Below are 72,089 nucleotides of genomic sequence, written 5' to 3' on the forward strand. Positions count from 1 at the left end.
CCTCAGTATTGATCTGTACCCAAGCCCATGCCAACAGAACTAAATAATGAAGGGTAGCACCCAACCAAATTTCCAAACTACCACTTCTCCGCTGGCAAAAACCAGACCGAACAACTGCTAAAAACTACTCCATGAATCATGTCTGCAAAAAAGGAGCTTCGACGTGCCCTCTCTGAAAACAGCACACCTATCCATCACAAGGGAACGTGCCCTCACCATCGCAGGCCCCTCACGTTGGAATACCCTGCCCTCAACACTCCGTCTCGAATCATGTCACTTCAAATTTAGGAAGAAACTAAAAACATGGTTATTTAAACAGGCATTTCCTGACTAGCAACCTCTCCCTGCTATAACCATTTATCATCTTCTATTCCCACTGTACTCTGTGATCTTTATGTTCTAATGTATATAATGTATATAATAACTAGCAATCATGATATTATCCAACATGATATGTTCCAAATAACTCCGCACCAGTTGCACTATCTTTCTATGCTGTTTTCCGCGTGTTCTCCATCCACCTGTTTTATTCCCTTGTTAAATGTATTTTCTAATCATTTTGTTATAATGTAAACCGATGTGATGTTCACATTAACACCGGTATAAAAAAGGTTTTAAATCAATAAAATAATAAGAAAGGGGTGGGCCTCTGGACTGATCTGTGGTATTACAGGAAAGAAAATTAGCAGGGAAGAACCAGTTTTCATTTCCTGAACATACCCAGATCAGTCCAGAAAAGTGGGATGTACCCAAGCCACCCTACACCCGAAAGACCCGCATGAAGCACACTCTCCCTGAAGGATGGTTCATCAGAAGCCTTAACATCCAATCGGTAATGTTTCATAAAAGTGTGAATAGACGACCACACTGCCGCCCTACAGATCTCTTGAGGCAATAGTAACTGACACTCTGCCCAGAAGGTAGCCTGAGCCCTAGCGGAATGAGCTCTGAGACCCAAAGGCACCTGATGCCCTCGGGCTATGAATGCCACGCAAATGGCTTCCTTAATCCACCGAGATATGGTCGCCTTTGACGCTTTGTCCCCATTTTTTAGGCCACCAAAGAGAACAAACAAATGATCGGAACGTCTGAAGTCATTGGTAACCTCCAGATAACGCAATAAGACGTGTCGCACATCCAAAAGATGACGGTCTCTGTTCTGAGAAGACTCCCGGGACCAGTTAGGGAACCCCGGAAGCCTCACAGTTTGATTGATGTGGAAGGCTGAAACTACCTTAGGGACAAAGGACGGAACCGTATGTAATGATACATGATCGTCGTATTGGAAAGTCGGTATAGAAAAATGCTAAATAAATAAATAAATAAATCCGAAGGAAAGGATCCCGACAAGACAGATCTGACGGGCCGAGCAAATGGCCACCAAAAACACCGTTTTCAAAGTCAGATCTTTCAGGGAAACTCCACGAAGAGGCTCGAAAGGAGCACCACATAGAACTCGCAGGACTAAATTCAAACTCCAATCTGGACACACCGAACGGATGGGAAGACGCAAATGTTTGACCCCCTTAAGAAACTGAGCGATATACGGATGCGCTGCCAGTGAACAGCCGTCAAGGTTTCCCCACAAGGCACCTAGAGCTGCAACTTGCACACGATGGGAATTGAACGCCAAGCCCTTAGCGAGGCCCTGTTAAAGAAAGTCAAGCACCCAAGGAACATGCACCACTAAAGGGTTGTAGGAACGCTGATAACACCACATCTCAAAAAGCTTTCAAACTCTCACATAGGCCATAGAGGTGGCTGGACATCTCACCTGTAGGAGGGTGGAAATGACTTGTTCTGAATAACCCCTCAAGCGTAAACATCGCCTCTCAAAAGCCAAGACGCGAGAGAGAAGCGATCCTCCTGATCCAAAAATATGGGGCCCTGATGGAGCAGATGCGTTAGATGAGCCAGCTGAAGTGGACCCTCTAGAGCCAAGCGTACCAGATCCATGAACCACGGACGACGTGGCCACTCTGGCGCCACCAGAATCACCCTTCCCGGGTGCCGCTCTATGCGACAGAGAAGAACCTATGATGGGCCAGGGCGGGAAGGCATACAGAAGAATCCCCATGGGCCAAGGACACACGAGAGCATTTATGCCCACCGAGCCCTGTTCTCGGCGACGGCTGAAAAAATGAACTGATTTGCGTTCGCCTGCATTGCCATCAGATCCAGCTGAGGAGTTCCCAGTCTGGCGCAAATGAGATTCCACGCCTCGAGAGATAGTTCCCATTCCCCTGGGTCTAGTTGCTGACAGCTGAGATAATCGGCTTGCACATTCTCTACTCCCGCAACATGGGATGCGGCAATGCCCTCGAGATGGCTCTCCACCCAAGTGAACAAAAGACATGCCTCCAGTGCTACAGCGGGACTTCGAGTCCTGCCTTGCCGGTTGATGTACGCCACCGTTGTTGCATTGTCCGAGAAGTCTCACACCATTCTGCCCTGGATCCAGGGAAGAAATGCCCGCAGGGCCAGAAATACAGCCCTGGTCTCGAGCCAGTTTATGGATCAGGATCTTTCCATCGCTGACCAGAGCCCTTGGGCAGACCTGTCTGCACACATCACCCCCCAACCTGAGAGGCTGGCATCGGTAGAGATTATCAGCCAATTCGGATGTCCAAATCCATCCCCCATTCCAGATTGTCCAGTGACAGCCACCATGACAGACTGGCTCTGGATTCCAGAAGTAGAGGCATTGGTAGATGGAATTGCTCCGATACCGGACTCCAATGAGACAAAAGCGCACGCTGTAAAGATCTTAAGTGAACGAACGACCAAGGAACCAAGTCCAAGGTTGAAGCCACAGGGCCCAGGACCTGAAGATCATGCCACACTGTGGGATTGTTCCTTCGAATAAGGGAATATATTTGTTCCTGCAACTTCCCTATTCGGTCTTCCGCTAGAAACACTTTGCCCAGCAAGGTATCGAATTGTGCTCTGAGATAAATCAACTTCTGAGTGGGTTCCAAGTGACTCTTCTGCACATTGATTACCCAACCTAGGGATCACAATGTGAACATCACCATGTGCACTGATCTCTCGCAGTCCTCCTGAGACTTCACGCAAATCAACCAGTCATCCAGGTACGGGTGGACCAAGATTCCCTCCTGATGAAGGAAGCCCGCCACCACCACCATCACCTTGGTGAACGTGTGAGGAGCTGTTGCGAGACCAAATGGGAGGGCTCAAAATTGGAAGTGTCGTCCCAAGACCTTGAACCGCAGAAACCTCTAGTGAATCAGCTGGATTGGAATGTGTAAATACACCTCCATGAGGTTCAGAGAAGCGAGAAATTCCCCTTTTCGAACCACGGCCATCCCTGTCCTCAGGGTTTCCATACGAAAGCAAGGAACCCGAAGGCAACGGTTCACCTTCTGCAGATCGAGGATGGGCCGAAACGTGCCCTCCTTCTTGGGGACCACAAAGTACATGGAGTACCAACCTCATCCCTGTTGAGCCTCCAGAACTGTGACAATAGCTTTGAGCTCGAGAAGTCATTGTAGAGTCACCTGGACCGCCTCTCGCTTGAAACTTGAGGCCACTCGGGACTCCACAAAAACCTCACGGACTGGGCTAGAGAACTCCAGTGCATACCTGTCTTTGATCACTTCTAAGACCCAGCAGTCTGTTGTAATTCTTGCGCATTCCATGTAAAAGTTGGATAATCTGCCTCCGACAGCTTCAATGACAGAATGGGTGCTCGTGGCTTCATTGGGGCTTTTTATTACTTCCTGCACCAAGATGTCCCGAATCCCTTCCGGGCCGGCGACCCCCTTGAAAGGACTTCTGGCGCCCCGAAGCAGGTTTAGAAGCAGGAGGTGCAGAGTATCAACCCGCTCTGAAGAGGCGAGAGTCCCTAAACCTAGCTCGGAAAATGTCATAATGCCTCTGTATCGCTCCATGGTGAGACCGCACCTTGAATACTGTGTACAATTCTGGTCGCCGCATCTCAAAAAAGATATAATTGCGATGGAGAAGGTACAGAGAAGGGCTACCAAAATGATAAGGGGAATGGAACAACTCCCCTATGAGGAAAGACTAAAGAGGTTAGGACTTTTCAGCTTGGAGAAGAGACGACTGAGGGGGGATATGATAGAGGTGTTTAAAATCATGAGAGGTCTAGAACGGGTAGATGTGAATCGGTTATTTACTCTTTCGGATAGTAGAAAGACTAGGGGACACTCCATGAAGTTAGCATGGGGCACATTTAAAACTAATCGGAGAAAGTTCTTTTTTACTCAACGCACAATTAAACTCTGGAATTTGTTGCCAGAGAATGTGGTTCGTGCAGTTAGTATAGCTGTGTTTAAAAAAGGATTGGATAAGTTCTTGGAGGAGAAGTCCATTACCTGCTATTAAGTTCACTTAGAGAATAGCCACTGCCATTAGCAATGGTTACATGGAATAGACTTAGTTTTTGGGTACTTGCCAGGTTCTTATGGCCTGGATTGGCCACTGTTGGAAACAGGATGCTGGGCTTGATGGACCCTTGGTCTGACCCAGTATGGCATTTTCTTATGTTCTTATGTTCTTATGTTCTCGAGAAGGGAAGACTTTCTTAGAAGATCTTTTATCTTCCGGCAATCGATTGCCCTTGGATTCGGCAAGCAGCTTTACCAGCTGATCCAGATCCTTCCAAACAGGAGCTTGCCCTTAAAGGGTAGATTATAAAGCTGGGACTTGGAGGACAAATCTGCAGCCAGAGGAGATGGCCGCACTGACACCAAGGACACCATACCTCTCGCCGAGGTCCTTACCAGATCATACAAAGTTTCTGCAACATAAGTGATGCCTACTTCTAGGCAGGCGGACTGCAGAGCCCCACTGTCGCCCGTACCTGCCCCGGCAGCTGACTCCTGGATCTCCAGCTTGCAGTCCTGAATGTCCTTAAGGACAGCTGCCCCAGCAACCAGGATAGTGATCTTTTTCATGACTGCTGAGACCACGACGTCCACCTTTGGAATCTTCAGTAAATCCAAAAGATCAGACAATAACGGGTACAGTTTCACCATAGCTCTGCCCACCTTCAAGTCGGAATCCAGAGTCTCCCACTCCTGGGTCACTAGTTTGTGAACCTTCTTAGGCAGAGGAAAAGATGTTGTGGGACCCCTAATGCCGACAAGGACTGGATTGACACCCTTGTTGTCAGACTCTTCTTGAGAAACCTTAAGTCCCAGAACTTCAAGGACCTGGTGAATAAGGGGTCATAACTCATCCCGCTTGAACACACGCACCACGCTGGGGTCATTGGGCTCATCCGGATCATCAGTATCCACATCAGCTGGATCCGGCTGCGGATCTGAGTCTGCCACCCCTACTATCCCAGAAGCCAGTGTCGCCCCAGACCCCACGATCGTATCTCGCGTACCCTGGGGAGAATCCCCTGTGGGGTGAGCCTGATCAGGGAGGTGCTGACAAGGGTCCGTACCCCGACTTCTTTTCTCAGGCGAGTCTGAACCTGCCCACAGGAGACCGGGCCGCTTTACCGCCGAGCGTTTCTTTGCCAGGAAACCATGGTGCATAAGGAGGACAAATTCTGGGGAAAACCCCTCCGGGTTTCCCTCCCCCACTGGAGAGTTGGCTGGGGTGATATCATCACTTCCCCCGGTGAGGTCTTCCCTCACCGAGGCTAGGACAGGCGGAGAAACCTCTTCCCGTGAAGCCGAAGGTGAGACAGTCGTCCCCTCCCCAAGGGAGGAGGCAAGAAGCCCTGAAGACCCCTCTAACCCCGGGGAACACACGTGACAGGCCTGTGATTCTGTTTTCGGTGCCATCCGCAGCAGCGCGCCGATAGTCTGAAGTGAAATAGAAAAGGGCGCAAATAAAAAAAAAGAAACGCTCGGAGCCGCAACGAGGAGAAAATTTCAGTCAGGCAGGACCAGAAAAAACAAATGTTTCGTGCTGTGGGCTAAGAGACTACCGGCTGAGGAGAAAAAAAACGCGCGCAGCCGTGCCGCAGGAAAGGAGCCTGTCTATAGTGAAATCGCAAGGCCCCCAGCAGGGAGGCGGCGGGTAAATGAGGCACACGGAGAAAAAAACCTCACCCATACCCTCAGAAAATGACCCGAAGCCCCGGGAGCTGAGGGGAACACTGCTGACAGCTTCCCCGGCCGGCCTTAAAAGTCCCGGTCCCTCCTGCACCTCTCCTTACCTCAGCACTGAAGACTGTCAGTCAGCCGCAGTGAAAACAGCTGTTTTGTTTTTTTTAAATAAACTTTACCAAGACACAGAGAAAAGCTGTTGCAGGAGACAAGGGAGCAGCTGTAGCAAAGACGGTGGTGAATAGCCGGGAGCCCCTGGTTGTCAGACACCGAACTGTGGCGGGCAAAACCCTGACAGGAATATCCAATTCCCCAGACGATCGGCCTCTACTGAGGGATGGCCCACGAAGGCGCCTAAAACCTCAGGAAGAGACCGTAAACCAAAAAATTAAATTCAACCTAACTAAATAAAAAATATAACTAAACAGTGCAGGTGTGCATCTGTACCACCCGCTGGAGTCAGAGGAATACTGAGTGACTGCAGGTGCACTCTTGTTATGTAGCAGTGCCCAAAGGTCTAATTGTTCTCTGACTCCACCTGCTGGTAGGGATACACAACCCACTTTTCTGGACTGATCTGGGTATGTTCAGGAAGTAACTTTAGGTATGCTTTAAGCCAGTCCTACAGTCGGCCAGCTATCTTAGCTGGATAACGCTGAATAACAGCTTTTATCCTGCTAATTTTGCAGATTAAATGGCACCGCTCTGGATAAAAACTTTCCTGGCTGCATCAGGGCCAGTCAGCATGGTGGGATTTTTACATTGCACAGTTTGTCCAAGCTTAACTGGGGAAATTGCTTTCAAAATACCGAGCTCATGCTAAGTGACAGAGGAAAGGGGCTGCCAATTCTCTGGGCCTTCAGCTCAGCATAGGTGATAAACGTGGGGATGACATGCAGGTACTCAGATCTCTCACGTCCTCTGATTTATCATAGGAACCAGACTGCGCTAAGCTAAACAGAAAGACTTGTAAGGATAATATGATGCTTTTCTGCGCCAGTAATGCCGTATCCTACAATGATGAGTGTGCCTACTGCGATGTAAAAAAACGGTAGGTATACGTTCTCTCCTGACATCTGTACTCCAGCATTTACCCTAAAAATTCTTCCAATGGTCCGGGGGGAGAGCTCTGCCATCTTACCAGGTGGCGCATTTTATACTCATTCTCATTTGCTTGTTTGTGATGTTTGTAACTTTATGTCTGTCTGGCATTTGTATTTTATCTTCGTGATAGCAACCGTATCTTATTTTGTTTACATTATGCATGTTATCCTGTTACCCGCTAAGCTCTGGGGACTAGCGGCTGCAAATGTGTTAAATAAATAAATCTAAAAATGCATAGTGATACAATAAAGAACTGCCCTCATGCAACCCCTCCTCTGAGAACCAGGGATGGCATTGGAGGGCGGGAGCTCCCTGGCTATGTGGTAAGACGTCTCCCACCACCACCAGCCTCCTGCCGTGTGCTTCCTGTGTAGATGGCTGACTGACTTTCCCCCTATCAAACCTATCCAGCAGGCAGGGGGTGGTCCTGGACACTGAACATGTGACCGTCACGGGGTAAAATGTAAATATACATTCTGCATGCTCAGGAACAACAATCGGGCCGATACAGTACAGTGCGCTCCACCGGAGCGCACTGTTAGCCGGCATTTGGACGTGCGTTTTCGACGCGCTAGCTTTACGCCTTATACAGTTAGGGGTAATAGCTCGTCGAAAACGCGCATCCAACCCCCACGAAACTAATACCACCCGCAACATGCAAATGCATGTTGAGGGCCCTATTAGTTATTCCTGCGCGATACAGAAAGTAAAATGTGCAGCCAAGCCGCACATTTTACTTTCAGAAATTAATGCCTGCCCAAAGGTAGGCGTTAATTTCTGCCGGCACCGGGGAGTCTATAAAAAAGTAGTAAAAACTGCTTTTCTGTGTACCCTCCGACTTAATATCATGGCGATATTAAGTCGGAGGCCCCAAAATTAAAAAAAAAAAAATTTAGATCAGCCTGTGGCCCATGGGTCTAAAGACAGACGCTCAATTTTGCTGGTGTCCATTTTCCGAACCCGTGGCTGTCAACGGATTTGAGAACGACGCCGGTAAAATTGAGCATCAGCCGTTAAACCCGCTGACAGCCGCCGCTCCTGTCAAAAAGGAGGCGCTAGGGACGCGCTAGTGTCCCTAGCGCCTCTTTTTACCGCGGGCCCTCATTAGCAAATTCTTCCCCCCTGAATTGCGCGCAGAGGAGAGTGGCCTGGGCGCGCGCCGGGAGAGCGGGCGCTTGCCTGCTCTCCCGCGACTTTTACTGAATCGGCCTGAATGGGTGCAAAGCAGAACTAGGGCATTACCCGTACAACTTACCATACAAAAAGATATTCTAGTTCTGATGACATCTCAGTAAAAGCAAAACAATTTCTCTTTTCTGGCAGGCACAATACCCCTCCTTATGAAAAGACAGTAATTTACCACTACAAATATTTAACCAGGCCCTAAACACTAATACACCTCCTATTGGGAAAACAGCAAGCCAAGCTGCTATAGATAGAGCCCCACTCAGAAATAATTGTAAAACTATACTAATAAATGTTACAAAACAGCTGATAAACAGAATAACATCCAACAATTAAAAACTCATAAAAATTATTAAAAATTGTCCAAATATCAATAAAATATTTCTAAACAACAGACATCACATAATACCCAATAATTAAATGGCAGTCAATCAAGAAAAATAAACTTAAAAAGCCACCTTTACTTACCCTCTCCAGCAACTCTCCTACTCCTTTCCCTTGCAGGCCAACAGCACTCACCAGAAGCAGCAGTGGCTACTGAAGCTCTGTCCTCACAGTCCTCTTCCTTAGCGCCCACAACCAGTCACAACCAGTCTCTGTCTCACACAGACCAGTAACTCCCTAACTAGTATCTCTTCCTCACACAAACCACCAGTCACCTCCCTGACCAGTCTCTCTCTCTCTCTCTCTCTCTCACACACACACACACCAGTCACCTCCCTGACCAGTCTCTCTCTCTCTCTCTCTCTCACACACACACACACACACACACACATGTCACCTCCCTGACCAGTCTCTCTCACACACACACGTCACCTCCCTGACCAGTCTCTGTCTCTCTGTCTCTCTCTCTCTCTCACACACACACACACCAGTCACCTCCCTGACCAGGCTCTGGCTCTCTCTCTCTCTCTCTCTCTCACACACACACACACACACACACAAAAAGTCACCTCCCTGACCAGTCTCTTTCTCTCTCTCACACACACAAACACACAAGTCACCTCCCTGACCAGTCTCTGTCTCTCCCACACACACTCCAGTCACCTCCCTGACCTGTCTCTGTCTCTCACATTCACACACACACACACACACACACCAGTTACCTCGCTGACCAGTCTCTGTCTCTCTCTCACACACATACACACACACACACCAGTCATCTCCCTGACCAGTCTCTGTCTCTCACACACACACGCAAACACTACAGTCACCTCCCTGACCAGTCTCTGTCACTTACACACAAACTCACCAGTCACCTCCCTGACCAGTCTCTGTCTCTCACACACACACACACACAAACACACCAGGCACCTTGCTGACCAGTCTCTGTCTCTCTCATTTTTTGTATTTATACAGACACACACACACAAGTCACCTCCCTGACCAGTCTCTGTCTCTCCCACACACACATACCAGTCACCTCCCTGACCAGTCTGTCTCTCTCACACACACACACACCAGTCACCTCCCTGACCAGTCTCTGTCTATCCCACACACACACACACACACACCAGTCACCTCCCTGACCAGTCTCTGTCTCTCACATTCACACACACATATACCAGTCACCTCCCTGACTAGTCTGTCTCTCTCTCACACAAACACACCAGTCACCTCCCTGACCAGTCTCTGCCACTCACCCACAAACACACCAGTCACCTCCCTGACCAGGCTCTGTCTCTCAAACACACACAAACACACCAGTCACCTCCCTGACCAGTCTCTGTCTCTCACACACAAACACAACCAGTCACCTCCCTGACCAGTCTCTGTCTTACTCTGTCTCTCTCTCACACACACACACATCACCTTGCTGACCAGGCTCTGTCTCTCTCAATTTTTTATTTATTTATACAGACACTCACACACCAGTCACCTCCCTGACCAATCTCTCTCTCTCTCTCTCTCTCTCACACACACACACACACACACACACCAGTCACCTCCCTGACCAGTCTCTGTCTCTCACACACACACAAATTCACCAGTCATCTCCCTGACCAGTCTCTGTCTCTCACACACAGACACCAGCAACCTCACTGACCAGTCTCTATTTCTCATACACCCACACACACACCAGTCATCTTCCTGACCAGTCTCTGTCTCTCTCACACAGACACCACTCACCTCGCTGACCACTCTGTCTCTCTCACACAGACACACACATCAGTCACCACCCTGACCAGTCTCTATCTCTCCCATACACACACCAGTCATATTCCTGACCAGTCTGTCTCTCACACACAAACACCACTCACCTCGCTAACCAGTCTCTGTCTCTTCCACACATACCAGTCACCTCCCTGACTAGTCTGTCTCTCTCATAAGACACCAATCATCTTCCTCACCAGTCTGTCTCTCACACACAGAAACACATCTCTCTCAAACACACACATGCTCTGTCACATACATACAAGCTCTCAATCACACACAAAAGCTCTTGCTTGGCTTTACCCAAGGCAAGTCTTGCCTAACAAATCTGCTTCACATTTTTGAAGGAGTTAATAAACATGTAGATAAAGGTAAACTGGTAGATGTAGTATATTTGGATTTTCAGAAGGCATTTGACAATATTCCTCATGAGACGAAAAGTAAAAAGTCATGGGATAGGTGGCGATGTCCTTTCATGGATCACAGACTGGCTATAAAAGACAGGAAACAGAGAGTAGGATTAAATGGACAATTTTCTCAGTGGAAGGGAGTGGGCAGTGGAGTGCCTCAGGTATCTGTATTGGGACCCGTACTTTTCAATATATTTATAAATGATCTGGAAAGAAAGACGACGAGTGAGATAATCAAATTTGCAGATGATACAAAATTGTTCAGAGTAGTTAAATCACAAGCAGATTGTGATAAATTGCAGGAAGAACTTCTGAGACTGGAAAATTGGGCATCCAAATGGCAGATGAAATTTAATGTGGATAAGTGCAAGGTGATGCATATAGGGAAAAATAACCCATGTTTTAGTTACACAATATTAGGTTCCATATTAGGAGCTACCACCAAAGGAAGAGATCTAGGCGTCATAGTGGATAACACATTGAAATCATTGGTTCAGTGTGCTACGGCAATCAAAAAAGCAAACAGAATGTTGGGAATTATTAGAAAGGGAATGGTGAATAAAACGGAAAATGTCATATTGCCTCTGTATCGCTCCATGGTGAGACCGCACCTTGAATACTGTGTACAATTCTGATCGCCGCATCTAAAAAAAATATAGTTGCGATGGAGAAGGTACAGAGAAGGGCTACCAAAATGATAAGGGGAATGGAACAACTCCCCTATGAGGAAAGACTAAAGAGGTTAGGACTTTTCAGCTTGGAGAAGAGACGGCTGAGGGGGGATATGATAGAGATCTTTAAAATCATGAGAGGTCTAGAACGGGTAGATGTGAATCGGTTATTTACTCTTTCAGATAATAGAAAGACTAGGGGGCACTCCATGAAGTTAGCATATGGCACATTTAAAACTAATCGGAGAAAGTTCTTTTTCATTCAACGCACAATTTGTTGCCAGAGGATGTGGTTATTGCAGGTAGTGTAGCTGGGTTTAAAAAAAGGATTGGATAACTTCTTGAAGGAGAAGTCCATTACCTGCTATTAATTAAGCAGATTTAGAAAACAGCCACTGCTATTACAGTAGCATGGAATAGACTTAGGGCCTTATTTTCCAAGGCTATTGCAGGCCTGCGCTACTGAAATCAGGGCGGAGTCGGCCCCGGAAGAGGAGTTGGGGCGTCGCCGGGGCCAACTCCGCGATGACGGCGCTCACAGCGAAAAGGTAAGTGCCTTTTCGCTGCCTATTTCGCTCCCAATAGCTACACCTCCTATGGTGGCACTATTGGGTGCGAAACCGGCAGCGATCGCACCGCGACGGTGCGATCGCTGCCGGCTAGCGCAGGCCCGCCCCCCGTTTCGGCCCCCTGCCCCTCATCTTCTAAAGTATCGCAGGCCTGCGATACTTTAGAAAATGAGGCCCTTAGTTTTTGGGTACTTGCCAGGTTCTTTATGGCCTGGATTGGCCACTGTTGGAAACAGGATGCTGGGCTTGATGTGCTACTGTTGCTAGTAATGGCTATAGCAGGTAATGGACTTCTCCTCCAAGAATTTATCCAATCCTTTTTTAAACACAGCTATACTAACTGCACTAACCACATCCTCTGGCAACAAATTTCAGAGCTTAATTGTGCGTTGAGTGAAAAAAAACTTTCTCCGATTAGTTTTAAATGTGCCACATGCAAACTTCATGGAGTGCCCCCTAGTCCTTCTATTAACCTTTTAGATCCTGCTCATTGAAGGAATTATTTCCTGATGCCCCTTTTTACATATCTTAGTTAACTAGACCCAAATATGGTATAAATATGGTACAAAAAATTTGCAAGTAATTAAAAGCATATGAAAAATGTTCCACTTGTGGAATGTTGGTACTTAAAAGGTTAACCGAGAGAGTAAATAATAACAACAATATCTATTTTGAAATGCGGCAACCAGAATTGTACACAGTATTCAAGGTGCGGTCTCACCATGGAGTGATACAGAGGCATTATGACATTTTCCGTTTTATTCACCATTCCCTTCCTAATAATTCCTAACATTCTGTTTGCTTTTTTGACTGCTGCAGCACACTGAGCTGATGATTTCAATATATTATCCACTATGACACCTAGATCTCTTTCTTGGGTTGTAGCACCTAATCTGGAACCCAACATTGTTCTAACATTATTTTTCGCTATATGCATCACCTTGCACTTGTCCACATTAAATTTCATCTGCCATTTGCATACCCAATCTTCCAGTCTCGCAAGATCCTCCTGCAATTTATCATAATCCGCTTGTGATTTAACTACTTTGAATAATGTTGTATCATCTGCAAATTTGATAACCTTACTCATCGTATTCCTTTCCAGATCATGTATAAATATATTGAAAAGCACCAGTCCAAGTACAGATCCCTGAGGCACTCCACTGTTTACCCTTTTCCACTGAGAACATTGTCCATTTAATCCTACTCTCTGTTTCCTGTCTTTTAACCAGTTTGTAATCCACGAAAGGACATCGCCACCTATCCCATGACTTTTTACTTTTCTTAGAAGCCTCTCATGAGGAACTTTGCCAAATGCCTTCTGAAAATCCAAGTATACTATATCTACGGTTCACCTTTATCCACATGTTTATTAACCCCTACAAAAAAGTGAAGCAGATTTGTGAGGCAAGACTTGCCTTGGGTAAAGCCATCTGACTTTGTTCCATTAAACCATGTCTTTCTATATGTTCTGTGATTTTGATGTTTAGAACACTTTCCACTATGTTTCCTGGCATTGAAGTCAGGCTAACTGGTCTGTAGTTTCTCGGATCACCCCTGGAGCCCTTTTTAAATATTGGAGTTACATTGGTCACCCTTCAGTATTCAGGTACAATGGATAATTTTAATGATAGGTTACTAATTTTAACTAATGGGTCTGAAATTTCATTTTTTAGTTCCTTCAGAATCCTGGAGCGCATACCATCCGGTCCAGGTGATTTGCTACTCTTTAGCCTGTCAATCTGGGTATTTTTTAAATTGCACAGAATGATCTTGGGTCTTTTACTTATTGTAACGTTTATAGCCAGTTTAATGACAGCGGGGGCCTGATGTATGCAAATGTCACTTTGGCTTGCCCCCCCTCTAAACATGGCTTGCAACATTGCTTTCACCCAAAATACTTCTGTTTAAAGACACCATTGGGGAGGGTATTATGAATGTATGATGTGAGATTAATGTTATTAATCTGATGTGTAAGAAGTATAATATGGGTGAGAGAGGTTTTATTAATGTGAGAAATGGGAAGATGATATGAATGTATGAAGTGAGATTGATGTTAATTTATGATGTGGGAGAAGTGTTATTTATATATGTGGGAGGGATTTTATTAAAGTGTGATGTGGCAGGGGAGTTAAAATATGATGGAGGAGTGTTATTGAGATACATGAGGGGTGTTAAAGTTGTGGGACTGGTGTTAATGTATGATGTGAGATTGATTTTATTAATTTTTGATATGGGAGAAGTGTTAATATATGTGGAATGGGTTTTATTAATGTGTGATAGTAAAGAGGAGTTGACATATGATGTGGAGGGGTTAATATATGATGTACAGGTATTAAAAGTGTATGATATGGGAGGGATGTTACTAATATGGGATGTGGGATTGGTGTTATCCATGTGTGATATGTTAGGGGTGTTAATATTTTAAGATGTGGAACCAGTGTTATTAATGCAGGATGCATGTTTTTAATGTGTGATATGGGAGGGGTTTTGTTAATTCATGGTATGGAAAGTATGCAATCATCGTGCTTGTTTGTTTTGTTTTTTTCTGGGAGTAATGTTGAGTGATTATTGAAACCTGTTGCCCATCCATTCTCTAGGCGTCCATTGATGAAGATTGTCCATCAAGGCCACTGTTACCTAAACCAGCCGCCATGCACTGCAAAGATTCCGGAACACCTTACGCATTTATCTTTTGATTTTGAAGATTTAAGACTGTAAGTTCTATAGCAATACTTGGAAAATGCTGTGGCGAAGTCAGTGGCACACTTGATCTTATTTATTTTATTTAAGATTTTTATATACCTCATCCTACAAACAATGTTGATCGGGCCGATTTACTATATAACATTCACAATCTTAGACAATAAAACTGCCAGTTCTGTGGTCTTCTGTCTCCCACCTCCAGTAAGATCTCTTCTAGGTCAATTTTGAAAAGCCATTTACTCAAGAAATGCTGATTTACCCAAGGAAATATCAATGTATGCAGGTAAAATGTCTCTCTGAATATTGTCCTCCCTGTACATGCACATAATTTTACTCATAGGGAGGGTAATTTTCTGCAGGGTGTGTAAGTTAGCACTTGTAAAATTACAAAATTATTTTACAAAGAGTATGGCAGGAGCTGCACAATTTATAAAATAGCCTGTATCTCTCTCACCAAAAGTATGCACCTATGTCTGTTGCGCTGGGAGGTGGACCCTTGGCCTGGTGCAGGATTGGTAGGCTCCCCGGTCGGACCCAGGGAGCACCTTCCAGCAGAAGGCGGAGCACAGGAGGAGACAGAGGCTAGCTGGAGCTTCGCCAATAGCAACCCAGGGTTCCCTGAGGTTGAGCCCTTGGTTACCCGGGCCGCCTGGTCTTAGGTGGGCCTCGCAGGATCTCCTAGAGATCCTGCGAGGCCCACCTTATAAACTATGGACTACATGGTTTGATGATAAACACATTGAGTGTTAAACGTTATCTTTCTCTCCACCTGAAGTTAATTGTTAAACTTTTTAATTTGTTTATTTTTAACATTGTTAATTTCAATTACTTAATTCTCGAATGTATCCTCTGTTTTCCTCTCAGGTCACTGTTTTTTGTAACAGGTTGATGTAACTGTGAACCAGGGTGAAGGCTTATAGCTAAACCTCGGTATAGAAAAACTCTTTAAATAAATAAAATAAAAATAAATAGAGAGATGACAGAGTAGTCAGACAGGCGAAGGTTAGGTCTGGAGAGGTCAGCATGGTCAGACAGGCGGAGGTCAGGCTTGGAGAAGTCAGCATGGTCAGGCAGGCGAAGGTTAGGACTGGAGAGGTCAGCGTGGTCAGGCAGGCGGAGGTCAGGCTTGGAGAAAACGGCATAGTCGGATAGGTGAAGGTCAGGTCTGGAGAGGTCAGCGTGGTTAGGCAGGCGAAGGTTAGGACTGGAGAGGTCAGCGTGGTCAGGCAGGCGGAGGTCAGGCTTGGAGAAAACGGCATAGTCGGATAGGCGAAGGTCAGGTCTGGAGAGGTCAGCATGGTTAGGCAGGTGAAGGTCAGGTCTGGAGAGGTCAGCGTGGTCAGGCAGGCAAAGGTCAGTACCAGGTAGAGATCAAGCGAAGATAATGTGAAGGCACGGAAACTAGGAAGCCCAGGACAACAAGGAACAAGAAAACTTGTTGCAAAGGCAAAACTCAAGAGACTGCATTCCCCTTTTATAGGGCCAAGGAAGAACTCCCTCAGTGATGTCACTAGGAGGAGCCAGAGGACTGCCCCTTTAAATGAGCTGAGGAGGCGCGGCCTTGCGCCTAAGGAGTCAGGACCCTGGAGAGCAGCCATGGTGAGGCTGGAGACGCAAGCCCGAAGTCAGGGGTGGCTCCGGCCTGAAGAGGAGTTTCAGGCGGCCTCTTGGCACAGGAAGAGGAGTCTGGTTGGTGGCCCTTGCCGCAGGAAATCCCGGCATTGGTGGCCCAGCCGCGGGCCGAGGCAACGACGGTGGCGACGTCTGCCGCATGGCAACGGCGTCGGAGTGCCGAGTAGCTGGAAGGTGAGAGGCCACCTGTGGCCCTAGCCACGGGCGGAATTGCAACAGTACCCCCTCCTCAAGGCCCCCCATACAGGGCTTTAGTAGGCTTGGAAATGGGGTGTTTGAACCTTCGGGTGTATCGAGGGACAGTCCCGCTCTCCTTTGTTGTAGGAGGACTTGTAGACTTTGGATTTCTTCTTCTTTAACCATCATGGGTTGTTTGTGTTTCCTTTCTAAGGCCTCGTATTCGATCGTCCTGTGTGCCATTTGTTCCTTCAAATGTGGAGAGGCTTTCTTCGAAGGATTCTTGTGGAGAAAATCTGAATCAGTCTGAGTCTCCTGAGACTTCCTACTAGGACTCGGGAGGTTAGGCAGGGTGGTGGCCACAACCAAGGCATGAGGGGAGTTCGCTGGTTCAAGGCAGTTCTCAGCACATTGTGGACCCCACTGAATAAGGTCAGCTGAGGCCTAATCAAACTGTGGCTGATGTTTTTGCAGCCACGGCAGGCCTAGTATAACCGGGTTCACGGCTTTGGGAAGGACGTAGAAGGTAATGAGCTCGGTGTGATCAGTTCCTACCCGTAGGGTCAAGGATGTGTAACCTGAGTCACCAATTCTGGAAGGAATTTTCCATGGATAGAAGCTAGAGCCACTGGTGGGGTCAAAGGGCACGTGGAAATCTGGTATTGGTCCACAAGGTCTTGCTGGATAAAATTCCCCCCAGCACCGGAATCCACTAGAACCTGAATGGCGAAGTGGTAGAAGATTGCTCCAGGGAGGCTGATAGTAGAAGCGAAGGCGATGTGGTAGTTAGACCAAGGGCCACCGCACCCATGATTTCTTGGCACCGGGATGGTTCCCTCTTCTCAGGGTACTGAAGACAGTGGTGACCCTGGTTCTCGCAATACAGGCATAGGCCGAGCTGGCAACGACGGGATTTTTCCTCTTCTGATAGATGGACACGGCCAGTTGCATAGGTTCGTTGGAGCTCTCCAGGAACAGTGGCTGGTTCTCAACGGAGGGAAGTGGAGCCCTCGGGCGGGTTCTCAAAGTAGATCAACTCTCTCAGGCCCTCTCTAGGAGCTGTCGGTCCAATTTTACTGTTAAGTTAATTAAACCCTCCAGGGATGCAGGGATTTCCCGTGCAGCGAGTTCATCTTTTAGTCGAGGTGCCAGTCCCTCCAGAAAAATGGCATGTAGACTGCTCCCTTTCCAGTTCAGCTTCGTGGCCAATGTGCAGAACTCAATTGCATATTTGGACAAGGAGCAGGTCCCTTGTCTCATTTGTAACAAGTCGGAACCCATCATGGGAAGCCTGCCAGGTTCGTCAAAGACTTGTTTGAAAGCTGACATGAACTGTGGAAGACTGGAAAGCATAGGGTCGGAGCGTTCCCACAGTGGGGAAGCCCAGGCAAGGGCCTTATCATCCAAAAGGGACATGATAAACGTTGTTTTAACTAAGTCGTCCGGGAACAGCACAGATTGTAGAGTAAACTGCATCTGACATTGGTTAAAAAAAAAACCGGCATTGTTTGGAATCTCCCGAGTAATGAGGTGGTGCTAGTAAAGAGATAACTGCCCGGCCTGGGATGGGTGCCAGTGGTGCGGGGGCCACTGAAGAAGGTAATGGGACGTTTAGCCGGCTCAGGAAGTCTTGTCGGTTAGGAAGGTGGTTTACATCCGCTACCACCTGTTCCAGAGTAAACTGAGGCTTCTGAATGATCCCAGGGTAGGAATCCAGTCGGGCGTGCAGAAGCTCCACGGAGGAGGACAGGGCCTCAAGGCACTGCTGCTGTTCCAGTACCCTTGGACGCCAAACCAGGAATGGCCAGCAGAGCGCAGGACTCTGCCAAGTCCCATGGCCTTTGCAACCTGTTGCACCAGGAGGTGGACCCTTGGCATGGTGCAGGATGGGTAGGCTCCCCGGTCGGAGCCAGGGAGCGCCTGCCACCAGGAGTGGAGCACAGGAGGAGACAGAGGCTAGCTGGAGCTTCGGCCAATAGCAATCCGGGGTACCCTCAGTTTGAGCCCTGGGTTACCCGGGCCGCCTGGTCTTAGGTGGGCCTCGCAGGATCTCCTAGAGAGATGATGGCATAGTTGGATAGGCGAAGGTTAGGTCTGGAGAGGTCAGCATGGTCAGACAGGCAGAGGTCAAGCTTGGAGAAGTCAGCGTGGTCAGGCAGGCGAAGGTCAGGACTGGAGAGGGCAGTGTGGTCAGGCAGGCGGAGTCAGGCTTGGAGAAGATGGCGTAGTCAGATGGGTGAAGATCAGATCTGGAGAGGTCAGCGTGGTCAAGCAGGCGAAGGTCAGGTCTGGAGAGGTCAGCGTGGTCAGACAGGCGATAGTCGGTACCAGGTAGAGATCAAGCGAAGATAATGTGAAGGCACGGAAGCTAGGATGCCCAGGACAACAAGGAACAAGAGTAGCTGTTGCAAAGGCAAAGCTCAAGAGACTGCAGGACACTTTTATAGGGCCAAGGAAGAACTCGCTCGGGACATCACTAGGAGGAACCAGAGGACTGCCTCTTTAAATGAGCTGAGGAGGCGCGACCTTGCGCCTAAGGAGGCAGGACCCTGGAGAGCAACCATGGTGAGGCTGGAGACGCAAGCCTTACGTCGGGAGCGGCTCCGGCCTGAAGAGGAGTTTCAGGTGGCCTCTCAGCCGCAGGAAGTGGAGTTTGGTCGGCGGCCCTTGCCGCAGGAAATCCTAGCATCGGCAGCCCAGCCATGAGGGAGGAGAGAGAAGGAAGTGGCAGTGGTTCCCGACCGTGGGCCAAGGCAGTGACGGTGGCGGCATCTGCTGCATGGCAATGGCGACAGAGTGCCAAGTAGCAGGAAGGTGAAAGTATGCCTCTACTTCAGTAATGCACATTTTTTTTCTGACAATTTTATACAAGGAAGATTGTAGGAATAGAAAGGCAGATGAGATAGTGAGGAGCTGCAGAGTGAGAGCTCTTGTAGGTGAGTAAGAGGAGCTTGAACTAGAAGCTGGAATGGATAGGAAGCCAATGTAGTGACTTGAGAAGAGAGGGTTATCTGGGTGTAGCCACCGTGGTGAGAGAGGAGTCACGCAGCTGAATTTAGGATGAGTTACAGTGGAGAGAGACGGCTCACTGGGAGACCTGTGAGGGGCAGGTTGCAATGGTCTAAGTGGGAGGTGACGAGACCGCCAGCAGTTCACCTCCAACCTCCAACACATTAACCCTACACCTCCCACTCAAAAACTGCAGATAAAAGACAAGTGAGATTACAGCTCTCCAGATCAATTAGTGGGAGAGGGTGGTACTTTAAGGAGGTTAATACAGGACCTTTTCATTTTGCTTTTATGGTCCATGAGGGAGTCTTGGATCAGGGTCAAGGATGAGGGGTTCCACATGGACCACCGATAATATTTACAAACATGGGGGGGCTCCAAAGGGCTGCCCTGGTCTGCAACAACAGAATCTACCCCTTTTAAAGGTGAGAATATCTTTTTTGGGCAAATGGCCCTGAAAAGCTTATTTTTCAATCCCAGTTTTGCAAATTTACAAATTAATGAGTTGCTTTGAAAGAATTTGCATCTCAGCACTTTGTTATTATCAGATTGAAATAAACCTTTGTATAGGTGTTTTCGCATGATAAATAGCACAGACTGCAGACATTTTTGTCTTTTTTTGTGCATTTCTTGGCATTTTGTGTTGCAATCTGGGAAGCTGCAGTCCGGAAGTGAACCCTTGGGCCGATCTACCCCAAGGATAGGGTAGGTCGGGAGGAGGAGCCACAGGCCGAGGTATTCACCCGGGAACCAGGAACCCCACAGGAGGAGCCCGTAGAGTTCTGGAACCTTGGGACTTAGGAGGACAGTCTGAGTCTCTATAGGTGGAGAAGGCCTGGGCAGAGAGTATGATAAGATAGTCCAATAGGAACACTATAGTCTGTAGACTGGCTGGGTCGGACGTGTACTGGAGCAGGTTGTGAGCAGGAACAAAAGTCAGTAGCAAGCCGTGAACTGGAGCAAGCTGTGAGCAGGAACGGAGTCTGTAGCGTGCTGTGAACTGGAACAGGCTGTGAGCAGGAACGGAGTCTGTAGCATGCTGTGAACTGGAACAGACCGTGAGCAGGAACGGAGTCCTGTAGCGTGCTATGAACTGGAACTGACTGTGAGCAGGAACGGAGTCTGTGGCGTGCTGTGAACTGGAACAGGCTGTGAGCAGGAACGGAGTCTGTAGCATGCTGTGAACTGGAACAGACCGTGAGCAGGAACGGAGTCTGTGGCGTGCTGTGAACTGGAACAGGCTGTGAGCAGGAACGGAGTCTGTAGCGTGCTGTGAACTGGAACAGACTGTGAGCAGGAACGGATTCTGTAGCGTGCTGAGAACTGGAACAGACCGTGAGCAGGAACGGAGTCGGTAGCATGCTGTGAACTGGAACAGGCGGTGAGCAGGAACGTGGAACGGATCCAGGTCAAAGGCTGGCGGCAGGCAGAAGCGGGGTCAGGCACAGGCAGAAAGGTCGGAGGCTGGCGGCAAGCAGAAGCGGAGTCGGGGACAGGCTGAAGTCAAAGGCAGGCAGCAGGCAGAAGCGGAATCAGGAACAAGCAGAAGTCAGTCAGGAACGTGGAACAATCGTAGCGCAAACTCAGAACTACTAACCAGTAGTGAACCTCGTTGCAAGGCAATGAGACGGTATCCAAACGCCAGTTAAATCAGGTTTTGGGGCGTGGCGTCGTTAGTCCAGGCGGGGCCGACTTCCGGCGGCTGTGCGCCCATTAGCGCGCGTCCTCACACGCGCGCGTGGCGGCAGGAAGATGGGCCGGCAATGGCGGACGCCCCAAGAGACCGGCAGAGCCGCAGGAACGGTGTTTCCACCACTGGAGGTAAGCGCGGGGCAAAGCGGATAGAGGGGAAGCGGTGGAAACCGCAAACATTTTGGACATGAAGCCCTCTTTTACAAAATAATCGTTGCAGCCTCTCATAAGAACATAAGACCCATGCTATTCGGTTTCAGAGCAAAAGTCCCATCAAGCCCAGCATCCTGATTCCAACAGTGGCCAATCCAGGTCACAGGTACCCGGCAGGATTCCTAAATTACATAAGAACATAAGAAAATTGCCATGCTGGGTCAGACCAAAGGTCCATCAAGCCCAGCATCCTGATTCCAACTGTGGCCAATCCAGGTCACAGGTACCCGGCAGGATTCCTAAATTACATAAGAACATAAGAAATTGCCATGCTGGGTCAGATCAAGGGTCCATCAAGCCCAGCATCCTAGTCAACAGTGGCCAATCCAGGCCTACAAGAACCAGGCAAGTACCCAAACATTAAATAGATCCCATGCTACTAATGCAAGTAATAGCAGTGTATATATTCCCTAACTTAACTTGACTAATAGCAGTTTATGGACTTCTTCACCAGGAACTTATCCAGACCTTTTCTAAACCCAACTACACTATCTGACTTAACCACATACTCTGGCAATGATTCCAGACCTTAATTATGAGTTGAATGACAATAATTTTATCCAATCTGTTTTAAATGTGCTACTTGCTAACTTCATGGAGTGCCCCCTAGTCCTTCTATTTGAAAGAGTAAATAAACTGATTCACATTTACCCATTCAAGTCCTTTCAAGATTCTGCAGACCTCTATCATATCCCCCCTCCGTTGTCTCTTCTCCAAGCTGAACGGCCCTAAACCTCTTCAGCCTTTCCTCATAGGGCAGCTGTTCCATTCCCTTTTCATTTTGGTCTCCCTTCTCTGTATTTTTTCCATTGCAACTATATTTTTTCTTTGAGATGCGGTGACCAGAATTTCACGCCATATTCAAGGTGCGGTACAGACATCCACCGTTTTATTAACTATTCCCTTCCTAATAATCCCTAACATTCTGTTTGCTTTTTTGACTGCTGCAGCACACTGAGCCGACGATTTTAAAGTATTATCCACTATGATGCCTAGATCTTTTTCCTGGGTGGTAGCTCCTAATATAGAACCTAACATTATGTAACTATAGCAAGGTGTTAAGGAGATGGAGCCTTTGAGCCGAGACAAGGTTGTTGCCAGTGCCAAGGGGAGGCCCCTGTCAGTCCTCATCATTGGGAGGTGGTACAGAGAGAGAAGACCCCACAGGACCTTCACCTATACCAGCCCACGTTCCCTGCAGGTTGAGCTCTTGGGTACCGGGGCCAGCAGGACTTAGGCGCAGAAGACAGCAGGCTGAAGACACGTTGGATATACCAAGGGTCTAGGCAGGTGGCAGACAAGAAGAGTCAGGAAACTAGGCAGAAGATCTGGGCAGGCAGTGGACAAGCAGAATCAGTGAACCAGGCAGAAGCTCAGGGCAGGCAGCAGTCAAGCAGAATCCAGGAACAAGCAGGTCAGAGCCAGGAGAGCAATCCGAGGAAGCTGAGAAGCAGGGAAGGAACTGGGGTCTGGAGTCAGGAACTGGAGCTGGAGATGGAGGAAGTATGGGAATCAGGAATACAGGAGACAAATCAAGAACCAGGATGCAGACAACTTGCACTCATGATGAGCAGGATCCGTTGCTGAGGTGAGGAGGAAATGGCAAGGCAAGGTATATATACTTGCCTTGCCTGATGTCATCTTCCTGTGCCGTGGGAAACTTTCCCGCTGCTGGCCCTTTAAATTCGGACAAGCGGTATGTGCGCACACCTAGGGAGAGCCGTGAAGTGCACTGGTGTCGGTGGCATTGGGGAACGCTGTGAGAGTAGGCTGCTGTGAGGGGAGCTGGTCGCGACCTCTGATGACCAGGGTGCCTAACAATACCCCCTACTCTATGCCCCCCTCATAGAAAGTCTGGGCTCTTCAGGATGGGAGGTGTGGAATTGCTGGAGTACCGTCTTATCTAGTATATTGGAGGCAGGCTCCCAAGTGTTTTCGTCGGGACCGAAGCCCTCCCAAGTGATCAAGTACTCCCATTTTTTGTGATGGTGTCTCACATCCAAAATCTCCTTTACCTGGTATATTTGTTCTTCCTCTGCTACCACCTCCTGGGGCTCTGGGGTTCTTCGTTGAGGCCAGGGCAACACCAGTGGCTTAAGGAGTGATACATGGAACGAATTCTGTATCTTCAAAGACGATGGTAGTCTCAATGGTAGGTGACCGGTCCAATGCGCTCTGCGATTGAAAACGGTCCAATATACTGAGGAGCCAGTCTCATTAAAGGCACTCAGAGGCGAATGTGATGGGTGCTTAGAAATATTCGATCCCCGGGATTGAAGGAGGTGCAGGTCGCCGGTGTCTGTTGGCTGTCTTTTTGGCTTCCTCAGCCGCCTCACAGAAGTTCTTCTCTATGCAGGTCCAAAGGGCAAGCAGCTGCTGGGCAATGAGCTGCACCACAGGAGACGGCACCTAAAGAGGCATGGGAAGCAACAGTGCCGGTTGTCTCCCAATCACAATTAGGAATGGGGAAGAACCGGTTGCAGAGTGGGTGTGGGAGTTGTGAGATGGACAGTGAAATGCTAAGAGAAATTAGGGAAGCTAACCAAATTGGTAGTGCAGTAATAATGGGAGACTTCAATTACCCCAATATAGACTGGGTAAATGTATCATCGGGTCACGCTAGAGAGATAACGTTCCTGGATGGAATAAATGATGGCTTTATGGAGCAATTGGTTCAGGAACCGACGAGAGAGGGAGCAATTTTAGATCTAATTCTCAGTGGAGCACAGGACTTAGTGAGAGAGGTAACGGTGGTGGGGCCGCTTGGCAATAGTGATCATAATATGATCAAATTTGATTTAATGACTGGAAAAGGAACAGTGTGCAAATCCAAGGCTCTCGTGCTAAACTTTCAAAGGGAAACTTTGATAAAATGAGAAAAATTGTTAGAAAAAAAACTGAAAGGAGCAGCTACAAAAGTAAAAAATGTCCAAGAGGCGTGGTCATTGTTAAAAAATACCATTCTAGAAGCACAGTCTAGATGTATTCCACACATTAAGAAAGGTGGAAAGAAGGCAAAACGATTACCGGCATGGTTAAAAGGGGAGGTGAAGAAGCTATTTTAGCCAAAAGATCTTCATTCAAAAATTGGAAGAAGGATCCAACAGAAGAAATAGGATAAAGCATAAACATTGGCAAGTTAAATGTAAGACATTGATAAGACAGGCTAAGAGAGAATTTGAAAAGAAGTTGGCTGTAGAGGCAAAAACTCACAGTAAAAACTTTTTAAATATATCCGAAGCAGAAAGCCTGTGAGGGAGTCAGTTGGACCGTTAGATGATCGAGGGGTTAAAGGGGCACTTAGAGAAGATAAGGCCATCGCGGAAAGATTAAATGATTTCTTTGCTTCGGTGTTTACTGAAGAGGATGTTGGGGAGGTACCCGTAATGGAGAAGGTTTTCATGGGTAATGATTCAGATGGACTGAATCAAATCACGGTGAATCTAGAAGATGTGGTAGGCCTGATTGACAAACTGAAGAGTAGTAAATCACCTGGACTGGATGGTATACACCCCAGAGTTCTGAAGGAACTAAAAAATGAAATTTCAGACCTATTAGTAAAAATTTGTAACTTATCATTAAAAATCATCCATTGTACCTGAAGACTGGAGGATAGCAAATGTAACCACAATATTTAAAAAGGCTCCAGGGGTGATCCGGGAAACTACAGACCGGTTAGCCTGACTTCAGTGCCAGGAAAAATAGTGGAAAGTGTTCTAAACATCAAAATCACAGAACATATAGAAAGACATGGTTTAATGGAACAAAAGTCAGCATGGCTTTACCCAGGGCAAAGTCTTGCCTCTCAAATCTGCTTCACTTTTTTGAAGGAGTTAATAAACATGTGGATAAAGGTGAACCGTAGATATAGTATACTTGGATTTTCAGAAGGCGTTTGACAAGTTCCTCATGAGAGGCTTCTAGGAAAAATAAAAAGTCATGGGATAGGTGGCGATGTCCTTTCGTGGATTGGCAAACTGGCTAAAAGACAGGAAACAGAGAGTAGGATTAAATGGGCAATTTTCTCAGTGGAAGGGAGTGGACAGTGGAGTGCCTCAGGGATCTGTATTGGGACCCTTACTGTTCAATATATTTATAAATGATCTGGAAAGAAATACGACGAGTGAGATAATCAAATTTGCAGATGACACAAAATTGTTCAGAGTAGTTAAATCACAAGCAGATTGTGATAAATTGCAGGAAGACCTTGTGAGACTGGAAAATTGGGCATCCAAATGGCAGATGAAATTTAATGTGGATAAGTGCAAGGGTGATGCATATAGGGAAAAATAACCCATGCTATAATTACACAATGTTGGGTTCCATATTAGGTGCTACAACCCAAGAAAGAGATCTAGGTGTCATAGTGGATAACACATTGAAATCGTCGGTGCAGTGTGCTGCGGCAGTCAAAAAAGCAAACAGAATGTTGGGAATTATTAGAAAAGGAATGATGAATAAAACGGAAAATGTCATAATGCCTCTGTATCGCTCCATGGTGAGACCCGCACCTTGAATACTGTGTACAATTCTGGTCGCCGCATCTCAAAAAGATATAATTGCGATGGAGAAGGTACAGAGAAATGGCTACCAAAATGATAAGGGGAATGGAACAACTCCCCTATGAGGAAAGACTAAAGAGGTTAGGACTTTTTAGCTTGGAGAAGAGACGACTGAGGGAGGATATGATAGAGGTGTTGTTAAAATCATGAGAGGTCTAGAACGGGTAGATGTGAATCGGTTATTTACTCTTTCGGATAGTAGAAAGACTAGGGGGCACTCCATGAAGTTAGCATGGGGCACATTTAAAACTAATCGGAGAAAGTTCTTTTTTACTCAATGCACAATTAAACTCTGGAATTTGTTGCCAGAGAATGTGGTTCGTGCAGTTAGTATAGCTGTGTTTAAAAAAGGATTGGATAAGTTTCTTGGAGGAGAAGTCATTACCTGCTATTAAGTTCACTTAGAGAATAGCCATTGCCATTAGCAATGGTTACATGGAATAGACTTAGTTTTTGGGTACTTGCCAGGTTCTTATGGCCTGGATTGGCCACTGTTGGAAACAGGATGCTGGGCTTGATGGACCCTTGGTCTGACCCAGTATGGCATGTTCTTATGTTCTTATGTTCTAACTCCACCCAGGGGAGAAGAGAGGAACAAGTCATCTTGTCTGTTGTTCACTAAAGAATAGAGGAATAGCTTCAAGGAAGTCCATGAAGGCAGAAAATATGTTGGGTGAAGAGTTTGGCGAGCTCTGGAGCCAAGGGGAGTTTAGGAAGAGCAGTGAAGTGGACCATCTTCGAGAACCTATCGACGACCCACCTAGATGACATGATGGCCATCCAATGAGGCAAGTCTACCACGAAGTCTGTTGAGAGATGAGTCCATGGTGTCTTGGGGACTGGTAAGGACAGAAGCAGGCCCCAGGGATGTCCTGCCAATGGTTTCTGACTGGTGCAAGTTAGGCAGAAATCCACATAGGCCTTAACATCTCATGCCACATGTGGCCACCAATAATATCTCTGTAGCAAGTCCAATGTACGTGCTCTTCCCCGGGTGTCCTCCAGTGAGGGAATCATGGGCCCATTTTAAGATTGTTTGAGCTGGAGGGGTTCCACAATCTTTCCTGGTGGGTCAGTCTGAGTAGCAGCCAGGAGAACCTTTGCGAGGTCAGTAATATAGTTGGGCACTTCTGGAGAGTCCTCCATCTCAAAGGCCCTGGAAAGTGCGTTAGCCAGCACATTCTTGGTGGCCAGTCTGTGACGAAGGGTAAAGCTGAACCGGTTAAAGAATAGAGACCTGCGAGCCTGGCAAGGATTCACATGCTGAGCTTGGCTAAGATATTCAAGGTTTTTGTGATCTGTGAACATGGTGATAGAGTGTTGCACCTCCTCGAGCCACTGCCGCCACTCCTCGAACGCTATCTTGATGGCGAGGAGTTCATTGTCCTCAATACTGTAGTTCCTCTCAGCTGATGTGCCCCCTTCTCTGAGTGTTGGCTCAGCACTGCGCCCACCACATGTCGGAGGAATCCACCTCCACGATAAAGGGGCGAGAGGGATCATGGTTGCAAAGGCAAGTGTCTTGCAGGAAGGTGTGTTTCAGCTCATTGAAGGTCACAATAGCATTGGGTGGCCAGTGTTTGGAGTCAGCCCCCTTCCTGGTCAGCACTATGAGTGGGATCACTATCCGAGAGTACGCAGGATAAATGCCGAGAGAAGTTGGAGAAGCCTAAAAAAACGTGTAGTGCTCGGAGTCCAGAGGATTGTGGCCAGTTCTGGTATGCTGGTGACTTCTCAGGGTCCATGTGGAATCCTGTAGTGGAACGATGAACCCAAGAACAGGAGAGATTCCTGTATGAATAGGCATTTTTTTAAGCTTAGCAAAAAGTTTATGGTCCCGTAGTCGCTTAACTTCTCAGCGATGGATGAAAGATGCTTGGAGTAGATTAACATATCATCAAGGTAGACAATGACGCTGGAGTAAAGCATGTTAAGAAAGACCTCATTCGTTAGGTATTGGAAGATCACTGGGGCATTACAAAGGCCGAAAGACATCACTAAATACTCATAGTGGCCATCCCTGGTGTTAAAGGCGGTCTTCCAATCATCTACTGGCCTTATGCATTTGAGATTGTAGGCCCCTCAAAAATCCAACTTAGTGAAGAGTTTGGCCCCTTGTAAGCGGTCTAACAATTCCAGGATTAGGGGTAGTAGATACCGGTCTCTTCTGGTGATGGCCTTCAATCTGCAGTAATCTATGCAGAGCCACAGAGAGCCATCCTTCTTTGCAACAAAAAAGAAGCCAGCCCTGGCTAGTGAGGTGGAAGGTCAGATAAACCCTCTTTCCAGATTTTCCTGGATATATTCATACATGGCTTTAGTTTCAGGTAGCAACAAGGGGTAAACACGCCATCGAGGAGGCATGGTACCGGGAAGGAGATCAATCGCACAGTCAAATGGGCGATGCTCGGGCAGTGTCTCTGCTTTTCCTTGGAGAAGACATCTGCATACTCTGCATATTGCTGTGGCAGGGTTAGTGGAATGACTGCCACAGGAAGGCCTGGCCGTGATACCTCTCGGAGGCAAGTGTTGTGGCAAGTAGGGCCCCAGGATGCTATCTGCAAGGTCTTCCAATCGATGTGAGGCATGCTCCTGGAGTCATGGCAGGCCTAGTACTACTGAGTGTTTCACCTTCTCAAGAACAAAGAAGGTGAGTTCTTCTTCGTGAAGTATTCTGGTGCATAGCTTCACTGGACTGGTCACCCGGGTAATCTGTCCAGGCAAGGGATCCCCATGGATGGACGAGATTGTTAAGGGCACTTCTAGGCAAGGTGGGTAGGCACAATTGCCTAAGTCCATTAGAATAAAGTTTACCCCGGTGCCAGAGTCAATCAGGGCCAAGGTGGCAAAATCACCATGGGCATGGTGGATCGTCACGGGGGCAGTGCATTGGGGAGCAGGATTAGTGTAGCCCAGGGTCATCTCACCACTGACGTCTAGGATCTGGTGTTTTCTGGCCTCCTGGGACACTGGGCCAACATATGGCCCTTACTGGCACAATATAGACATAACCCCAACTTGTGCCATTGTTGCTTCTCTTCCAGGGTTAGCCGACTTTGACCAAGCTGCATAGGCTCCTCAACCTGAGGCGGCCTGGGATCGGCGGGAGAAGGAGGCACCATGGGCTGGGAGAAGGATGGAGCTAGTATCACCAGCCAACAGGAAGGTCTGAGTCTCGGAGGCGTTTCTGCAGGCGCCGGTCAATCCAGCCGGCGAGGTCAATAAGAGCCTTCAGATCCTCTGGTAGTTCTAGGGCAGCCAGCTCATCCTTGATTCTTGAGGACAACCCCTCCAGGAAAATATTTTAGAGGCTGTCTTCTCGCCATCCCAGTTCAGATGCTAGGGCGCGGAACTCCACTGCACATCCCGCCAAAAAGCGCAACCCCTGGCATAGGTGGAGGAGATCAGAAGCCACAGTAGTCGGTCGCCTGGGTTCATCGAAGACTTGCTTGAATGTTTGCATGAAGCAGGGGAAGTCCTGGAGCAGGGGATCTGCATGCACCCAGATAGGAGAGGCCCAGGACAGCGCCTTACCATCCAAAAGTGACAGGATAAAGGTAGTCTTAATACTGTCGTTGGCGAATTATGCCAGCTGTAGGGAGAAGTGCATAAAGCAGTGGTGTAGGAAACCACGACACTTGTCAGGAGTCCCAAGCATAGCAAGATGATGCCAGTAGGAGAAGAAACTGCTGTGGAGGTGATAGGTGTCTGGTTCAGGGCAGCATGGGTGCTGGAAGCTGGGGCGGCATCCAGACGGTTCACCAGACATTCCACTGCAAGCTGCCAGCATGCACAAGCATTACTGTTGCTGCTGCAACCTCTGGGTCAGTCCAGGGATGGACAGTAGACTGGACAGGTCTGCCGGGTCCATGGTCTCAGCAAACCTCTTAAGGAGGTGGACCCTTGAACCGAAACGAGGGTGTTGCCACCACCAGGGGAGCCCCTTGTCGGTCCTCGTCATCGGGAGGTGGTACAGAGAGAGAAGACCCCACAGGACCTTCACCTATACCAGCCCATGTTCCCCGCAGGTTGAGCCTTGGGTACCAGGACCGGCAGGACTTAGGTGCAGGTCTCTCAAGGTGATAATGAGAAGACAGCAGGCTGAAGACACGTTGGATATACCAAGGATCGAGGCAGGTGGCAGACAAGAAGAGTTGGGAAACCAGGCAGAAGATCAGGGCAGGCAATGGACAAGCAGAATTGGGGAACCAGGCAGATGGTCAGAGCAGGCAGTGGACAATCAGAATCAGTGAACCAGGCAGAAGCTCAGGACAGCAGCAGTCAAGCAGAATCCAGGAACAAGCAGGGTCAGAGCTAGGAGAGCAATCCAAGGAAGCTGAGAAGCAGAGAAGGAACTGGAGAGGGAACAGGCGAACCGGAGTCTGGAGTCTGGAAACTGGAGCTGGAGAAGGAGCGGGAATCAGGAATGCAGGAGACAATGCAGGAACCAGGACGCAGATAATTCACACTCACGATAAGCAGGACCCATTACTGAGGTGAGGAAGAAGTGGCAAGGCAGGGTTTATGTACCTGCCTTTCCTGATGTTATCTTCCCGGGCCACAGGGAACTTTCCTGCCGCTGGCCCTTTAAATATGGGAGAGCGGCAAGCTCGTGCATGCCTAGGGAGCGCCGTGGAGTGCATAGGCATCAGTGGCATCAGGGAACGCTGTGAGAGCAGGCCATGCCGACAGAGGGAAGCAGAGGAGGAGGAAGAAGGAATGGGCCTCCTGCCCGCCAAGGTGAAGGGCGCAGGTCGTGACCAGCTGTGACCGGGACACCTAACACATGGGTTATTTTTCCCTATATGCACCACCTTGCACTTGTCCACATTAAATTTCATCTGCTGTTTGGAAGCCCAATTTTCCAGTCTTGCAAGGTCCTCCTGAAATTTATCACAATCTACTTGCGATTTAACTGCTCTGAATAATTTTGTATCACCTGCAAATTTGATTTCCTCACTCGTCGTATCCCTTTCCAATCATTTATAAATATATTAAAAAGTACCAATCCTAGTACAGATCCCTGAGGCACTCCACTGTCCACTCCCTTCCACTGAGAAAATTGCCCATTTAATCCTACTCTCTGTTTCCTGTCTTTTAGCCAGTTTGTAATCCACGAAAGGACATCGCCACCTATCCCATGACTTTTTACTTTTCCTAGAAGCCTCTCATGAGGAACTTTGTCAAACGCCTTCTGAAAATCCAAATACACTACATCTACTGGTTCACCTTTATCCACATATTTATTCACCCCTTCAAAAAATGTAGAAGATTTGTAAGGCAAGTCTTCTCTTGGGTAAATTCATGCTGGCTGTGCCACTTTAAACCATGTCTAACTAAATGTTCTGTGACTTTATTTTTTATAACAGTTTCCACAATTTTTCCTGGTACTGAAATTAGGCTCACCAGTCTCTCTGTTGAGATCTTGTAGGGCAGGTCCTCCTCTGAACTGTAGCTACCTTGTCAATGTCCTTTTGTAGATGTGGTCTCCAGTGCTGAACAGAGAGCTCAGGTGATGGTGGGATTCTCTCACCATATACCTGTAGGGAAGTAATATTACTTCCACCTTCCTACTAATGATACCTCGCCTTTTGAACCCAAATATACTTTTAGCCTTCTCAACTATTTATTTTGTCACACTGAATGGAAACCAAGAAGTCACTCACATGACATCCATTTTGTAAGTCAGTTAGAAGTGGGCAGCAAAATTTGCTTCTACTGCGGTCTCTAGAATTGTACTGAGAGCATCATCTCTTTTCACGTAAGTCACCTTAGTTAGCATTTGAAGCAGTACCCTAGAGGAGAAAGATCCTGTAACAGCGTGGCCATTCCCCAAAGCCCCATTATCAGAGATGAACCCCATCTTCATTCAGGACTTTTGTTTGGTGACTGTTAGTTGTTCATCTCCAAAACATTATTTGGCTATCGACTTTTTGCAGCACAAATACAGGATATTCCTCCTTGCTGTCCTGCAGTGTTAATTCCCTTTCTTTACCCAAGATAATGAGGCCCAGAGAAAAACAGAGGAATGTAGAAGGAGAAATTTAGACATAAAACAGTTTTTTTCTATTTTTCCCAAGACTAAAAGTATAAAATATCAACTTTTTCCACTTCATGCCTGTGGAGAAACAATGAACAAAAACATTTTTTCCATGTCTTCACATTCCTACTTACCTCTGTTGTTAAAGTGCCACTTCTGCAGTTTCTTATTGTCTTCATTTTCCCACCTTTGTGGAGCAGTGCTACTTTTTCTCCTGCTACATTCCTCCCCTGTACAGAATTGTGCTGGATATGCACAACGCTGTACAGGAGGAGTGGGGAATGTATCAGGTATGATTAGTCTCTGCCCCAAAGAATGTACAGTCTAAGAGTCCTAGTTACTAAAGTGTGACAACGCTGTACAGGAGGAGTGGGGAATCTATTCAGATATGATTAGTCTCTGCCCCAAAGAATGTACAGTCTAAGAGTCCTATTTACTAAAGTGTGACAACGCTGTACAGCAGGAGTGGGGAATGTATTCAGGTATGATTAGTCTCTGCCCCAAAGAATGTACAGTCTAAGAGTCCTAGTTACTAAAGTGTGACAACGCTGTACAGGAGGAGTGGGGAATGTATCAGGTATGATTAGTCTCTGCCCCAAAGAATGTACAGTCTAAGAGTCCTATTTACTAAAGTGTGACAACGCTGTACAGGAGGAGTGGGGAATGTATTCAGGTATGATTAGTCTCTGCCCCAAAGAATGTACAGTCTAAGAGTCCTATTTACTAAAGTGTGACAACGCTGTACAGGAGGAGTGGGGAATGTATTCAGGGATGATTAGTCTCTGCCCCAAAGAATGTACAGTCTAAGAGTCCTATTTACTAAAGTGTGACAACGCTGTACAGGAGGAGTGGGGATGTATTCAGGTATGATTAGTCTCTGCCCCAAAGAATGTTCAGTCTAAGAGTCCTATTTACTAAAGTGTGACAACGCTGTACAGGAGGAGTGGGGAATGTATTCAGATATGATTAGTCTCTGCCCCAAAGAATGTACAGACTAAGAGTCCTATTTACTAAAGTGTGACAACGCTGTACAGGAGGAGTGGGGAATGTATCAGGTATGATTAGTCTCTGCCCCAAAGAATGTACAGTCTAAGAGTCCTATTTACTAAAGTGTGACAACGCTGTACAGGAGGAGTGGGGAATGTATTCAGGTATGATTAGTCTCTGCCCCAAAGAATGTACAGTCTAAGAGTCCTATTTACTAAAGTGTGACAACGCTGTACAGGAGGAGTGGGGAATGTATTCAGGTATGATTAGACTCTGCCCCAAAGAATGTACAGTCTAAGAGTCCTATTTACTAAAGTGTGACAACGCTGTACAGGAGGAGTGGGGAATGTATTCAGGTATGATTAGTCTCTGCCCCAAAGAATGTACAGTCTAAGAGTCCTATTTACTAAAGTGTGACAACGTTGTACAAGAGGAGTGGGGAATGTATTCAGGTATGATTAGTCTCTGCCCCAAAGAATGTACAGTCTAAGAGTCCTATTTACTAAAGTGTGACAACGCTGTACAGGAGGAGTGGGGAATGTATTCAGGTATGATTAGTCTCTGCCCCAAAGAATGTACAGTCTAAGAGTCCTATTTACTAAAGTGTGACAACGCTGTACAGGAGGAGTGAAGAATGTATCAGGTATGATTAGTCTCTACCCCAAAGAATGTACAGTCTAAGAGTGCTAGTTACTAAAGTGTGACAACGCTGTACAGGAGGAGTGGGGAATGTATTCAGATATGATTAGTCTCTAGGGATGTGAATCGTTTTTGAACGATTAAAATTATCGTCAGATAATTTTAAAATCATCCTAAATCGTTAGAGTGCACGATACAATACAAATGCCCCTGATTTATTGTCAGGGGCATTTGTATTGTATCGTTAAATAGGGCACGGGAATTATTTGGGGGAGGGCGGGAAAACCGGCACACCAAAACAACCCCTAAACCCACCCCGAGCCTTTAAAACCAATTCCTTACTCTCCCCCACCCTCCCGAAGCCCCCCCCCCCCAAAATGTTAAATTACCTGGTGGTCCAGTGGGGGGGGGGGTCCCGGTGCAATCTCCCGCTCTCGGGCCATCGGTGCCATTTTGGCTGCCACTAATTAAAATGGTGCCGATGGCCCAATTAAAAAAAAAAAACCACCCGACCCTTTAAATCGTCCCCCCTTAGCCTCCCCCACCCTCCCGACTCTTTTTTTTAGGGAGGCCCGCGCCGCTAAAAAAAACCAACCCACCCGACCCTTTAAATCGACCCCACCCTCCCGACCCCCCCAAAACCTTTTAAAATTACCTGGTGGTCCAGGGGGGCCTCGGGGGGCCTCGGGGAGAGATCCAGGGGGGCCTCGGGGAGAGATTTCCCGTTCCCAGGCATTAGCTGTTCTAAAAAAAAATCAAGCCCCTATTATAGAGTATAGTATAATAGGGGCTGATGAGTAAAGATGGCCGGCGCCATCTTTAAAGATGGCGCCGGCCATCCAGTGCTCCTACCATGTGACAGGGGCCGGCCAATGGCACGGATACCCTGTCACATGGTAAGGGCAAAGGGGCATCGGTGCCATTTTTTTTTAGAACAGCTGATGCCTGGGAACAGGAAATCTCTCCCAGAGGCCCCCCTGGATCTCTCCTCTCCCCGAGGCCCCCCTGGATCTCTCCCCGAGGCCCCCCGAGGCCCCCCTGGACCACCAGGTAATTTTAAAAGGTTTTGGGGGGGTCGGGAGGGTGGGGTCAATTTAAAGGGTTGGGTGGTTTGTTTTTTTTAGCGGCGCGGGCCTCCCTAAAAAAAAAATTAGCGATGTGAATTGGAATCGGAAATGATTCCAATTCACATATCTTAATGATCAGATTTCCCCCCCCCCCCCCCCCAGCCGAATCTGATCGTTAAGACGATCTGGCACACGATTCACATCTCTATTAGTCTCTGCCCCTAAGAATGTACAGTCTAAGAGTCCTATTTACTAAAGTGTGATAACATGTCAAGGTGTATTAAATTCCAAATTTGGTCTTAAAATGCATGTTGATTTATGTATCAGGGTCACATCTTGTATTTTATATATTACCAGTGTTCAAAACTGGAATGATGATTATGGATAAAGCAAAGCGATGACATTTTTTTAAGGTAATGGCTCAAACCCTCAGCAGATACCTAGCAAAGTGGGAAGACATCCCCCTGTCTGCCTGCCAAAACCTCCCTGCATACATGCACCCCTCTGCTCCACAGAACGGCTTTATTTAATAGGCTCTTCTGTCAGTACCTGAGGTAATGTGAGAAAAGAGAATCAGTGGGAGAAGCAGGATTTGAACCCCGGCTTCCCAGGTGAGAGCTCTAACCACTAAACCACAACTATGCCTCTCAAATTGCCTGGAGCCCCTTCTGCTTCAAGTTGAAAAGCTCTGTGATAGGTAAAGTCAGCAAGTCCTTTAGCTCTTTCAGTATTTATTTATTGTAAGATCCATAAAGGCCCTTGAGGTGGTTAATATCATAAAACCACAGCACTAAAGAATATAATAAACCATCTCCAGTCACATAGTACAGATAATAAAATTTATCTTAACAGAATATAAGCACTGAGGGGCGGATTTTAAGAGCCCTGCTCGCCTAAATCCGCCCAAAACCGGGCGGATTTAGGCGAGCAGGGCCCTGCGCGCCGGTGAGCCTATTTTACATAGGCTCACCGGCGCGCGCAGACCCCGGGACTCGCGTAAGTCTCGGAGTTTTCGGAGGGGGGCGTGTCCGGGGCATGTCAGGGGGCGGGCCCGAACCGCGCAGCGTTTTCGGGGCGTGTCGGGAGCGTTCCGGGGGCGGGCTCGGGGGCGTGGCTACGGCCCGGGGCGGCCCGGGGGAGTGGCCGCGCCCTCCGGACCCGCCCTCCAGATCGTGTCCCGGCGCGCTAGCGGCCCGCTGGCGCACGGGGATTTACGTCTCCCTCCGGGAGGCGTAAATCCCCCAACAAAGGTAAGGGGGGGGTTTAGACAGGGCCGGGCGGGTGGGTTAGGTAGGGGAAGGGAGGGGAAGGTGAGGGGAGGGCAAAGGAAAGTTCCCTCCGAGGCCACTCCGATTTCGGAGCGGCCTCGGAGGGAACGGGGGTAGGCTGCGCGGCTCGGCGCGCGCCAGCTATACGGAATCAATAGCCTTGTGCGCGCCGATCCCGGATTTTAGCGGATACGCGCGGCTACGCGCGTATCTACTAAAATCCAGCTTACTTTTGTTGGCGCCTGGAGCGCCAACAAAAGTACGCCTATTCGCGGAGTTTGAAAATCTACCCCTGTGATTGCAGGATTCATGCTCAGTGCCATTTCCTTCTCTTAGTAACAGATGGAAGTATTATATATGCTGAAGTATTTGTTTGCTTGTTTTATTTGTTTTACTTGTTTTTACAACTGCTTTTGCTGTTAATTTTTGGTGGGGTTTTTTTTATTAAAAACTGCTATGAACTATGACATAAAAATGTGAATAAAGATAAATACTATCTAAATATTTATTTTTGTTGCATAGAACACAATTCTTAGCTGCAGATAGGAGGGTCCATCATAATGTCTGGGTCCCACAGCCTTGTCTGTATTTTAATTTTGAAAACAAAATTTTTCAAACAAAAAAAAATTTAGAAGGAAGATGAAAAGTAGAAAGGACAGAGGAGTAATCAGGTGTGAAGTCAGTGTTTAACAGTGGAAATCGCTCTGGTGGAGAAGGGGGAGATACATATTTGGAAGCTGAGTGATTCCAGCAGCTAATCCGGGGGGTTTTTTCTGGCCTCGACAGTGAGCAACGAGAACAGTTGTTAATTATTACCTGCTACGTCATCTTTGAAGGACTGACTGAGTGCCCATAAAGCCCACCCATCTGCGGCACGTAGCCGACCCCGGCGCGGTGCCTAAGCCGTGCACGCCGAAGGGGCATGCGGCTTTGAATTGCTTTAAACTCTAGTTTAATTGACGTGAATTATTGGGGACTTGGATTTTTCTCTCCCGTACATCTCCACCAGCTCAGGTTGCACCAGAGCGATAGATCCGAGACTTTTTGACGCTATCGACGAATTGTGAGTAGGGCTGGGTGGCACAGAATTTTCTTCTTTCTCTTTAAATGCCTCATTCTGTTATAAAAATAAAATTTAAAAAAAAAGAAAAATAACAATGGAAATGAACCCTAACCTGATATTACACATTGGTGCCACAGGGGTAGAGTCCTCGAGAGATGCAGGGAATAAAAGTAGATAAGATAGGAGGTGGAGAATAAAGTCAGAGCTAAATCATGACAAACAATCAATCATCACAATGGTACACCACTTCTACAGGAGTACCCCAAGGATCAGCTTTATCAGCTCTTCTATTCAATCTATACTTGATACCTCTGTGTAAACTTCTTGACGGCCTAAACTTAAATTTTAAAATTTACGCTGATGACATTCAGTTTATCTTACCTTTCACTGACTCCTGGTCTAAAACCTTCTCATTATTGCACTTATATCTGTCTACAATAAAAATCTGGCTCTCTCATAACCGGCTAAAGTTAAACACAAACAAAACAGAGTTAATCTATCTATCCACTGTTCCAGACTCAATTCACAAACCTCCAACAACATTTATCTTTGAAAACCAAACCATTCCCATAAAAAACACATGCAAAAAATCTAGGGGTTATCCTAGACTCCAAACTATCGTTGACAAACAATATATCTGAAATAGTAAAAAAATCCTTCTACAAAATTTACATGCTCAAGCAATTAAAACCATTACTTTTACCAAATGATTTCCGCCTGATTACACAAACCCTTATCTTGTCTTCACTGGATTATTGCAATGCGCTTTACCTTGGTTTACCCCAGTCAACTATTCATTCTCTCCAATTAATTCAAAATGCAACTGCTCGTATGTTATATAATATCCGTCGAAACGAACATATCTCTCCAATTTTACAACAATTACATTGGCTTCCAGTATCATACCGCATAACATACAAAATCCTATCTACCATACACAATTTGATTTACAACAATGACTCAATCTGGCTATGTTCATTACTGCGAATTTACAAACCCTCCAGACAACTACGCTCTTTCGACAAATGTTTATTGGAAATTCCTAATGTAAAATCTGTAAGTCTATCTCTAATCCGTAAACGCGCTTTTTCAGTTGCAGGTCCAACAATATGGAACGCTTTGCCTGACTATATCCGACTGACCTCTAACCGTAGAGAATTTAAAAAATCACTGAAAACTTACCTATTTACCCAAGCTTTTCAGCTACAATAGTTTGTATAAATTCATGATCCCCAACTAACCTTTTAACAATTGTCTGTATTTTAATTTGTGTATGTTTTTATCTATGTGTAAACCGCCTAGACGGATATATATCTATCCATTGAGCGGTATATAAAAACTTTTAAATAAATAAATAAATAATAAATAAACTCGCAGCATGATTCAGCAGAGAAAGCATTCCCTGAGGGACAATGAATTAGTCTGAAAAAGGAGGAACAGAAAGAAAAAATGAATTAAAAATGATGAAGGAGCAGGAAAGAATAGCTATGCTCAAGATGCCAGATGCAAGTTTTAAGTGAATGATGCTTAAATGGAAGAGAGAAACTTCTCACGCTCTGTTTGCATTTCATCCACTTCCAGGCAGCGGAGTGAGGAGTCATCCAAGAAGGAGGAGGCCAGTGAAGACGAAGGGAAAGTCTCAGAAGAGAAGAAGGAGCTCTTCAACATCTTGCAAAGAAAGGGGAGAAATCTCTGAGCAGAGCAGCTCTTTTGTATGGCAGGAATCACCTATCCCCTGTCAGACTGTGCCGCATGATGGAATCTGTACGCAATAAACTTGAGAGCAAATAGAAACAAGCAGAGAGGTGTGGACCCAGCTGCCACAATCAAGCCTAGGAAATAAAAAACACAAGTATACTTGTTTTGATTTGTATTTTATTTATATGCCACCTTCCAGCCTCTTCAAAGCAGATTACCTACAGGTAGCGAGGATATTTCCCTGTCACCGCAGGGCTCACAGTCTTATCAATGCTATTGATCAGTTCTTACCCGGCTGCACTTTATAGGGATAAAACGGAGGTTTTCTGGGGGCATCCGGCTAACTCAGTCACTTCTCACTGCTTTGCTGCTATGCTGCTTCGTGGCTGCATAAGCCCTGCTTAACAATATATCTTCAGATCTGCTGAAGTAGCACTGGCAAATTAAAAGAAAGAAAAGTACAGGGTCTTTTGACTCAGTCTCCTCACTTTCCCCCAGCACATTTCATTATGCAGCCCCCACCCCTCATCCCCTCCTAAATATAATAAAATTTATTTATTTATTTTAAAGGTTTTTGTATACCGATTGCCGTTTGCACATCATATTGGTTTACAAAGAAACAGTACAAATAGAATAGAACATTACAGATACAAGCATCATATCAGTTAACATAGCAATTATTTATTTATTATTTTTATATACTGACATTTGATCTCAATTGAGATATCACACCGGTTTACATTCAGGTACAGTAGGTATTTCTCTATCTAAGTTTTTGTACCTGAGGCAATGGAGGGTAAAGTGACTTGCCCAAGGTCACAGTCCACTGTTCTAACCACTAGGCTATTCCTCCTCCCTATAATATGAGACATAAAAGTTAAGAACATAAGAACATAAGAAATTGCCATACTGGGTCAGACCAAGGGTCCATCAAGCCCAGCATCCTGATTCCAACAGTGGCCAATCCAGGTCACAGGTATCCGGCAGGATTCCTAAATTACATAAGAACATAAGAAATTGCCATGCTCGGTCAGACCAAGGGTCCATCAAGCCCAGCATCCTGATTCCAACAGTGGCCAATCCAGGTCACAGGTACCCGGCAGGATTCCTAAATTACATAAGGACATAAGAAATTGCCACGCTAGGTCAGACCAAGGGTCCATCAAGCCCAGCATCCTGATTCCAATAGTGGCCAATCCAGGTCACAGGTATCCAGCACGATTCCTAAATTACATAAAAACATAAGAAATTGCCATGCTGGGTCAGATCAAAGGTCCATCAAGCCCAGCATCCTGATTCCAACAGTGGTCAATCCATGTCACAGGTACCTGGCAGGATTCCTAAATTACATAAAAACATAAGAAATTGCCATGCTGGGTCAGATCAAAGGTCCATGAAGCCCAGCATCCTGATTCCAACAGTGGCCAATCCAGGTCACAGGTACCCAGTAGGATTTCTAAATTACATAAGAACATAAGAAAATGCCATGCTGGGTCAGATCAAAGGTCCATCAATCCCAGCATCCTGATTCCAACAGTGGCCAATCCAGGTCACAGGTACCCGGCAGGAATCCTAAATTACATAAGAACATAAGAAATTGCCATGCTGGGTCAGATCAAAGGTCCATCAAGCCCAGCATCCTGATTCCAACAGTGGCCAATCCAGGTCACAGGTATCCGGCAGGATTCCTAAATTACATAAGAACATAAGAAAGTGCCATGCTGGGTCAGACCAAGGGTCCATCAAGCCCAGCATCCTGATTCCAACAGTGGCCAATCCAGGTCACAGGTACCCGGCAGGATTCCTAAATTACATAAGAACATAAGAAATTGCCATGCTGGGTCAGATCAAAGGTCCATCAAGCCCAGCATCCTGATTCCAACAGTGGCCAATCCAGGTCACAGGTACCCGGCAGGATTCCTAAATTACATAAGGACATAAGAAATTGCCACGCTAGGTCAGACCAAGGGTCCATCAAGCCCAGCATCCTGATTCCAATAGTGGCCAATCCAGGTCACAGGTATCCAGCACGATTCCTAAATTACATAAAAACATAAGAAATTGCCATGCTGGGTCAGATCAAAGGTCCATCAAGCCCAGCATCCTGATTCCAACAGTGGTCAATCCATGTCACAGGTACCTGGCAGGATTCCTAAATTACATAAAAACATAAGAAATTGCCATGCTGGGTCAGATCAAAGGTCCATGAAGCCCAGCATCCTGATTCCAACAGTGGCCAATCCAGGTCACAGGTACCCAGTAGGATTTCTAAATTACATAAGAACATAAGAAAATGCCATGCTGAGTCAGATCAAAGGTCCATCAATCCCAGCATCCTGATTCCAACAGTGGCCAATCCAGGTCACAGGTACCCGGCAGGAATCCTAAATTACATAAGAACATAAGAAATTGCCATGCTGGGTCAGATCAAAGGTCCATCAAGCCCAGCATCCTGATTCCAACAGTGGCCAATCCAGGTCACAGGTATCCGGCAGGATTCCTAAATTACATAAGAACATAAGAAAGTGCCATGCTGGGTCAGACCAAGGGTCCATCAAGCCCAGCATCCTGATTCCAACAGTGGCCAATCCAGGTCACAGGTACCCGGCAGGATTCCTAAATTACATAAGAACATAAGAAATTGCCATGCTGGGTCAGATCAAAGGTCCATCAAGCCCAGCATCCTGATTCCAACAGTGGCCAATCCAGGTCACAGGTATCCGGCAGGATTCCTAAATTACATAAGAACATAAGAAATGCTGGGTCAGACCAAGGGTCCATCAAGCCCAGCATCCTGATTCCAACAGTGGCCAATCCAGGTCACAGGTACCCGGCAGGATTCCTAAATTACATAAGAACATAAGAAATTGCCATACTGGGTCAGATCAAGGGTCCATCAAGCCCAGCATCCTGATTCCAACAGTGGCCGATCCAGGTCACAGGTACCCGGCAGGATTCCTAAATTACATAAGAACATAAGAAATTGCCATGCTGGGTCAGATCAAAGGTCCATCAAGCCCAGCATCCTGATTCCAACAGTGGCCAATCCAGGTCACAGGTATCCGGCAGGATTCCTAAATTACATAAGAACATAAGAAATTGCCATGCTGGGTCAGACCAAGGGTCCATCAAGCCCAGCATCCTGATTCCAACAGTGGCCAATCCAGGTCACAGGTATCCGGCAGGATTCCTAAATTACATAAGAACATAAGAAATTGCCATGCTGGGTCAGACCAAGGGTCCATCAAGCCCAGCATCCTGATTCCAACAGTGGGCAATCCAGGTCACAGGTACCCGGCAGGATTCCTAAATTACATAAGAACATAAGAAATTGCCATGCTGGGTCAGACCAAGGGTCCATCAAGCCCAGCATCCTGATTCCAACAGTGGCCAATCCAGGTCACAGGTACCCGGCAGGATTCCTAAATTACATAAGGACATAAGAAATTGCCACGCTAGGTCAGACCAAGGGTCCATCAAGCCCAGCATCCTAATTCCAATAGTGGCCAATCCAGGTCACAGGTATCCAGCACGATTCCTAAATTACATAAAAACATAAGAAATTGCCATGCTGGGTCAGATCAAAGGTCCATGAAGCCCAGCATCCTGATTCCAACAGTGGCCAATCCAGGTCACAGGTACCCAGTAGGATTTCTAAATTACATAAGAACATAAGAAAATGCCATGCTGGGTCAGATCAAAGGTCCATCAATCCCAGCATCCTGATTCCAACTGTGGCCAATCCAGCTCACAGGTACCCGGCAGGATTCCTAAATTACATAACAACATAAGAACAAAAGAAATTGCCATGCTGGGTCAGATCAAAGGTCCATCAAGCCCAGCATCCTGATTCCAACAGTGGTCAATCCAGGTCACAGGTACCCGGCAGGATTCCTAAATTACATAAGAACATAAGAAAGTGCCATGCTGGGTCAGAACAAGGGTCCATCAAGCCCAGGATCCTGATTCCAACAGTGGCCAATCCAGGTCACAGGTACCCTTTCAGGATTCCTAAATTACATAAGAACATAAGAAATTGCCATGCAGGGTCAGATCAAGGGTCCATCAAGCCCAGCATCTTGATTCCAACAGTGGCCAATCCAGGTCACAGGTACCCGACAGGATTCCTAAATTACATAAGAACATAAGAAATTGCCATGCTGGGTCAGATCAAGGGTCCATCAAGCCCAGCATCCTGATTCCAACAGAGGCCAATCCAGGTCACAGGTACCCAACAGGATTCCTAAATTACATAAGAACAAAAGAAATTGCCATGCTGGGTCAGATCAAAGATCCATCAAGCCCAGCATCCTGATTCCAGCAGTGGTCAATCCAGGTCACAGGTACCTGGCAGGATTCCTAAATTACATAAGAACATACGAAATTGCCATGCTGGGTCAGACCAAGGGTCCATCAAGCCCAGCATCCTGATTCCAACAGAGGCCAATCCAGGTCACAGGTACCCGGCAGGATTCCTAAATTACATAAAAACATAAGAAATTGCCATGCTGGGTCAGATCAAAGGTCCATCAAGCCCAGCATCCTGATTCCAACAGTGGCCAATCCAGGTCAGAGGTACCTGGCAGGATTCCTAAATTACATAAAAACATAAGAAATTACCATGCTGGGTCAGATCAAAGGTTCATCAAGCCCAGCATCCTGATTCCAACAGTGGCCAATCCAGGTCACAGGTACCCGGCAGGATTCCTAAATTACAGTATTAAAAGCAGTATTGCTTACTTTTGTTATTTTCTTACAATTTAAGTATTAAATTATAAAGATAGTTAATAGTAAATGGTAATCACACCCTTTCCCATTTAGAGTAAATTATCAAACTATGTAACCGTATAATAATGGCACCCTTTGGATAAATTAGAAACCACATATTTGTGCCTAACTGTAAACCGTTGTGATGGTGCTCTACTGTACGACGGTATAGAAAAGTTTTAAATAAATAAATAAATAAATAAAATAAATACATAAGAACATAAGAAATTGCCATAGTGGGTCAGACCAAGGGTCCATCAAGCCCAGCATCCTGATTCCAACAGTGGTCAATCCAGGTCACAGGTAGCCGGCAGGATTCCTAAATTACATAAGAACATAAGAAATTGCCATGCTGGGTCAGATCAAGGGTCCATCAAGCCCAGCATCCTGATTCCAACAGTGGCCAATCTAGGTCACAGGTACCCAGCAGGATTCCTAAATTACATAAGAACATAAGAAATTGCGATAGTGGGTCAGACCAAGGGTCCATCAAGCCCAGCATCCTGATTCCAACAGTGGCCAATCCAGGTCACAGGTACCCGGCAGGATTCCTAAATTACATAAGAACATAAGAAATTGCCATGCTGGGTCAGACCAAGGGTCCATCAAGCCCAGCATCCTGATTCCAATAGTGGCCAATCCAGGTCACAGGTATCCGGCACGATTCCTAAATTACATAAAAACATAAGAAATTGCCATGCTGGCTCAGATCAAAGGTCCATGAAGCCCAGCATCCTGATTCCAACAGTGGCCAATCCAGGTCACAGGTACCCAGTAGGATTTCTAAATTACATAAGAACATAAGAAAATGCCATGCTGGGTCAGATCAAAGGTCCATCAATCCCAGCATCCTGATTCCAACAGTGGCCAATCCAGCTCACAGGTACCCGGCAGGATTCCTAAATTACATAACAACATAAGAACATAAGAAATTGCCATGCTGGGTCAGATCAAAGGTCCATCAAGCCCAGCATCCTGAATCCAACAGTGGCCAATCCAGGTCACAGGTACCCGGCAGGATTCCTAAATTACATAAGAACATAAGAAATTGCCATGCTGGGTCAGACCAAGGGTCCATCAAGCCCAGCATCCTGATTCCAACAGTGGCCAATCCAGGTCACAGGTACCCGGCAGGATTCCTAAATTACATAAGAACATAAGAAATTGCCATGCTGGGTCAGACCAAGGGTCCATCAAGCCCAGCATCCTGATTCCTACAGAGGCCAATCCAGGTCACAGGTACCCAACAGGATTCCTAAATTACATAAGAACATAAGAAATTGACATGCTGGGTCAGATCAAAGATCCATCAAGCCCAGCATCCTGATTCCAACAGTGGTCAATCCAGGTCACAGGTACCCGGCAGGATTCCTAAATTACATAAGAACATACGAAATTGCCATGCTGGGTCAGACCAAGGGTTAGGGATGTGAATCGTGTCCTCGATCGTCTTAACGATCGATTTCGGCTGGGAGGGGGAGGGAATCGTATTGTTGCCGTTTGGGGGGTAAAATATCGTGAAAAATCGTGAAAAATCTAAAAATCTAAAAATCGCAAATACGCGTATGGCCGGCGCCATTTTCCGTACGAAAACGATTCGCGGCGGGAAATCGCTCCCTGACCCCCGCTGGACCTCCAGGAACTTTTGGCCAGCTTGTGGGGGGCCTCCTGACCCCCACGAGACTTGCCAAAAGTCCAGCGGGGGTCCGGAAGGACCTCCTGCCGTCCAATCGTGTTCGTCTATGGCCGGCGCCATTTTCCAAAATGGCGCCGGCTGAAGACAACAAGATTCAGGAGCAGGAGCCCGTTCCGGACCGCTGCCATTCCGGACCGCCGCTGGACCCGCAGGTTATTTAACTCATTTGGGGGGGGTTCGGGAGGGTGGGGGATTTAATTTAAAGGGTCGGGGGTGGGTTTTAGGGGGTTTTAGTGTGCCGGCTCACGATTCTAACGATTTATAACGATAAATCGTTAGAATCTCTATTGTATTGTGTTCCATAACGGTTTAAGACGATATTAAAATTATCGGACGATAATTTTAATCGTCCTAAAACGATTCACATCCCTACCAAGGGTCCATCAAGCCCAGCATCCTGATTCCAACAGAGGCCAATCCAGGTCACAGGTACCCGGCAGGATTCCTAAATTACATAAAAACATAAGAAATTGCCAAGCTGGGTCAGATCAAAGGTCCATCAAGCCCAGCATCCTGATTCCAACAGTGGCCAATCCAGGTCAGAGGTACCTGGCAGGATTCCTAAATTACATAAAAACATAAGAAATTGCCATGCTGGGTCAGATCAAAGGTTCATCAAGCCCAGCATCCTGATTCCAACAGTGGCCAATCCAGGTCACAGGTACCCGGCAGGATTCCTAAATTACAGTATTAAAAGCAGTATTGCTTACTTTTGTTATTTTCTCACAATTTAAGTATTAAATTATAAAGATAGTTAATAGTAGATGGTAATCACACCCTTTCCCATTTAGAGTAAATTATCAAACTATGTAACCATATAATAATGGCACCCTTTGGATAAATTAGAAACCACATATTTGTGCCTAACTGTAAACCGTTGTGATGGTGCTCTACTGTACGACGGGATAGAAAAGTTTTAAATAAATAAATAAATAAAATAAATACATAAGAACATAAGAAATTGCCATGCTGGGTCAGACCAAGGGTCCATCAAGCCCAGCATCCTGATTCCAACAGTGGGCAATCCAGGTCACAGGTACCCAGCAGGATTCCTAAATTACATAAGAACATAAGAAATTGCCATACTGGGTCAGATCAAGGGTCCATCAAGCCCAGAATCCTGATTCCAACAGTGGGAAATCCAGGTCACAGGTACCCGGCGGTATTCCTGAATTACATAAGAACATAAGAAATTGCCATACTGGTTCAGATCTAGGGTCCATCAAGCCCAGCATCATGATTCCAACAGTGGGAAATCCAGATCACAGGTACCCGGCAGGATTCCTAAATTACATAAGAACATAAGAAATTGCCATACTGGGTCAGACCAAGGGTCCATCAAGCCCAGCAACCTGTTTCCAACAGAGGCCAAACCAGGCCACAAGAACCTGGCAATTACCCAATAACTAAGTCTATTTCATGTTACCGTTGCTAATAATAGTAGTGTCTATTTTCTAAGTCAACTTAATTAATAGCAGGTAATGGACTTCTCCTCCAAGAACTTATCCAATCCTTTTTTAAATACAGCTATACTAACTGAACTAACAACCTCTTCTGGCAACAAATTCCAGAGTTTAATTGTGCGTTGAGTGAAAAATAACTTTCTCCGATTAGTTTTAAATGTGCCCCATGCTAACTTCATGGAGTGTCCCCTAGTCTTTCTACTATCCGAAAGAGTAAATAACCGATTCACATCTACCCGTTCTAGACCTCTCATGATTTTAAACACCTCTATCATATCCCCCCTCAGCCGTCTCTTCTCCAAGCTGAAATCATATAGGTATTGTATAAGTTCTGTGTCAGCAGATCAGGTCCCCCTCCACCTCTCCTTCCTCTGTTTTCTTAATTATAATAAAAGCCATATACTACCCCGGACCCTCCCTCACCTACCCGTAATTTCAAAATCATGGGCTGGCCACCTTCTCCCACCATCCGGACTCCCTCCCACCCCCCTGATTCCCAAAAAGCCCCTGCCAGGAGCTTACTGAATATTTCCCATCATGATACTGCACATTTCCTGCTGTGCAAAGCACCAAACTTTCCCCAGGCCTCCCTGGCAGATTTTGCCAAGATATTTCTCGTGTTTTCTACAGCTACACCTTTATTCCAAGCATGCAATATCCAGCATGGAGAGTATGGTAGGGGTGTGCATTTGTTTTCGATGTATTGGCAATTCATGGGGTCGCGAAACATATCGCGACTCCCCACAAATATAACATATCATCTGTTCCACACGTTTGGCGCCGCACACTCTTCTTAGTGTTGCTATGCAAACCTTTTCTCTTCTGTTGGCAAACCACAGAGGCTGAAGGGCCTGCATCAGCACTCCTCACTGAAAGGCCTACATTAACACTTCTTGCTGAGTTTGCATAATCTCGTCCTGAACAGACACAAAGTCTGCATTTCTTAAGCTCAGCATAAACAACTTTTACCTTAGATACAGATCGCTTGACATAGAAACCGGCACAGCATGAGAGATTGTAGCCATAGCAACGTAGGCATGCACGCAGGCAACATGTTGTATCAGCACGTAGGACGTATTAGCCAATCATATACTGTATAGTAGTTGCTGTGGAATTCTGTAACTCGATATAATAAAAACAACATCCACAGACTGGGATCAGATGATGATCAGAGGATGCTGGCTTCCTGATTTTTGCCATAAGAATCCTGTCTGACATGCCTCTTCTTTCCCTGCGTCGCTACATCTGGTTACCCCAAGCCGTGAAAGACCTCATACTCACTCGAGCTGGAAAAGCTTAGGTGCACCTCAGTAAACTCGCTCCCGTTGTTGTAAGTATTTTCTCAGCAAGTTTGCTCCCACATTCGTGAGTATGGGGGGACAACAGTTAGCTCAGCAGAAGGTTCATGCACAAAAGCTGGCACAAATAGTAAGAAATCATTTCTTGATTAACAAAGGAGAGGTTATTAATGTCAGACTAGAAAATATGTTGAAAGAAATAAACTGCAGATGTCCATGGTATCCACAGATAGGTACTTTGGAAATCCAGGACTGGATCAAACTAGGGAATGCCTTGCACACATCTCCACGTGCCTCAATAAATCATCTATTTCTTTGGCAAAAATGCACGGAAGCGATAGAATATCTGGGGACACACATTCACAAATCCTCTGAATCTGCCTCGGGGGAAGAATCACAGGATACCAAAGAGCCTGAAATCAAAGAAACTAACTTCCCTCCGCCTCCCCCTCCAACCCCCTTAGCATCGACTACCTCCCTGTACCCCCAGCTGCCATTGTCTGAGACAGTCGTTGATTCTGCATCACCGACTTGTCCAGATAAGATTCCATCTCAAAACACCGCTCCCAGTAATGATTTATGTGGTGCGGTCTGAATGGAATTTCAACAAAAAGAACAGGTGAAAGAAAAACTCACAGGAGAGGAATTATTAGAGGGGCTTCAAGCATTTTCCATCACGGAGGTACCTCATGCCGAGGGTGAAATTCAGTATCAGTGTTTAGCACTGCTTTACACTATTTTAACAGAAACAGACATTCCTTCCACCTGTTCTCGTGGGCTGTTAGAGGGACTTGCAAAAGGCTCTAAATTAATTCCCCAAGATTGGAAACATCTGGCACATATCCCTGATCAACTTTACGGGGTGGGACAATCTGCAACGCTGGAACAGGAAGCAGTGGGGATGCCTTCTGTAGCCTTTTCAGCGTTCCATAGTTGTGTCAATACAGCCTTTAGACAGGTTCCTGATTCAGGTACAGCCACAAAATCATTTACAATGACTCATCAGGCAGCTACAGAATCCTACATACAGTTTATAGAACGGCTGCCAAAAGCTATTCAGCGTCAGGTAGACAGCCTAGAGGCCAGTGCTGAACTCCTAAAGAAATTAGCCTTTGAAAACGCAAATGCAGATTGTAGAAAAACTCTGCAATCCATAGTCAGTAAACTAGACATGCTCCAGGCTTGCATAGACATTAGCACTCATGCCTTTATGGACACACTGGCAGCTGCGTTGCACACAGGTCAATTTCAAAAGGTAAAAGGGACTTGTTTCAATTGCAAACAACCTGGTCATTTTGAACAGCAATGCAATGCCCCAGGAAGGGAAGCATACAGACTTGCGGGATGAGCGACATTACTCCCCCCCCCCCCCCCCCCCCCCCCCCTAGGAATGTCATTATAGCAGCAGAGCAGAAAGTAACTCCCAGGAAAACTGTCTTTCCTGAAATTCTTTTTCTGACCTTTTCTTTGCTTTACTATCATAAAGAGTATTATTGAGCAGTATAAAGACTGCGAGTGTTTTCTATAGTAAATTAAGATTAACTGCCGGCCTTCTTTGATTTCTTTGTAAGCGTACAGTCCACAGATAATTATTTGAACTCCCTGCAAAAAGCAGGTAATGATTCCTTTAAAATCTCAGAGTATCGCAGTGCTCTGAAACTGAACATAATATTTTCAAGTTGACAATGCAGTTTATTAGTCCCTAAATTTCAAGTGTTTTACAGAATTTTAAAGCTAGTTTGATAATGCTTAACATCCCAAGAATGGCTTTCATATTAATTTGTGAAGTATTTCTGCATGAATGAATTGTGTGGACAGAACGGAATGTGTTTACCAGCTAGTATGAGAACTGAAGTTTTTTTTCAGCTTCAGTTCTACAACAATTGCAGCGGTTTATTCAGCATACAAAGACAGGATCACAAGCGGCCATATCAGTCCTACGCTCCCGTCCTCAGACTCAGAATTTAACCCTTGGCTAAGCTATTAGCACAAGGAAGCCTGTTTTCTCTTATAGAAGTAAAAGATTTTCTTTTTCAAACTGTCCAGCATACTTAATGAATGTTAATCAGAAGTGATACTAGTTTATTTGCCATGTTTAGATTTAATTTCTGAGAATTTTTTTTGGAACGAAGTGAATATTTGGCAAAGTTTTGCAATGAAATACTTCTTGTTACTTTTTCTACTTTCTTCCTATCTTATCTTGTTTAGTCTCACTGTTTTGCTTTCTGCCCTGTACTATGACATTGTAAGAACAATTAGATTTAATTTCAGGCATTGTTTGATATTGAAAAAGTACTCACTAGTGTTTAAAAGTTTAGAACTTGAAAATGCTAAATCAGTTAAAGGGTTAACAGCAAAAATCAGTGACTAGGGAGAGAGGAGAAAGGGGGTCGAGCTAGTGAGCAGAAGGAAAAAAAAAAAAAGAAAACTTAGGTTTCATTTTGTTTAAACACAGACAGTTTCTGTAGGTTTAAAACATAAAGCACATGTAATGCTTGCATTAATGATACAATTCAATAATTGAGATACTTATTTTATATGCATGTGTACTCTGTTCTTTATTTTTTTTCTCTCATTTCTCTTTCGCAGAATGATTGTTGGCTTTCAGCTTGCATTGCAAGTGTACATACTTTGCATTCTTACTGCAATATTCATTTTATGACAGAGTAGGTTAAGATAGAATCTGTTTCCAAGAGATCAGCAAATCCTTGCTAGTTTCTGGTTAAAGTTGTCTAGTTATGTTATCATTTGCTTGGCACATTTTTTTATAAGGATTTGTAGATTAAGTAAGTTAGTTACACGGTACCGATTTTTTAAGTTTCTCTCCCTAATTTCTGTATCTGTTATCTGATTATCAAGAGCATGCGATATTTCTCTCTCATAACACATACTTAATACCTTTTCTTCCTGAATTATCTCCTGCTCCAAACCTCTTCTGCCCTCAACTTTCAATGCTGAACTTTATACTTTCAAACTTCTTTAATACTGAGCTGAGGTTACTGAAAGTTACAAGCAGTATTAAGTATTAGTTTTTTTTTTCTCTTTTCAAAGGTTCTCCCTTCATCTTACGGGAGGCAATTAAGAATTAACAACAAGAAAGAGTGAGAGCGGGGGGGCTAGTGTGGGCAGAACAGCGTTTCTCAAGCAAAAAATTAGGTTTCGTTTGGTTTAAACAGAGGAGAGAACTTGATTCTATGAATTAATCCTTTAAATTTAGAAACAGATTCCTGAAGCAGTTAAAGATATTGAGAATAATATAGCCATAATTTAGCAAGAAAGTTTAATTTTGTTTATAGTGAATAAAAATCTGTGTCTTGCCAGTATAGAAGTGCGAAGCTGAAAGGTTTTTTTTTTTAAGAAGTTTTGTTTATTTAAATAGAGCGTCGTTATTGGAAGTTGTTTTAAAAGGTGTGTGTGTATGTATATGACAGAGTTGTGAATGGTAATTATGGGAGAAAAGACAGAGAATCGAGATTGTTTTGATAGTACAGAGAGACATTGAAAAAAGTTATGATTCCTATTCTTTGACAAGCAATCACTGTTAGGGGTTGCTACATTTAATGCAATCCCTCCTCCAAGCTTTTTTTTCCTGCAAATCCAAATTGATTTTATTAAATTGTATAGTAGACTTAATTCTAATTTTTTCCTGTGTGCCAGATTTTAATATTTTCCAGATTGACAGCCTTCCTGCCATGAGAGATGAGAAGATGAACACTTTGCAGCCTATTTTTTTTCATTTTTAAACAGAATTCTGATTTTTGTTTTCTACTGGATCGATCAAAAAAATTTTTTTTCCACATTTTCCAAATTTTTTTTTTTCACATTTTTCAAATATTTTTTTTTCACACATCTTTTGATTTTTGATCTTTGCTCTAATTTTATTTCTGATACATCTTGAATTTTGAGCTCCAATTATGTGTTTATCTGTTGTCTGTTTGATGTTAAGAAGATGAATATTTGTAGGATGGATGAATATGTGTCAGTCTTGTGTAACATATGTTTAATGTAATGTCTGACATACTTGTTTGTGGGTCAGCCTACTGCAATTGACTTTTCCTTCACATGATTAATTTGAATTTATGCTATTTTACTATATTAGGAACTCATACCACATTTAGGCCTTGATGAATGAAAAATTGATACACCTTGCTGAAAGATTGACTACAACATTTTTCCAAATATTTTCCAACCACATTTTGATTTAATTTTTTTTTCTCAAAAATATGTGTTCATTGTTTGCCTTCTGTCTTTTGTGTTATGTGTATGTCCTGACACCTGAAACATTGCTGTGAGTGAAATATATATTTTTATGTAATTGTCTATACACTTCTTTCTTCATTTGTTTTTAATAATAAAGTGGGAAACCATTATATAAGATTAGTATAGTAGAGTTATAGCCATGATAAAATCCTCTCATTAATTAATTTGAATTTGACTGAATACACCATTGATTTTCAGAAATCATCCCATCAAGCCTTTTCCATGCCTTTGTCACAGAGGACATCCTGCAGCTATCATTAGGAACTGCACTGTTGATACTTTTTGCCTAATTTTCTCTTTGCATTTGTTTTGCTCTAGATGTGTTTCCCTTGCTTAGATGAGAACCTGTTATCCTTCTGACACTACAATCAGCCCTCCAAAGGTTGCATACACCAACTTTACATTGCTCACATTAGGAGCCTCTTACATGCTAATGCTATCTGGAAAATGGATGTTACTCACTATTCTCCTTTTGCCCTTGGAAATTTTTATATGTAACCATTGACACTTTCTCACATTTTCTATGGGCCACCCCCCAAAAAAAGGGGAGGCCACCAAGCATGTTATTAATCACTGTATAAGAACCTTTTCAGTCATGGGATTGCCTTCTGTTTTAAAAACTGATAATGGCCCTGCTTATAGCAGCCATTCCTTCACTGATTTTGGTCAACATTGGAACATCAATCACATATTTGGCATCCCTTACCACTCCACTCACTGACAGGCTATCGTGGAGTAAGACAGCCTTTGACAAACACAAACTAAAAGCAGGAATTGCCCCTAGTACTGTTTACCTTAAATCATTTAAACATATCATATTCCAATCAAGCCACAGCAGTGGACAATCATTTTGAGAACAGGATTAGCAATCCACAACCATTAGTTTTGTATAGAATATTATCTAACTCTGTTTAGCATGACCCTATCCCCTTGTTATCATGGGGAAAAGGATATGCTATTGTGCTTTCTCCCTCAGGGTTCCTTAAGCCGTGGAGAGATGGCGTAGCACCAAGAACTGCAGAATTCGATTTCAAATTTCTCCCTGAGTCTTCACAACCCCCAATCCACACAGCTCCTGGAACAGCAGGGACTTGAAAAAAAACTCCAGAGAACTTTTTGCCTTCTCCAGAGAACGTTTTGCTTGCTACATTTACTTGCTTGAACGCCAATTCATTGACAATTGTGATGTGCATCTTCTTCTTCTGCATTCTCCCTCCTGCCATGGCAATATCTGAACAAGAACTATGACAATTCAATATGTACATTATCGATGCACAGACTTTATCACAACTATTGAATCAAACAGATTGCTGGGTTTGCATGCACATGCCAACCCATTCCAGAGAAGGACTATTGATGCATGCAGTTCTATTTAACCTATCAGGATGGACTACTTACCCATGGACTTACAGAACGGTCTTTATAAATTCACCAGTCAATTACACAGTAATTGCATTTGGATAGTAGGGTACAAGAGAACGCTGTTTTTTGTTGGGAATATACTAATGACAGTATCACAGGGCTCAAGATAGGGAAATACCCATATTGCATTCACACATTCATCCTGCACCACAACATGTCCAGAATACACTCCTTCCTTAATGTAACCATTACTGAACACATGCACAATTTCATAACATCTGACTTGGCAGGTCTCAGAAAGACAATTCTCATTGTATTACTTTGTATTGTTATTTTAATATGTTGCTGTTGCTGTATTCATTTGCTTACCCAATTTGGCTAACATACTTTTACCTAATTCACTACGTAAGGATTTCCTTTAAATTTATAAAGAAAAGGTGAGATGTTGCTATGCAAACTTTTTCTCTTCTGTTGGCAAACCACAGAGGCTGAAGGGCCTGCATCAGCACTCCTCACTGAAAGGCCTACATTAACACTTCTTGCTGAGTTTGCATAATCTCGTCCTGAACAGACACAAAGTCTGCATTTCTTAAGCTCAGCATAAACAACTTTTACCTTAGACACAGATCGCTTGACATAGAAACCGGCACAGCATGAGAGATTGTAGCCATAGCAACGTAGGCATGCACGCAGGCAACATGTTGTATCAGCACGTAGGACGTATTAGCCAACCATATACTGTATAGTAGTTGCTGTGGAATTCTGTAACTCGATATAATAAAAACAACATCCTCAGACTGGGATCAGATGATGATCAGAGGATGCTGGCTTCCTGATTTTTGCCATAAGAATCCTGTCTGACATGCCTCTTTTTTCCCTGCGTCGCTACACTTAGCCACCATTTGCAATCGGAGAACGCCATTTGGGTGTATCAATAGCTAAAAACCAGCCCTTTCCTGTGAGTCACCAGTGACCTCAAAGCCCTATCAGAGTGGGTCGGACAGGTTGGCAAGGAGACCAGAATGCAACATATCAGCAATAAGAAGTTTTGCAATGCAGCCAATCACGCTCTCACTCAGTGGTCGGTGACGCTTTTCCTGATGACCCAGCACTATATATACTTAAGCACGCGGCGTGCCACGCACTTTCTTTGCAGGGGTGATCTGGGGAGGCTGGGAGGTGGCCTGTCTCTGCGGAACGTGGATGCACTCAGAGCTAGTCTGAGTTCTCAAATCTGTATTCAATTGCTAGCTAGGCTAGTTACTTAGAGAGAAAAATATATTTGTTCATGATTTGGCTGCAGTGCCAGCTAGCCCTGTTTTTTTTTTAAGCACTTTTTTTTAGTTGATCTGAGACGGTCTCTCTGTGCCAGGGTGAGAAGCTGCTAGAGGTGGCATTTTGTTTAATTCACCCTCTGGGCTAGGTTGCAAGCACCATTTGGGTGTTGTGGGTGGGAGAGATATATTCAATTTTTAGCTAGTTTGCTAGAATTTCCATTGAAAAATATATTTCATCATTTTCCTGCTGTGCCAACAATTCGAGCTTTTTTAACTGCATTTGTTTAATTGAACTCACCCAGTCTCTCTGTGCACTGGGCATCAGTGCCAGTGGGCACTGGGTAGTTTAGCAGACTCAAGTATATTATTGGGACAGTCTGTGCAGTGAAATCCCCAGTGGGCCTCTTTTGTAGTTACAAGCTCTGTGTGTAAACACACATTACATTAATGCATATCAAGGCACTGTGCCAGTGGGCACTGGGTAGTTTAGCAGACTCAAATATATTATTGGGACAGTCTGTGCAACCAAATCCCCAGTGTCCCCTTTTGTAGTTACAAGCTCTGTGTGTGCATCGCCACCACCAGTTTCTGACCCTGTAGTTTTGGAGGTGAGGGAAGGGGAGGCTGAGTCATGTCAGACAAAATGTCGACACCCAAAAGCAGCAGTGGGACAGCAGTCTTGACTTAGCATTGACAATGTAGCGCAGGCACTGTTTGCTTCTGATTCAGATGAAGAATTATCTTGTGTGGGATTCTCATCATAAACGGAAGAAGTAATAGCTGACGAAGGTTTAGGAGGATTAGTTAGTTCTGTCTTAGCTCCACTTCAGTGCTGCAGGGGAGAGATGAATCTGATGATGAGAAGGAGGAAGAGCAGTCAGCGCAGGCACAGAGTGTGACTGATGCCCCTGGCATTGCTTCTCAGGGTGCACCCACTACTTCAACTCCAGTGCCAGCATCCACCCCGAAGGCTATAGAGAAGGGATCACGAGAGAAATCTGCGATCTTGAGCCACTTTAAAGTAATGGAGGACCCACTTTTTGCTCAGTCTAATTACTGTGCCGGGGCTATTAGCAGAGGCAAGCAAATGGGACATCTAACTAATTTTGGCATCATGCATCATATGCAGAAGCAACACCCAACAGTACTGCCATCTGGGGATCGTGGCAGTACCAGTCAGGTACTTTTTCCAGGCAGCATAAAGTAGTTGAAAAGGAGCAGAGTCACCCCATGCCCTCAGCCCCTTCTAGCAGTCAGGATGCAGGCCAGAAGCCCCCTGCCATGTGTCAGAAGCGACAACCAACCATGGAGGAAATGGGGTGGTGTTCAGTAACGCTATCCCGGGGAAGGAGGCAGGCAGCCTCAAAGGTTGTAGCCAGGAGCATCAGGGAAATGATTGCCCTTGATGACCAGCCCTTGCAAGTAGTGGAGAATGTGGGTTTCAAGCATTTGCTGAAGGTCTTAGTTCCAAATTACAAAGTCCCCTCCAGAACCACATTTAGCAGAAAGGTCATCCGTGGCATATACAATCAGTGTCGCAGTCGCATCCAAGTGCTGCTAGCTAAGGCAGAGGGGAGTATGCATTTCACCTGAGAATGCTGCACACTCTTACCTCTCCCTGACAGCACACTGGTGGGACCTGGCTGAGGCAGGGGCAGGCAGCAGCTCTATTACTGAACAAGTATCAGGGTGGAGGTGGGCTTTACTGCACACCCACATGACGGACCAGGCCCATACTGCAGCCAATATTCTAGCATGCATCAGACAGATGCTGGAGGACTGGCAACTACACCAGCAAGACAGGAATCCTCAGGCAGGGTTCTTTGTCACAGACAATAGTGCAAACATAGTTAAGGCAATAAATGACGGGTGCTTTAAGAACATCCGATGTTTTGCACACACTCTGCACCTGGTAGTGAAGTCAGCTCTGGGGTTGGAGTCCAATGACTCGGAGAATGAATACCTGCATAAGTTAATACACAAGTGCAGGAACATAGCAGTGTGCTTCCACAGAAGTGTGAAGGCAGGGCAGGTTCTCCGACAAAAGCAGATTGATTTGGAGATGCCTCACATGCTTCTCATTTAAGACATTGGCACCCGGTGGAATTCCACCTATATGATGCTGCAGAGGTTAGTGGAGCAGCAGATACCCCTTCATCATCTTTCTCTGGAAATGGAGATAGGTGTGCATAGTTCCCTAGGGCATCATGATTGGTTAGTCATGAGTCAGCTGGTAAAAATCCTGCAGCCCTTCAAGGATGCCACAGAGGAGCTGAGTTCCAGAAGTGCCACCTTGGCTGACATCATCCCTATAGTTAATTTTCTGGAGGAAAATTTGGAGGGCTTTAAACAGGAAGAGGGAATGACAGCTGAGGTGCTGCATTGTCTGGACTTTTTGCAGAAGCAGGTGCAAGAGAGATTAAGACCTTTAACAAAAGACTACACATACATGCTCGCCACAGTCTGTGATCCCCGTGTGAAAGGGAAATTCGCCCTACAGTCCGATTGTCTCACATTTGTGAAGGACCTGCTGTTAGTAAAAGTCCATGAACAGGAGCGCCATAGGCAGAGACAGATTAGGCATGAAGCAGAGGAGGAAACAGTGGGCACTTCAGAGAGTAGTGCTAGCCCAAGCAGGAGCAGCACTCTGTCAGCGACAGCTAGTACTTCCTCCTCTACTTCAGTACACCAAAGCCATGCTGCCCCTAAAATTCCACCTGCTCTAGAACAGGCTAGAGCGAAAGCAGCTGGCAAGAAGGACTCTAAGCCCACCCAAGCAAAGGAGACACCAGTACAAATGTCAGTGATACGATATCTCACAGATCCCATAGAGGACATGCAGACAGATCCGCTGGCATATTGGGCACACAAGTCCACTGTCTGGCTACACCTAGCCAATGTGGCTCAGTGATATTTGTCATGTCCACCAACCAGTGTGCCCAGTGAACGTGTATTTTCAATGACAGGGGCTATCAAGAGTCCTTACCGCTCAAGGCTGGCACCAGATTTGATGGAAATGCTAGGGTTTTTGAAAATAAACATGTCTTTGCTTGGGTTTCCAAATTTTCCCTGTGAATGGCAAGATGCTGCAGATACTGTCAGCACATGTATCTGACCTCAAAAGCTGTGCCTGTCTGTCCAGCCCTTATGTCACTACAAGGGCCTGACTTCAAACACTGTGCCTGCCCATCCAGCCCTTACAACTCTACAAGGGCCTGACCTCAAACGCTGTGCCTGTTTGCAGTGTCCACTGTCCAGTCCTTATGACACTGCAAGGGCCTGACCTCAAACGCTGTGCCTGTCTGCAGTGTCCAATGTCCAGCCCTTATGACACTACAAGGGCCTGACCTCAAACGCTGTGCCAGCCCGTCCAGCCCTTACGTCCCTACAAGGGTCTGACCTCAAACGCTGTGCCTGTCTGCAGTATCCACTGTCCAGCCCTTACGACACTACAAGGGCCTGACCTCAAACGCTGTGCTTGTCTGCAGTGTCCACTGTCCAGGCTTACGACACTACAAGGGCCTGACCTCAAACGCTGTGCCTATCCATGCAGCCCTTATGTCACTACAAGGGCCTGACCTCAAATGCTGTGCCTATCTGTCCACTGTCCAGCCCTTACGTCACTACAAGGGCCTGACCTCAAACACTGTGCCTCTCTGTCCAGCCCTTACATCACTACAAAGGCCTGACCTCAAATGCTGTGCCTGTCTGTCCACTGTCCAGCCCTTATGTCACTACAAGGGCCTGACCTAAAATGCTGTGCTTGTCTGTCCACTGTCCAGCCCTTTTGTCACTACAAGGGCCTGACCTCAAACGGTGTGCCAGGCTACAGTGTCCACTGTCCAACCCTTACGACACTACAATGGCCTGACCTCAAACACTGTGCTTGTCTGCAGTGTCCAATGTCCAGGCTTACGACACTACAAGGGCCTGACCTCAAACGCTGTACCTGCCTATCCAGCCCTTATGTTACTACAGGGGCCTGACCTCAAATGCTGTGCTTATCTGTCCACTGTCCATCCCTTATGTCACTTCAAGGGCCTGACCTCAAATGCTGTACCTATCTGTCCACTGTCTAGCCCTTACATCACTACAAGGGCCTGACCTCAAACACTGTGCCTCTCTGTCCAGCCCTTACATCACTACAAGGGCCTGACCTCAAACGCTGTGCCTGTCTGTCCACTGTCTAGCCATTATGTCACTACAAGGGCCTGACCTCAAATGCTGTGCTTGTCTGTCCACTGTCCAGCCCTTTTGTCACTACAAGGGCCTGACCTCAAATGGTGTGCCTGGCTACAGTGTCAACTATCCAGCCCTTACAACACTACAAGGGCCTGACCTCAAACGCTGTGCCTGTCTGAGTTTAGTTCTAGTATTTCTAATTTCAGTTTTATGTATTTTTGCATCACTTCTTTACAGAATATTCTTTTTCCTGTTTTGCAACATTTGGAATGCAAGAACATAAAGAGCTGACCTAAGATGTTTGTTTGGAGCTTGCATATTTCATATGCTCAATAGTTTTCATGACCTTCATAATATGGGCCATTTTCCCTACATGTTTCATAGATGCCAACATTAATGTTTCTAGTACTATAGAAAACTGGTGGTAGTTGCACTCTAGTTCATCCTCTGTGTTCCCATAGTTTACAGAGGCACTGTGAGGGTACAAAGTCAACATAGGTTGATCTTGTAGATTTGGATTTGAGTAGCAGTTTTCTTATTTCTGAGAGCTCTTCAAGTTCCTTTGTCATCAGCTGAAGTGCATAAACAGTTAATAGCTTCTGGGTATTCACTAGATGCCAACGGAACCACCAAACTTTCGGGGCCAACCCATTCTAGGGAGCCCTTTCCTGCACAAAGGAAAGGGAACTCTCCCCGGGTGTAGCCAGCCTCTTACTAACCACCGACCCTTGTTGAACCAGAACCGCTGTTCACATGGAAACCTCCTCCAAATCAACTCGCCATGCTTTGAAGGCTCATGCTCCACTCTAGGGGCCAACCCATTTCAGGGAGCCCTTTCCTGCACAAAGGAAAGGGAACTCTCCCCAGGTGTTGCCAGCCTATCGCGTAACACCCACTGGCCCATGTTGAACTGCTGTTCACATGGAAACCTCCTCCGCCTAGGCCTTCAATATTCTCGTTTGTATATCTGCTACATCCACTAGATTTTAAAAGACCAGGGGCGAACCCATTCTAGGGAGCCCTTTCCTGCACAAAGGAAAGAGAACTCTCCCCGGGGCCAGCCTGTCTTGCCCCTATCAAAACCACAGGGACCTGACTACCTCTGCTCTGCCAGCCTGTCTTGCCCCTATCAAAACCACAGAGAACAGACTACCAGCCTGTCTTGCCCCTATCAACTTTCTGTCCCTCTGCCTTGCTGTCATACACTAGACGACTCACTATACTCTTTGTATTAGAGTGAAACATCATATCGGTTTACATTAAATTAAAAGATAGAAAATTACATGGAACAGGGAAGGGGGTAGGGGGACTAAAGAGAAAACTGAATAAATGATTATAGGATAGACAGAAAGAAGAGGAAACAAATAATGCATAATAATAACATGATTATGTCATAACACTGAAATGATTTAAAGAACAACATAACAGCTGGGGTGATAAGATTAGGTGGTTATAGGTTATGGGTTTCAGGTAATAAATCATAACAGAGAAATATCAATGAGAACACGGTAAGGGTAACAGGGTAAGAGATGGCATGACAGAAAGGTGTCATAAGAATAGATAGTGATAGGGGAGGCACGGGGAGGGGCAGAGGGGTCCTATTCTGTGTATGCCAGTTTAAAGAGCCAGGTCTTTAATTTTTTTCTGAATTTATTATTGCAGGGCTCAAGGCGGAGTTTGTTCTAGTGGGTGGGGCCTGCAATAGAAAGGGCTCAATCTCTTGTAGAGGATAGGTGTGCCGTTTTGAGGGAGGGGGTGTGGAGCATGCCATTGCGGTTAGTCCGGGTGGGATGGGTGGATTGTATAAAATGAAATGGCTCGTCAAGCCAGTTTGAATTATGTGTGTAAATAGATTTGTGAATAATGGTTAAGGTTTTAAAGAGGATGCGAGAGGGGATAGGAAGCCAGTGAAGGTCTTTGAGGATGGTGTGATATGGTCAGATTTGCGTGCATGTGTGATGGTTCTAGCTACAACGTTCTGCAGCATTTGGAGTGGTCTTATAGTGGAGTAGGGGAGGCCAATGAAGAGGGAGTTGCAATAGTCAAGTTTGGATGAAAGGGTTGCCTGAATGACAGTGCGGAGGTCATGGGTGTAGAGGAGCAGTTTGAGCTTTTTCATGATGCTGAGCTTGTAGAATCCTTGCTTCAAGACTTTGTTGATATGTTTTTTCATGTTTAGTGATTGGTCAATTAGGACTCCAAGGTCTCGTACACAGGGTTGAGAAGCAATGGAGTTGAAGGCTGAGTCACTAGAGAGTGATGGCTTCATACTATGATGGTTGGAAATGAGGAGTAGCTCAGTCTTAGAGGAGTTCAGGGCTAGGTGGAGAGTTGTGAGTAAGTTGTTTATGGAGTTTAGGCATTTCTCCCAGAATTTTAGAGTATCTGAAATTGAGTTTTGTATCGGGATGATGATTTGTACGTCATCTGCGTAGATATAAAATTTGAGTCCCAGGTCGGTTAGGAGGTGGCAGAGAGGCAGGAGATATATATATATATATTAAATAGGGTGGAGGAGAGGCAGGAGCCTTGAGGAACTCCTTGGGTGAGGGAGTAACGGGCGGATTCTGAATTGCCGATTTTGACAGAGAATGTTCTGTTGGCTAGATAAGATGTAAACCAAAGGAGGGCTGTGCCTGAAATGCCAATATCAGCGAGACGGGTTAGGAGTAGGTTGTGACTTATGGTGTCGAAAGCTGCAGAGATTTTATTTATTTATTTATTTGCTTTTATATACTGACATTCGATAGAGATATCACATCGGTTTACATATAACTGAGTGAACAAGGCAATATCTGCCTATTTTACATTGTATCGTGATAACTTGTCTAAGATCTAAAGAGATGCATATATATTATAACATTTATAGTATATTAATATAATAACATTTTACATTGTAATGAGGTAACTTGTATTAGAGCTAGAGAGAAACATTTCTAATATAACATGACAACCTTGCTTGGGAAGATAAGATTGGCTGAGGATTAAGGTAGGGGCTTGGGGAGGCTAGCTGGGGGAAGCTTCTGATAAGTGGTAGGGGGTGGGGGGGCAGGGGGTGGAGAGGAACGAAACAATGTTTGCAGTTTGAAGAATCCATCTTTGATCATGTTGGAGATGTGGTGTTTGAGGTTGAGTTCGTTGTCGATAGTCACACCTAGGTTTCTTGTTGATGGTGTGAGTTGCACCCCTAAGTTTTTAGTGGTGTTGTTGCTGAGGGGTGTAGAGGGGCGATCGTTGGAGATATGAAGGATTTCAGTTTTGGTTTGGTTGAGGCAGAGTGATAATTGTGACAGCAGTTGAGTTATATTCAAGCTGAGTTTATTCCATCTGTCCAGGGTGTATTCGATGGATTTGTTTATGGGGAGTTATATTTGTATGTCGCCTGCGTATACAAAATAAGTGAGGTGTGATTCTGAGAGGAATTTGCAGAGTGTGAGAAGGTATATGTTGAATAGGGTTGAGGATAGAGAAGATCCTTGTGGGACACCGTGTGTAAGTGGTATTTGGGAGGATTCTGATGTGTTTATCTTTACGTTGTAGGATCTGCTTGTGAGGTATGATTCGAACCATTTGATTGTAGTGTCTCGTAGTCCAATTTCTTTGAGTCTGGTGAGGAGTGTTCTGTGGTTGATGATGTCGAAGGCGGCAGATATGTTGAGGAGTATCATGAGGTATGATTGGCCTTGGTCGTGCCCTCTGAGAATGGTATCGGTGAGTGTAAGAAGGAGGGTTTCAGTGCTGAAAAGTTTTCTGAAGCCATGTTGTGTAGGATGTAGGATGTTATGTGATTCAAGGTGATCTGTAAGTTGATTGTTGACTGTTTTTTCGATGATTTTTACTATGAATGGGAGGTTGGATACTGGTCTGTAGTCAACTTAATTAATAGTAGGTAATGGACTTCTCCTCCAAGAACTTATCCAAAACTTTTTTAAACCCAACTACACTAACTGTACTAACCACATCCCCTGGCAACAAATTCCAGCGTTTAATTGTGCGTTGAGTGAAAAATAATTTTCTCCGATTAGTCTTAAATGTGCTACTTGCTAACTTCATGGAATGCTCCCTAGTCCTTCTATTATGCAAAAGTGTAAATAACCGATTCACATCAACCGTTCCCGCCACTTGTCCAACAAACTGACTTAGAATTGTGCCAGCAATTATGTAAATTATAACGTTCCAGTAATTATGTAAATAAATAAACGCTAAATCATGTTACAAGTTATTATGAGGATGGCTCCTTGCCCCTCTCACATACTCTCTTGAATATTGTATTTTATCTTCGTTCCCCCTTTCTTATTTCCTACTCCCAGTTAAGGCATCCTTGTTATAATGTAACTTTTTACTCCTTCAAATGGTCTCTTGTTGATTGGTTGGTTATAGTTACTGCTTAGTTCGATGTAAACCGAGTTGATTTGATTTGTATCAAGAAAGTCGGTATATAAAAGCCTTTAATTAATAAATAAATAAATAAATAAATAAACTCATTCAAGACCTCTCATGATTTTAAACACCTCTATCATATCCCTCCTCAGCCATCTCTTCTCCAAGCTGAACAGTCCTAACCTATTCAGCCTTTCCTCATAGGGGAGCTGTCCCATCCCCTTTATCATTTTGGTCGCCCTTCTCTGTACCTTCTCCTTCATAACTATATCTTTTTTGAGATGCGGTGACCAGAATTGTACACAGTATTCAAGGTGTGGTCTCACCATAGAGTGATACAGAGGCGTTATGACATTTTCTGTTTAATTAGCCATTCCCTTCCTAATAATTCCTAACATTCTGTTTGCTTTTTTAACTGCTGCAGCACACTGAGCTGATGATTTCAAAGTATTATCCATTATGATGCCTAGATCTTTTTCCTGGGTGGTAGCTCCTAATATGGAACCTATCATTGTGTAACTATAGCAAGGGTTATTTTTCCCTATATGCAACACTTTGCACTTCTACAAATTAAATTTCATCTGCCATTTGGATGCCCACTATTCCAGACTCATAAGGTCCCCCTGTAATGTATCACAATCCGCTTGGGATTTAATTACTCTGAATAATTTTGTGTCATCCAAAAATCTGAAAGCATCACTCGTAGTATTCCTTTATAGATCATTTATAAATATATTGAAAAGCACCAGTCCAAGTACAGATCCCTGAGCCACTCCACTGTTTACCCTTTTCCACTGAGAAAATTGACCATTTAATCCCACTCTCTGTTTCCTATCTTTTAACCAGTTTGTAATCCACGAAAGGACATCGCCTCCTATCCTATGACTTTTTAGTTTTCTTAGAAGCCTCTCATGAGGGACTTTATCAAATGCCTTCTGAAAATCCAATTACAGTACATCTACCAGTTCATCTTTATCCACATGTTTATTAACCTCTTCAAAAAATAAGCAGATTTGTGAGGCAAGACTTCCCTTGGGTAAATCAATGCTGACTGTGTTCCATTAAACCATGTCTTTCTATATGCTCTACGATTTTGATCTTTAGAAGAGTTTCCACTATTTTTCCCGGCACTGAAGTCAGGCTCTCTGGTCTATAGTTACTCGGATCAACCCTAGAGCCCTTTTTAAATATTGGGGTTACATTGGCCACCCTCCAGTCTTCAGGTACAATGGATGATTTTAATGATAGGTTACACATTTTAACTAATAGATCAGAAATTTCATTTTTGAGTTCCTTCAGTACCCTAGGATGCATACCATCCAGTCCAGATGATTTGTTACTCTTTAGTTTGACAATCTGTCCTACTACATCTTCTAGGTTCACAGTGATTTCGCTTAGTTCATCTGACTCATCACCCCTGAAAACCATCTCCGGAACTGGTATCTCCCCAACATCCTCATTAGTAAACACAGAAGCAAAGAATTAATTTAGTCTTTCTGCAATGGCCTTATCTTCCCTAAGAACTCCTTTAACCCCTCGGTCATCTAACAGTCTAACCAACTCCCTCACAGGTTTCTTGCTTCGGATATATTTCAAAAAGTTTCTAATTTGAGTTTTTGCCCCTACAGCCAACTTCTTTTCAAATTCTCTCTTCTCCTGATTTATCAATATTTTACACTTAACTTGACAAGGCTTATGTTTTTTCCTATTTTCTTCAGATGGATCTTTCTTCCAATTTTTGAAGGATGTTTTTTTTGGCTAAAATAGTCTCTTTCACCTCACCTTTTAACCATAATGGTAATTGTTTTGCTTTCCTTCCACCTTTCTTTATGCATGGAATACATCTGGACTGCACCTCTAGGATTATATTTTTAAACAATGTCCATGCCTGTTGAACACTTTTAACCTTTGCAGCTGTACTTTTCAGTTTTTTTCTAACTATTTTCCTCATATTATCAAAGTTTCCCTTTTGAAAATTTTGTGTTAGAGCTGTAGATTTACTTATTGTCCCCCTTCCAGTTATTAGTTTAAATTTGATCATGTTATGATCACTATTTCCAAGTGGCCCCATCACCGTTACCTCTCTCACCAAATCCTGCATTCCACTAAGAATTAAATCTAAAATAGCTCCCTCTCTTGTTGGTTCCTGAACCAATTGCTCCATGAAGCAGTCGTTTATTACTTCCAGGAACTTTATGTCTCTAGCATGTCCTGATGTTACATTTACCCAGTCAATATTGGGGTAATTGGTGAATCAAACGGAAAATGTCATAATGCCTCTGTATCACTCCATGGTGAGACCGCACCTTGAATACTGTGTACAATTTATTTATTTATTTATTTAACAGCTTTTAATATACCGGTGTTCGTGCAAGCACATCACACCGGTTTACAATAAACTTGAGAAAGGAGGAAATTACAAAAAACAGGGAGTGGGGGAATGGAGCAGGAGCGAGAAAAAAAGGGGGGGGGGGAGAGTGGGGAGAGAGGTAAAGGAGGAAAGACAGCAGCTGAGAAAGGTACAAGGAACGTATCAGTATTTACAAAAAAGGTTGCTTAACGAGGTTAGAACATGGTTGGTTATTACAGCGGTTAATGCAGGATAAATAGATTATATAATGAAATATATTAAAGCTTAATTACAGCAGTTATGGTGGGTTATATTGAAAAGCTTATTAAACAATTAAACACATATATATAAAATATTAGCTTATTTACAGCAGTTATAGCAGGTAATAACGGTATCTTGATTTAAACATAAAGGTTGTAGGTTTTAACTGGGGTTACAGAGGAGCACGGTAGAACGGTGGGGATGGCGTGAGAGGTGGGCGGGGGTATAGGGAGAGGGTGAGGGGAGGGGGGGTGGGTATGGGTGGGTTGATGGGTGAGACTAGGGTGGTTTCAGGGAGGTGAGACAGGGGAGAGACGGGGGGGGGGGGCGATTGGGGGGGGATTCAGGGGGGTAGACTACGAGGGGCTGAACAGTGGTAAGCCTGTCTGAAAAGCCAGGTCTTAATGCCTTTTTTGAAGATGGTTAGGGAGGGTTCAAGACGGAGGTGTGAGGGGAGGGAATTCCAGAGGGCGGGGCCTGTGATGGTGAAGGCTCTTTCTCTGGTGGTGGATAGGCGGGCAGTTTTGAGGGGGGGGGTGTGGAGGGTGCCTGTGGAGGTGGATCTAGTCTGTCGGGTTGAGAGGTGGAAGTGGGGCATTTCTTTAAGCCAGGGGGAGTTGTTTTTGTATAGGGTGTTGTGAAGAATAGTGAGGGTTTTGTATTGGGAGCGGAACTGGATGGGCAGCCAATGTAGGTCTACTAAGATGGGTGTGATATGCTCTCTCTTACGTGTGTTAGTAAGAATACGAGCCATGGCGTTTTGAAGAGTTTGTAGGGGTTTGATGGTGGAGAAAGGGAGGCCTAGTAGAAGGGCGTTGCAGTAGTCCACTTTGGAGAAAATGGTGGACTGTAGGACTAATCTGAAGTCTTGAGTATGGAGTAAGGGCTTAAGTTTTTTGAGGATCTGGAGTTTGTAGAAACCTGCTTTGAGGAGGGACTTGATGTGTGGCTTGAAATTCAGGTGTTGGTCAAGGGTGACTCCCAGGTCTCTCACGGAGGGGGGTAGTGTGGGGGAGATGTAGGGGTGCGGTGGTGTGGTGGAGGTGTCGTGTTCAGGTTGCTTGGATATAAAGAGTAGTTCGGTTTTGGTTGTGTTGAGAGCAAGGTGTAGGTCGGTTAGTAGGGAGTTGATGGAGACTAGGCAGGATTCCCAGAAAAGGATGGTTTCATTGAGGGTTTTTTGAATGGGTATGAGTATTTGTACATCATCGGCGTATAGGAAGAAGTCCAGGCCTAGGTTTGAGAGTAAGTTGCAGAGGGGGAGGAGGTATATATTGAAGAGGGTGGAGGAAAGGGATGATCCTTGGGGAACGCCTTGTCTGAGGGGAACGTGGCATGATTCAAAGTTATCAAGTTTTATGAGGTATTCTCTGTTAGTAAGGTAAGAGGTGAACCAGTCTAGCGCTGTGTCGGCGACTCCAATCTCTGTCAAGCGTGTGATAAGGATTTGATGATTGACAGTGTCGAAGGCTGCCGAGATATCTAGGAGGGCCAGTAGGTAAGATTTTCCTTGGTCTAGTCCGATGAGCATGGTATCAGTGATGGCTAAGAGGAGATTCTCGGTACTTCGGCCTTTCCGAAAACCAAATTGTGATGGGTGCAGGAGGTTGTGGTCCTCGAGGTAGTCGGTGAGCTGGGTGTTGACTACTTTCTCGAGGACTTTCGCGAGGAAGGGTAGGTTGGATATGGGCCGATAGCTTGCTGGGTCAGCGGGGTCAAGGGATGGTTTTTTTAGGAGGGGTTTCACAACGGCGAGTTTGAGGGGGTCTGGGACTTTGCCGAAGGTGAGGGAGCAGTTAATGAAGTTAGCTAGGGGTTTGGCGATGGTGGTGGGTATGGAGAGGAGGGTTTTGGAGGGGATTGCGTCTAGGAAGTGTGTGGCCGGTTTCATTTTTTTGAGGATGGTCTCAATTTCTAGCGTGGAGGCGGGGTCGAAGGCTTTGATGCAGGAGCTATCGTGTTTAGGGGAGGGGGATGTGGTCGTGGGGTTGTGGGGGGAAACGTAGGAGGATGTTCGAGATTTTGTGCTGGAAATAATTCGCAAGATCCTCGCATTTTTTTTTTGGAGTTTTCATCAGTCGTGGCAGGGTGGGGGGTCTTAGTGAGGTTATTGACGTAGGAAAAGAGGGCGTTGGCATTGAATTGTAGGTCGTGAATTTTTTTTGCGTGGAAGTCCCTTTTGGCGGTGATGGTGGCTAGTCGGTAGTTGTGCAGTGAAAGTTTATACACTGCTTTGTGTTGGGTGGAGGGATGGCGGTGCCACAGGCGTTCTTTTGATCTGAGGTCTTGTTTCAGTCTTTGGAGTTCGTTGGAGTACCAGGGGTTTTTTTTGTTCTGAAGGACGGGGATTTCTTTGTGTAACACGGGGCAGAGTTTATTGGCTATGGAATTGGTTATATGAGTCCAGGAGTGAAGGGCTGCATCTGGATTTGAGAGGTCCAGGTTTTCTACAGCTTTGTCGAATGCTGTGGCTATGTTTTCAGAAGGGCAGGGTTTATGGAAGGAAATAATTTTCCTTCGGGTAGGTGATATCTTGGTGGGGGGAGTGAGGTTGATTTGGGCATTGATGATGAAGTGGTCGGACCAGGGTATGGGGGTTGTTGCGGGGGGGCAGGGTGTAGATAGATGGGAGTTGATAAATAGGAGGTCGAGGGTGTGCCCTGCCTTGTGAGTGGGTGAAGTGATGAGCTGTTTGAAACCTAGGGCCTCGAAGGTGGTAAGGAGTGTTTCGCAAGAGGGGGTACGGGGAGTGGAGTCCACATGGAGATTAAAATCTCCGAGGATCACTGCGGGAGAGTCTGTTTTGAGGTTGTCTACAATGAATTCAATGAGGGGGGAGGGGTCGTGTTCGAGGAGGTTGGGTGGGGCGTAAATGAGGCAGATCTGGAGGGTGGGTGATTTGAAGAGTCCGATTTCTAGTTTGGGCGGGGGGCAGATGGGTTGGAGTTTGAGGTTAAGGTGCTTTTTTGCGGCTAGGAGTAGCCCACCCCCTCTCTTTTTAGGTCTTGGGATGGAGAAAGTGTCGTATAGTTTTCCGGGGAGCTGATTGAGATAGACATGGTCTGTTTCTTTGAGCCATGATTCAGTGATAGCAAGAAAGTCAGGGTTATCATCCGTGAGCAGGTCATGGATGATGGGGGCTTTTTTGAGGATAGATTGTGCATTGAGGAGGGTTAAGGTGAGGGTGATTAGGCCAAGGAATTCGGTGAGGGGAGAGGTCAAGATGGGTATTAGCGAGCTGCGAGGGTTGGCAATGAGGAGAGGGGGGGGCGCTGGGTTTGCGCAAGTGAGGGAGATATAGGATGGGTACAGATTGTATGCACATGTCTGGTGTGGTGAGGCAGGGAGGGTGGGATATACCTTTTGAGGGAGGAGTCTCTGGATTCTCTGGGGTGTGGGGAGGTTAGGCTGGTCTGCGCTAAGAAGGGAGCGCATGGACATCAAGGAGTGGAAGAGCATGCAGAGGCAGGCACAAAAAACAGTATAGGTTCTATCAATACAGTAGCAAAATAGGTAACAACAAAAAATATAGAATCATGTATCGTCCTTGTAAGGTCATGCACTCTTGGTTGGCAAGGGGGCACAGGGGCGGTTTGGGTTAATTGTAGGACGGGATTTGGAGTAAGAGGTGTGAAGGCGAGGACTAAAGAACAAAAAGCTGTGTGTGTCGTGAGTCCTGTGGTGGCGGTCCGTTGCGAAAGTGCATTGCTGCAGGGGTGTTTGGTGAGGTTTTACTCACTGTGGGATTATTTGACGTCTGGGTGTTGCTGGACGTCTGCGTGTGGTTTGGAGACCAGTTGTTGGCTTCTAGTCGGTTTCTTGTAGGAGGGCGGATGAGAGGTTTGGGTTCTTTTGTCTGTGAGGTCTGTTCTGCAGGTCTGCACTAAGGGGCGCACAAAGGGGCAGGCCCCTTTGTCGCGCTCCTTTGGTGCGCGGCGCCTGGAGAATGGGCCGGGATTTAAATCCCCTCCCGGTCGCGTCTCGGTGACGTCATCGGCTGCGCGCCTGGATGGGGGTCGGCGCTGAGATCGGGCGCCTGGCTGGCGGTAAGTATCTTTAATTTTGGCCTCGTGGCCGGTGGTGGGCTGTCGGTGGTAGGGCGAGCTTTACAGGCCTTACCCCGATAGGTCCCGGCGCCGGCTGCGCGGCCCTGGCTCCCAGCTCCTACTTCGAGGGTCGGAGGAGGGTCCGCGTGGTCCGCAGGAGGGCCGAAGGAGAAGAGAGCGCCCGAAGATCGCGCCGGGATTTAAATCCCCTCCCGGTCGCGTCTCGGTGACGTCATCGGCTGCGCGCCTGGATGGGGGTCGGCGCTGAGATCGGGCGCCTGGCTGGCGGTAAGTATCTTTAATTTTGGCCTCGTGGCCGGCGGTGGGCTGTCGGTGGTAGGGCGAGCTTTACAGGCCTTACCCCGATAGGTCCCAGCGCCGGCTGCGCGGCCCTGGCTCCCAGCTCCTACTTTGAGGGTCGGAGGAGGGTCCGCGTGGTCCGCTGGAGGGCCGAAGGAGAAGATTCTGGTCGCCGCATCTCAAAAAAGATATAATTGCGATGGAGAAGGTACAGAGAAGGGCTACCAAAATGATAAGGGGAATGGAACAGCTCCCCTATGAGGAAAGACTAAAGAGGTTAGGACTTTTCAGCTTGGAGAAGAGACGGCTGAGGGGGGATATGATAGAGATGTTTAAAATTATGAGAGGTCTAGAACGGGTAGATGTGAATCGGTTATTTATTCTTTCAGATAGTAGAAAGACTAGGGGGCACTCCATGAAGTTAGCATTGGGCATATTTAAAACTAATCGGAGAAAGTTCTTTTTTACTCAATGCACAATTAAACTCTGGAATTTGTTGCCAGAGGATGTAGTTAGTGCAGTTAGTATAGCGGTGTTTAAAAAAGGATTGGATAAGTTCTTGGAGGAGAAGTCCATTATCTGCTATTAAGTTCACTTAAGAATAGCCACTGCCATTAGCAATGGTAACATGGAATAGACTTAGTTTTTGGGTACTTGCCAGGTTCTTATGGCCTGGATTGGTCACTGTTGGAAACAGGATGCTGGGCTTGATGGACCCTTGATCTGACCCAGTATGGCAATTTCTTATGTTCTTATGTAATTTAGGAATCCTGCCGGGTAAATGTGACCTGGATTGGCCACTGTTGGAATCAGGATGCTGGGCTTGATGGACCCTTGATCTGACCCAGCATGGCAATTTCCTATGTTCTTATGTAATTTAGGAATCCTGCCGGGTACCTGTGACCTGGATTGGCCACTGTTGGAATCAGGATGCTGGGCTTGATGGACCCTTGGTCTGACCCAGCATGGCAATTTCTTATGTTCTTATGTAATTTAGGAATCCTGCCAGGTACCTGTGACCTGGATTGCCCACTGTTGGAATCAGGATGCTGGGCTTGATGGACCCTTTGTCTGACACAGCATGGCAATTTCTTATGTTCTTATGTAATTTAGGAATCCTGCCAGGTACCTGTGACCTGGATTGGCCACTGTTGGAATCAGGATGCTGGGCTTGATGGACCCTTGGTCTGACCCAGCATGGCAATTTCTTATGTTCTTATGTAATTTAGGAATCCTGCCGGGTACCTGTGACCTGGATTGGCCTCTGTTGGAATCAGGATGCTGGGCTTGATGGACCCTTGGTCTGACCCAGCATGGCAATTTCTTATGTTCTTATGTAATTTAGGAATCCTGCCGGGTACCTGTGACCTGGATTGGCCACTGTTGGAATCAGGATGCTGGGCTTGATGGACCCTTGGTCTGACCCAGCATGGCAATTTCTTATGTTCTTATGTAATTTAGGAATCCTGCCGGGTACCTGTGACCTGGATTGGCCACTGTTGGAATCAGTATGCTGGGCTTGATGGACCCTTGGACTGATCCAGTATGGCA

General features: G+C 45.7%; 1 long non-coding RNA gene across 1 annotated transcript; it reads left to right on the top strand.

Annotated features, from left to right (window-relative positions):
- Positions 1–7,036: 7,036 nt before the first annotated feature.
- LOC115086011 lies at positions 7,037–38,992 on the top strand. The gene is made up of 3 exons (XR_003855007.1): positions 7,037–7,101; positions 14,744–14,860; positions 38,780–38,992. It is a non-coding gene; the product is annotated as an uncharacterized LOC115086011 (long non-coding RNA).
- The last annotated feature ends 33,097 nt before the right edge of the window (positions 38,993–72,089 follow it).

The sequence above is a fragment of the Rhinatrema bivittatum genome, chromosome 2 (assembly GCF_901001135.1).
Source record: "Rhinatrema bivittatum chromosome 2, aRhiBiv1.1, whole genome shotgun sequence".
Classification (NCBI taxonomy): domain Eukaryota; kingdom Metazoa; phylum Chordata; class Amphibia; order Gymnophiona; family Rhinatrematidae; genus Rhinatrema; species Rhinatrema bivittatum.